Source organism: Budorcas taxicolor, chromosome 6 (assembly GCF_023091745.1).
Source record: "Budorcas taxicolor isolate Tak-1 chromosome 6, Takin1.1, whole genome shotgun sequence".
Classification (NCBI taxonomy): domain Eukaryota; kingdom Metazoa; phylum Chordata; class Mammalia; order Artiodactyla; family Bovidae; genus Budorcas; species Budorcas taxicolor.
This window is the reverse complement of record NC_068915.1, coordinates 52293042-52365130: the sequence shown is the minus strand read 5'-3', so window position 1 is coordinate 52365130 and position 72089 is coordinate 52293042.

The window sequence follows — 72089 nt, the reverse complement described above, 5'->3', positions numbered from 1 at the left end:
ATTGACCTATTCTCAAGATTAAATCAGTGAAGCATTAGAGTGATATACCAGTATTCATAAACAAATATGAATCTGTATTTTAGGCTTTAAGTATACTACCTCTTGTTTTTAAGGCTTTTGTTTCTATATTTCCATGTTAGCAGAGTACACCATACTAGAATATTTTGCCACTGGAACCATCAGAGTCATCCTTAGCTGTCAGACAACACAAACCCACTGACTAAGACACTCTACATTAAGCTGCTAGGGTATATGAGTTTTAAGTTTTGAGATCCTTGTACTGTAGTAATACAAATTCAGCAGCTTTATCAGAATCAGACCAGAAGCAAGTCTGATCTCATTCAGCAATATTTCTGACATTGAAATATGATGAACTGACAGCACAGGAAACAGTAGTTATATTTTGGCATTGGATAAGAAAGCACTTGAGGAAAAGACTGGTTGCCTTTAACATTATTTAATTTCTTTTAGCTCTTTGAACATTTTGAGTTGTACATAATCTTATAAGAGAAAAGTAATCAAAATCCTAAAAAAAATTTGGATTTCTTCAAATTGTAGAGACTAAATAGTGCAAAGGAATGAAGAGAAAAGAATGTGACTAATTATTCCAGAATTACATTTCCAGTGCTGTATCCAGTGCTCTTTAAAATAGGAGGCAGACATCTGATTGAGAGGAAAATAAATTTTTCCTTATAAACTTCAACATTTGATGTCTAGTGAAAAGACAAAGTAGGTTAACATCTCAGTCTTCTTCGAATGACTAATGACAATGTCAGATCCATTTTAGAAGGAGATATCACTGTCACTAAAGTATCTTGAGCCATTTTATTGGAAATATACAAAGAAAAGCAGTGATCAAGGTCACCATTTACTGTGAACACCAAACAACGTAATGACATGGACTACTGGAAGCTTCAGCATATTATCATGAAATAAAAACTGAATTATTGAGAACAAGAATACTGAGAAGCATCAGAAACCAAGAAGAGTAAGTTTAAAATGCTAGACTAGCATATTTTGAGCATCAAAATCTTTTTCCTTTTGACAAGCAGATATGTAGGGGTAGTAAATTAATCACAAACACACTGTGCATTAGTTGGTTTTAAAACTGGTTAGTGTCTGATAATCTTAAGTAACATTTCTGGTTAGATGCTTAAAATGAGCACAAAGTAACCTGTGGTATATGTCACTTGTTCATTGGACAGTGAAGTCTCAGGCTATTAAGGATAATCTCATACATTGAAGAGGGGAAAGTACAAATACAACTTTAAGGGAAAGAACAAAATTATATTAATGAGCAAAAGCACCAGATATGGTAAAATGAGAGAATCTTTGCAAATAACATATTAATAGAAAAAGAAAGGACATAGACTCATATTTTTTTGCCATAAAATTTTCACATTAAAGTATATTTGCTATTATTCCAGCTCTAGTCAGACTTTATTTTTGGGGGCTCCAGAATCACTGCAGATGGTGACTGCAGCCATGAAACTGAAAGACGCTTACTCCTTGGAAGAAAAGTTATGACCAACCTAGATAGCATATTCAAAAGCAGAGACATTACTTTGCCGACTAAGGTCCGTCTAGTCAAAGCTATGGTTTTTCCTGTGGTCATGTATGGATGTGAGAGTTGGACTGTGAAGAAGGCTGAGCGCCAAAGAATTGATGCTTTTGAACTGTGGTGTTAGAGAAGACTCTTGAGAGTCCCTTCGACTGCAAGGAGATCCAACCAGTCCATTCTGAAGGAGATCAGCCCTGGGATTTCTTTGGAAGGAATGATGCTAAAGCTGAAACTCCACTACTTTGGCCACCTCATGAGAAGAGTTGACTCACTGGAAAAGACTCTGATGCTGGGAGGGATTGGGGGCAGGAGGAGAAGGGGTTGACCGAGGATGAGATGGCTGGATGGCATCACGGACTCGATGGATGTGAGTCTGAGTGAACTCCGGGAGTTGGTGATGGTCAGGGAGGCCTGGAGTGCTGCGATACATGGGGTTGCAAAGAGTCGGACATGACTGAGCGACTGAACTGAACTGAACTGAGACCTAGACTTATGAACAGTCTTAACTGTTTTAGAGATTAACGATTTTGAGAAGTTTGTTTAAAAATGCTTTAATGAAATTATAATTAGATATTTATTTTATATTGTTGATGTTCAGTCACTAAGTTGTGTCTGATTCTTTGCAACCTCATGGACTGCAGCATGCCAAGCTTTCCTGTCCTTCACTATCTCACAGAGTTTGCTCAAATTCATGTCTATTGAGTCAGTGATGCTATCTAGCCATCTCATTCTCTGGCACCCTCTTCTCCTTTTGCTTTCCATCTTCCCAATATCAGGGTCTTTTCCAATGAGTCGTTGTTTAAGAAACTGATAAAATAAGTCCAAAAATATTAAAGAAAAATTTAATTTCCATGTTTTAATTTTAATAGCTCCATTTCATTTAATTATTTGACATTTATGCAGAGATATTTAAATTTGTCTAGTAAATAGATTACTATAGCTTAAGGTTTTTTTTCATTTTTACTATATTTCAATTTAATGTCTTTATGGAGGAATACTATATATTTTTATTTATTTTCATTTTTCTTCACTATTCTTTAAAAATTTTTTAAAAATAATATTGATATATAGGGTGTACTTTTTGAAATTAATTTGATATGTAGTTTACATTTATTTATTTTGTTTTACTTAATCTATTAATTTCCATTCTTTATACTTACATTTTTAGATAAATCCACAATGAATATATCCTAATAATTCATTAGATTTCAACAATCCAGTTTTTTAACTGAGTTAAAATTACCCCTTTATGTCCTTATTATTAAAAAAAAAAAATCCTTCAGAAAGATGCATCTAGTTTTAAACTGTAAAAATTGAGGTCTAAAATATTTTTAGTTGCATTGATTTGACCTGGTAATGCACATAAAAATCTATTAATATATGCAAAACAGATGAAAAATTTTTCATGTTGTCTCTCTTTCTTTGCAACATACCAAAACTTTAACAGCTATTCAATGATTATATTTTAATAATTTTGATATATATATTCTTGAGATTTTACTCTTATCAAAATTGTACATGTATAAAAAACTGTTCATCCCATAATGCAATTTATCTTAGTTGACAAACTCATGGTAAATAATCATATATCATTTAAAGGATGTTATTAATTTATTTGCAGTGGGAACCCTTAAGTTTCTCTTGGTTAGAATGAGCTATGCTAACTATGCTAACAAACATAAATAATGTTTAGCAAAACACATGGTTATTTATCTCTGTTGTAAATTCTTCCCTGGATCCAAGCAATTCTCTAGGGCAAATCTTTCAGTCAAAGACTCAGCAACCCAAATAGAGCAACTCCATGATTTCCTCCTTGTGTATCCTTACAATACTTTCAACAGGAGAAGCAAAAACCTGAATGATTGAGCCTTTTACTGCCTTATCTCACAATGATCTACATTTCTCACCTTCACTGATCTACATTTGGTGACCTTTTATTGGTCAGTATTTCCCATAACTTTGTACAGCTTATAGTAGGGCTGAAAATATAGCTACTTTGTTTGTTCATCTGTTTTGGGAAACTAGTTTTCAATTAGAATGTGGAGTCTAATAAAACTAATATAATCATAAATTGCTAGATTTATATCTACGAGTTCAGTTGTTTCCTGTCTTTTTTTTTTTTAATATTTTTTTGAAGTTACACCTCACTTATTGACTTTACAACTGTATCTCTTTAAATTATTTTTCAGAGGTTTTTATATTCTTAAATAGTCCCAGTCTTCTTAGAATTCAGTAAGTAAATTTCAAACCACATAGGCCCATTTGACATCCCTAACCCTATCCCCGGAGAAGGCAATGACACCCCACTCCAGTACTCTTGCCTGGAAAATCCCATGGATGGAGGAGCCCGGAAGGCTGCAGTCCATGGGGTCGCTGAGGATCGGACACAACTGAGCGACTTCACTTTCTCTTTCACTTTCATGCATTCGAGAAGGAAATGGCAACCCACTCCCGTGTTCTTGCCTGGAGAATCCCAAGGACGGGGGAGCCTGGTGGGCTGCCGTCTATGGGGTTGCACAGAGTCGGACACGACTTAAGTGACTTAGCAGCAGCAGCAACCCCACTCCATTTCATCCTTTATGCTTTAGACATGATGAAAATAAACTTAATAAAGAACTTCTCTTGTTTTGTAGCATTATAGGTGTAATAATGAAATCCAGAGGAAAATTTATTTTAAAATTTACCAGATACTGGTCAGAGCTGATACTCCATCATGAATATCAAAATCTATCATTGGGATCATTTCCTTTCAATTTGAAAAACTGTCTTTAGTGTTTCTTGCATTGTAGGTCTCCTGGCTACACATCCTCTTTATTTTGTTTACCTGAAAATATATTTATTTATTTGTCCATTCCTGAAGATTTTTTTTTTTTTTTTTGGCCAGATATAAAATTTTGAATTTGCAGTTTTGTTTTGTTTTTTTTTAATACTTTAAAGATACTATTTGTTTTCTGGCCTTTCTTATTATTGATGAGAAATAATGGTCATTAGGGTTGTGGTTTCCAAGTATATAAAATTATTTCTCTCAACTAATTTCAAGACATTATCTTTGGTTTCCAGTATTTTGATTGTGATGGGCCTACACACGGTTTTCTTTATATTTACCTTTCTTGGTACCTGCTGAACTCGTTCAATATATGCATTTATTTCTTTCACAAACTTGTGACAATTTAGGGTCATCAATTCTGACATGCTCTTTTTCTCTCTTATTGTTGTTCAGTTGCTAAGTTGTGACTCTTTGTGACCCCATGGACTGCAGCACACCAAGCTCCTCTGTCCTACACTGTCTCCTGGAGTTTGCTCAAATTCATGTTTGTTGAGTGGGTGATTCCATCCAACCATCTCATCCTCTGCTGTCCCCTTCTCCCTCTGCCTTCAATCTTTACTAATCTTTCCCTTTCTCTCTACTGCTACTGCTAAGTCACCTCAGTTGTGTCCGACTCTGTGCGACCCCATAGATGGCAGTCCACCAGGCTCCTCCATCCCTCGGATTCTCCAGGCAAGAACACTGGAGTGGGTTGCCATTTCCTTCTCCAATGCATGAAAGTGAAAAGTGAAAGTGAAGTCGCTCAGTCATGTCCGACTGTTCACGACCCCATGGACTGCAGCCTATCAGACTCCTCCATCCATGGGATTTTCCAGGCAAGAGTACTGGAGTGGGGTGCCATTGCCTTCTCCCTTTCTCTCTACAGAACTCTAATTATACATAAGTTGGATTTATTAAAATTGTCACAATAGATTACTGTGACTTTTCATTTTTTTTCAGTATCTTTCTGTCTCTATTTTCACATGGAATAGTTATATTGAATTATCTTCAAGTTTGCTGATTCTTTTTACTGACAACTCCATTCTGTTACTGAAAGTGAAAGTGAAGTCTCTCAGTCGCGTCTGACTCTTTGCATTCCTAGAACTGTAGCTGGTCAGGCTCCTCCGTCCATGGGATTCTCCAGGCAAGAATACTGGAGTGGGTTGCCATTTCCTTCTCCAGGGATCTTCCTGACCTAGGGATCAAACCTGGGTCTGCTGCATTGCAGGCAGACACTTTACCTTCTGAACCACCAGGGAAGCCCCCATTCTGCTATTAAACCTATCTAATAACGTTTAACTTTCAGCGTTATGTTCTAGATCCTTTCTTGTTCATTTTTAAGTGTGACTTTTGTGCCAATGTTTCCTATCTTCTTATTCACTATAAGCAGATTTTCTTTCATCTCAATGAGCATAGTTATAATAGCTGCTTTTACAAATCATTCTCTGATAATTTAAAATATCAGGATTGATTTATATTGATTTTATTTTCTCTTAAGGGGGTAAATTTACCTAGTTCTTCATATATCTCTGGATTGCATACAAAATGCTGTGTTGTATAAGCTTTGATTCTACTCAATATCTCCCATGGGTGTTCCTATTATGATTTTATCTGGCTATTAACTTGGTTGTGCAAAACTAAAAATCCTGTGTTGTGCAAGAGTTCACATCTCATTTAAGTCTGCTTTTTCCCTTTTGCTGAGTTTTTTATAATCTGCCTATGTATAATGGCACTGGGCTCAGAAAGAGATTTGCACACTACATGTATATAAAAGTTTGGCTCCTCTTTGGCTCTCCATAGCAGTGGTTGCACTAATCTTTGTCCTCTTGCCTTTAAATCCCCAAAGACTGTGTGCTGTCAAAGTTATAACCAACCAATAAAAGATGACTGCAGCAAGCCTACAGATGTAGGGAAAAAAAAAGATGGATGGAGAAAGGGGCTGATGGTGGAGTATGCCACATTCCACATTGCTGGTCATCCAAGACTTTCCTTCCTTCCATAATCTGCCTACTTTTGTTTAGATTTCAAATGTTTAAGTGGTTTAGTGGTACATTGCACATAGTTTATAGTTGTTATCTGCAAGACTTTTGGCCTCTTAGGAACTTGGTCACATTTAAAGTGGAAACCAGTATAGACTTCTTTGTGCACAGAAAGGAAGGTAAACTGAATATTGATGTAAACTGAATAGTGGTGATATTCTTTCAAAACTTGATTCTATTTACCACAAAATCTTTTAGTAGAAGAACAGCAGTAGACATTCCTATTTAAGATAAATTGCAAGATAAAGTATTTTTTTCCACTTAACTAACATTTGGTGACTTGCACAGAAATAGATATTAAAGAAATGTTTGATACATCCATACTCCATAGGGACTGAATAAAGCCTAGTAATTTTTTATCTAAAAACTGAGAGATATTTCTTGAATTTTCTGATTCAATTCACTAAGTATAAGTATCTAAAATGTTAGATCAATACCACATTTTAATGTGGCAATTAATGTACTAAAATATGAGATAACTTTACTTTGTAATTGCTTGAGAGCTCATTTTGATGTCTTTTACTGCAGATTTAGAACTGAAAGAATATGAATAGACCTTTCTGGTAGTAAGCCAGAGCTCAAAGCAAACATGACACCTCCTGGAATGAAATAGTGAGAACATTTTCCTGAAGACATAATAATTTCTCAGAGACAAGGAATTTTATTCAGTCAAATATAACTGATTAAATAGATAATCACAATTTTTTGCTAGTTTTTAAATATATAAAGAATTTGTTTTGTGGAAATTAAGTTAATCATGAAGTAATATTCCATGAGTTGATATTAAAAGGAAAGTTAACATCTTATCAAAAATGAGATACATGTGACTTAATATAGCAATACCTTCAAAGTTGCCTCAGTTTGTGTGTTCTGAGAAAACAAATTTGTTTTGTTTGTTAATACTAAAAGCTCTATAGAATACCCTTTATAGGGAATACAATTCACTGAAAAGAGCTAAAGTAAATCAAATTGGGAGACAAAGTAAAATGATATATTTGCTATAGAGAATTTCAATATTTATTGAATCTAAAAGTTAGGTTTTTAAGGATATTAAACATATTTATGGGCTTCCCTGGTAGCTCAGATGGTAAAAACAAATCTGCCTGCAATGTAGGAGACCTGGCTTTGACACCTGGGTTGGAAAGATCCCCTGGAGGAGGGCATGGCAACCCACTCTAGTATTCTTGCCTGGAGAATCCCCATGGACAGTGGAGCCTGGGGAGCTACAATCCATGGGATTGCATAGAGGTGGACATGACTGAGTGACTAAACACACAGTATAGCACATATATTTATAGGGAAAGAAATACTTTTTAATTACAGAGATCAAATTTGCGTTTGAAAAAATAAACAAGATTTCTTATATTTTAAATCATTTTATTTTTTCCCAGGTTTTCCAGGGTCAACATATACTGATTATTGTTTTGAAATATAATTTTATTGTAGCTGTAAACTAGTCACAAAAGAGTGTTTTATAGTATATATAGTCACAACCTAACAATTAAATGTAGCCATGAACGGATACGTTTACATTTTGGAATTTCAGTTCAGTTCAGTTCAGTTCAGTCACTCAGTCGTGTCCGACTCTTTGCAACCCCATGAATCACAGCATGCCAGGCCTCTGGAGTTTAACATCTACTAATACTTTATTTCTGAAAGTGGCTTAATTAAAGTGATAGTCCTTATCTATGCTACTTGGCTTCAATTTACCTCTTTAAGTTCATGGGATATAAAGTCAGTCAGCCGTCTTAAGAAATTTATCCTAAGAAATTTGTGAGGCCCACCTAAGACAACTATAACACTGTATAACTAACACGCATATTGTTGATGCACACACACACACACACACACACACACACACACACACACAATCGCAGAAAAATTCTGAGATGTTTCTCAATGACCCCTACATTTTTATGTTCCAAAACAAGAGCAATGGCATCCCAGGCCATAATAAGTAATTGCTTATGATGCTCATATCCTAACAGTCCTCAGAATCATTGAGTTTTGACCTAAACTTAAGGCTTCTACTCATCTTTTCTTTATTGTTGTGGTTGATAGAGTAATGTCCATATCCTAATCCCCAGGAACTTTGATATGTTTATTGTATGGAAACTGAGACTTTGCAGATGTGGTTAAAGGCTTAATCTGTATAGGCCCAATGCCAACACAAACATTCTCATATGAGGGAAGTTGGTTAGGGGGTCAAAGTGAGTAGTAGGCTATGATGTGATGGATAAAAGAAGTTGTTGTAATATGATGAAGGGATCATGAGTCAAGAAATGCAGGCAGCCTCTAGAAGCTAGAAAAGATCAGGACATAATTATTCCTTGAAGCCTTTAGAGGTCATATAGCCTTACAACACCTTGATTTCTAGAGTTTTGATTTCCAGAGCTCTAAAATAACAATTTTTTTGTTATCTTATACCACAGGGTTTAAAGTAACTTGTTACCACAACAACAGGAAACTAATAACAAGCAGCAACAACTCTTGCTGAACATATATATAAACTATAGACTAGAAAGTCTACTCGCATTTATATATCCACCAGACATTTTACTGAAAAACGTGTTATAAATTTTATATCAGTAATATGTAAATATCAAAACTATAGATACATTGTAGGCCCATCAAGAAATCATGCATTAACTCAGGAATATGCATAAAATGCAATGCTACAAATCAAAAATAAAAACTATACTACTGATACATTCAACAACATAATGATTCTTACAAATGCTACATTAAAAGGTATCAGGTCAAGATGAATAATGTATGATTTCATTTATTTAAAAACCAACTTTAGAAACAAAAATAATCAGTGGTATTAGAGGCAAGGATAATGGCTTCTTCAGTGAGTTATTAGTGATTAGGAAAAATCATAAAGGAATTTCTTAGGTGTTGAGAATATTCCATTATATAATTTGGGTGATGGTAACATAAGTTAGTTTACTCTGAAAATTTAACAAGCTGCAAACCTGATTCATGTCATTTTCTGTATATGTTACACTTTAGTAGGGAGCTTATTTAAAACAAAAAAATATGAGTACTTATACAAAATGGCACTCTCTAATCCTTGATTAAAAGAGTTGAGGGAGAATGCAAAACCAGATTGTCTCAGTTTGGGCCTAGCATTATGTAGCAGGCTGTTCCATAGCTATGTGAAAGTTGCTCAGTCGTGTCCGACTCTTTGCGACCTCATGGAGTATAAAGTCTGTGGAATTCTCCAGCCCAGAATACTGGAGTGGGCAGCCTTTCCCTTCTCCAGGGGATCTTCTGAACACAGGGATCGGACCCAGGTATCCTGCACTGAAGGAGGATTCTTTACCAACTGAGCAACAAGGGAAACCCAAGAATAGGCTAGCCTATGAATCATGGTGCTTGGTTCAGTTGCCCTGTTCTGGTTCAGTCAGCTATAAACTGAGTGGAGGACACAGTGTACTTACAGGAAGAACTATAAGGAGGAAAATTTACCTTAAAAAGGAACTGCAAGATGTCTGGCTGGAACTTTTATGATAATGTTTCACTACAAGAATCTTATATAGTCACAATATATCGAAGCAATCAAACTTGATGATCTGAGCTTTTGAAAGGAACCTTTTAAAGTCTTTGCAACCCTAATTAAGGTGATTTGGAAGCAATAACTTTAATGTTGATCATTAAGCGTGACAGTAGATGGTAAACAAGAGATGCTGAGAAGCCCAGAGGTCCCTGCTGTTATTTCAAAAGTAATATGTTTGAAATAAAGTCACTGGGACTAAGGTTCTTGTGACAGGACAAGGTGATCTGGGAGGCAGGTAATAAAGCCTGTCAGAATAATTGGTCCTGTTTCCCCAGGTGTATCTTAATAATTAATTAGGGCTCAACATTTATTGTTTCTTCTGCATTTTCCTAGGCCTCAGTTATCATGACATAAAGTTTACTAGAGTAAAATAGAATTAATTGGAAAAACAAAGCAATAAATTTCAAATAATGTGATTAAATCAATTGATCATAAAGTCACCAAATTATGTCTTGTTTACCAAGAAACAGCTGTTTTAAATTAGTTGAACTGAAGTTTTTTGTGGCCTTAGATAAACTAAAATTTGGTATTTTTTAAAAATGAAATACAAAATTAAATTGTTTTCAGAAGTTTGGTGCTTTTAAAATGACTGGAATGTCTAAATGCAATTATTGTTCACTTTCCATACATTTCTTATGAGAAAAACTATAAGAAGCTACATAGGCTTTGTTTTATTTTGCTTTTTAATAATATTTTAAAACAAATATCATCTTCCATTAGGGTTTTAAGATTGAATTAATGTTTAGAACTTATGTTTTGTGATTGAAACTTGTACCATAGCTACCAGATTTCAATAACTTACTTTGGAGATAAGTTTGATTATCTGAACTCTTTGGAAAGGAAGATTCTGTAGGAAAAATAGTCAAGTTGTGGGCTAAAAGTTCATTAAACTAATTGTTTCAGGACCTATGTACCCTATTTCAGCAATAGATTATGCCAATATATGATTGATATGTTCATTCAATCAATAGATATGTACTGAAGTTGTATTATATCCGTTTGTAAATCCTAAATTTTCATTAATTTATTCACATGACAAAGAATACTTTAAACATCCTTTAGGCCATGGCAAAATAATTAGTATTGGATCAGCCCTTCACCATAAACAGTTATAATAAAAACATAAAAGGCAACTATTTTCAAATATTTTTAGGGATTAAGCAAATGACAGTGAAAAACTACAGTCCTTGACAGAAAGGAAACATTTAATGCCAGTTCTGCATTTTCTTTGGCTTCCTGCCTGCAGTCATACACTTGACTGTGGCACTTGAAAGTGGGGAGCAAGTGGACCAAGAAGTAGTAGTCTGAGTAAGCAAAGTAGAAATCAGAATTCTGTGTTTCTAATGGTACTTAAATTTATGGAGTATAAAGGAAAGAGCTGATCAGAAGGGAGGACCGTGCTTATGCAAGATGAATTTTCATAAAACCTGGCAGAAAGTAGTTGCTGTGGCATTGAGAGCAGAAAGGAGATATTACACAGTAAGCAGGACTGGGAGATGTTGGAATCTGGCCTGATCAGGGTGGGTATATTTCTTTGAGGAGTTCAGTTATTTAGTTGAGAACTCAGAAAAAACTAAGAATTATTACTCTAGAGTAAATAATACACTCTGGGACTAAAGTAAAATCGAAACTCTATCAACTCTAACAAATAATAAATCAAGTCTTAAAGGGTCAAGATGGTATGCCATAAATTTAGCTTCTTACCAAAACAAAACTCAAACCTGTTAAATGAAATTACAGATCTTTTCAGTGTATCATGCAAATGTACAGCATAAAAAAAAAATTGTAAGTCATGTGAAGATGGCGAAACATGTGAAATATAAATGATTTTTTTTTTCAAGTTCAATTGATGCAGACAGTACAATGATCTAGATGTTCGTATTAGTGATCAGGAACTTTGAGTTCAGTTCAATTCAGCCACTTAGTCATGTCTGACTCTTTGTGACCCCATGGACTGCAGCACGCCAGGCTTCCCTGTCCATCAGGAATTTTAAATATATTCAAAGTTCTTAATGAAAAGATGGACAAAGAGAGTTAACATAGGATACAAACAAACAAAATCATATATTGTTGATACCTTACAAAACAGTTATAAAGAGAGAAGTTTTAAAGCATAAGGGAAAAAAGTCACCAAGGGAGAAACATACAAGTGATATGAGGTATACTCGGAAACAACAGAGTCCAGAATAGATGGGGCATTTTTAAACTGGCGAAAGGAAAATAAAAAGTAACAAAATCACAGTTAATCTAGAAGTCATTATCCAGCATGAGTATTCTTTTAAGAGCAGGAAAAACAAACACCACTCTTTTTTTTTCCCGATGAGTCAAAAATGAATTCATCTCCAGTAAATCTAGACTTAATGTAAAGAAAAACACAAATGAAGTCTTCGGTCGGAAGGAAAAATGTTGTATGTTCTTACCATTTACCAATTTAAATGAAGTGAAGAAAATTTAATATTAAACAATATTAGTAAGTTATTGATATTGTATTCCAGGATTAATCTTGTAAACTTGCAGAAGTGACATATATCACTTCCAGGAATGGATTATAAAACTATGCAGATTATATCTTTTGAGGTCTCTATCTCCTGCAAACTCTATCTTCTGGGAGAGACCAATCAGCACACTTAGGCAACTTTTGGAGGGACTTAGGCTTCTGACTGACAGGAATCTTTGGCCAGTGAGAAACTGAGGTCTGCTAACAGTCTTACAATTGAATTTGAAAGCAGATTATTCAACCCCATTTAAACCTTCTGGTTATTGCATTCCTGCCTGACACCTTGATGACACTACTCAGCAGTGGTCACAGGACTAGAAAAGGTAAGTTCTCCTTCCAATCCCTAAGAAAGGCAATGCAAAAGAATGTTCAAACTACTGTACAATTCCACTCATTTCACACACTAGCAAAGTAATGCTCAAAACTCACCAAGCAAGGTTTCAAAAGTACATGAACTATGAACTTCCAGATGCTCAAGCTGGATTTAGAAAAGGCAGAGGAACAAGGAATCAAATTGCCAACATCTGTTGGATCATCAAAATAGCAAGAGAGCTCCAGAAAAATATCTAATTCTGCTGTTTTTACTATACTATAGCTTTTGACTGTGTAGATCAAAACAAACTGAAAAATTCTTCAAGAGATGGGAATAACAAACCACCTTACCTGCCACTTGAGATATCTGTATGCAAGTCAAGAAGCAACAGTTAGAACTGGACATGGAACAGACTGGTTCCAAATTGGGAAAGCAGTATGTCAACGCTATGCATTGCGACTCTGCTTATTTAACTTGTATGCTGAGTACATCATGTAAAATGCCAGGCTGGATGAATCACAAGTTGGAATCAAGATTGCCAGGAAAATATCAATAACCTCAGATATGCAGATGACATCACCCATATGGCAGAAAGTGAAGAAGAACTAAAGAGCCTCTTGATGAAAGTGAAAGAGGAGAATGAAAAAGCTGGCTTAAAGCTCAACATTCAAAAAACAAAGGTCATGGCAACAGCCCCATCACTTCATGTCAAATTGGTGGGGCAACAATGGAAACATTAAGCTCAGTTCAGTCGCTCAGTTGTGTCTGACTCTTCGAGACCCCAAAACTACAGCAGGCCAAGCCTCTCTGTCCATCGCCAACTCCCAGAGTTTACCCAAATTCATGTCCATTGAGTCAGTGATGCCATCCAACCATCTCATCCTCTGTTGTCCCCTTCTCCTGTAACCCTCAATCTTTTCCAGCATCAGGGTTTTTCAAATGAGTCAATTCTTGGCATCATGTGTCCAAAGTGTTGGAGTTTCAGCTTCAACATCAGCCATTCCAATGAACATTCAGGACTGATTTCCTTTAGGATGGATTGGTTAGATCTCCTTGCAGTCCAAGGGACTCTCAAGAGTCTTCTCCAATACCACAGTTCAAAAGCATCAATTCTTCAGTGCTCAGCTTTCTTTATAGTCCAACTCTCATATCCATACATGACTACTGGAAAGACCACAGCCTTGACTAGACAGATATTTTTTGGCAAAGTAATGTCTCTTCTTTTTAATATGTTGTCTATGTTGGTCATAATTTTTCTTTCAAAGAGTAAATGCCTTTGTATTTCAAGGCTGCAGTCAACATCTGCAGTGATTTTGGAGCCCCCAAAAATAGTCTGCCACTGTTTCCACTGTTTCTCCATCTATTTGCCATGAAGTGATGGAACCGGATGCCATGATCTTTGTTTTCTGAATGTTGAGCTTTAAAGCCAACTTTTTCACTCTCTTCTTTCAATTTCACCAAGAGGCTCTTTAGTTCTTCTTCACTTTCTGCCATAAGGGTGGTGTCATCTGCATATCTGAGGTTATTGATATTTCTCCCAGCAATCTTGATTCAGCTTGTGCTTCATCCAGCCCAGATTTCTCAGGATGTACTCTGCATATATGTTAAATAAGCAGGGTGACAATATACAGCCACGAAATATTCCTTTTCTTGTTTGGAAGCAGTCTGTCATGGCATCTGGTCCCATCACTTCCTGGGAAATAGATGGGGAAACAGTGGAAACAGTGTCAGACTTTATCTTTTGGGGGCTCCAAAATCACTGCAGATGGTGATTGCAGCTATGAAATTAAAAGACGCTTACTCCGTGGAAGGAAAGTTATGACCAACCTAGATAGCATATTGAAAAGCAGAGATATTACTTTGCCAACAAAGGTCCATCTAGTCAAGGCAATGGTTTTTCCAGTGGTCATGAATGGATGTGAGAGTGAGACTGTGAAGAAAGCTGAACGCCAAAGAATTGATGCTTTTGAACTGTGGTATTGGAGAAGACTCTTGAGAGTCCCTTAGACTGCAAGGAGATCCAACCAGTTCATCCTAAAGGAGATCAGTCCTGGGTGTCCATTGGAAGGACTGATGCTGAAGCTGAAACTCCAATACTGTGGCCACCTCATGGGAAGAGTTGACTCACTGGAAAAGACCCTGATGCTGGGAGGGATTGGGGGCAGGAGGAGAAGGAGATGACAGAGGATGAGATGGCTGGATGGCATCACCGACTCGATGGACATGAGTTTGACTGAACTCCGGGAGTTGGTGATGGACAGGGAGGGCTGGCATGCTGTGATTCATGGGATCTCAAATAGTTGGACATGACTGAGCGACTGAACTGAACTGTTGTTCCATGTCCAGTTCTAACTGTTGCTTCCTGACCTGCATATAGATTTCTCAAGAGGCAGGTCAGGTGGTCTGTTATTCCCATCTCTTGAAGAATTTTCCACAGTGTATTGTGATCCACACAGTCAAAGGCTTTGGCATAGTCAATAAAGTAGAAATATATGTTTTTCTGGAACTCTCTTGCTTTTTCCATGATCCAGAGGATGTTGGCAATTTGATCTCTGGTTCCTCTGCCTTTTCTAAAACCAGCTTGCACATCTGGAAGTTCATGGTTCAGGTATTGTTGAAGCCTGGCTTGGAGAATTTTGAGCATTACTTTACTATTGTGTTGCTGCTGCTACTGCTAAGTCGCTTCAGTCATGTCTGACTCTGTGCGACCCCATGGACGGCAGCCCACCAGGCTCCCCTGTCCCTGGGATTCTCCTGGCAAGAACACTGGAGTGGGTTGCCATTTCCTTCTCCAATGCATAAAAGTGAAAATTGAAAGTGAAGTCGCTCAGTCGTGTCTGACTCTTTGCAACCCCATGGACTGCCGCCCACCAGGCTCCTCCATCCATGGGACTTTCCAGGCAAGTGTACTGGAGTGGGGTGCCATTGCCTTCTCCGTTACTAGCATGTTAGATGAGTGCAATTGTTCAGTAGTTTGAGCATTCTTTGGCATTGCCTTTCTTTGAGATTGGAATGAAAGTTGACCTTTTCTGGTCCTGTGGCCACTGCTGAGTTTTCCATATTTGCTGACATATTGAGTGCAGCACTTTCACAGCAACATGTTTTAGGATTTGAAATAACTCAAATAGAGTTCCATCTCCTCCACTATCGTTGTTTGTAGTGATGCTTCCTAAGGCCCATTTGACTTCACATTTCAGGATGTCTGGCTCTAGGTGAGTGATCACACCATTGTAATTGTCATGGTTAATGAAGATATTTTCGGTACATTTCTTCTGTGTATTCTTGCCACCTCTTCTTAATTTCTTCTGCTTCTGTTAGGTCCATACCATTTCTGTCCTTTATTGAGCCCACCTGTGCATTAAATGTTCCCTTGGTATCTCTAATTTTCTTAAAGAGATCTCTAGTCTTTCCCATCTATTGTTTTCCTCTGTTTCTTTGAACTTATCACTGAGGAAGGCTTTCTTATCTCTCCTTCCTATTCTTTGGAACTCTGCATTCAAATGGGTATATCTTTCCTTTTCTCCTTTGCTTTTGGTTTCTCTTCTTTTCACAGCTATTTGTAAGACCTCCTCAGACAGCCTTTTTGCCTTTTTGCATTTCTTTTTCTTTAGGATGGTCTTGACCCCTCTCTCCTGTACAATGTCCTGAACCTCCATCTATAGTTCATCAGCCACCCTGTCTATCCAATCTAATCCCTTAAATCTATTTTTCACTTCCACTGTATAATTGTTAGGGATTTGATTTAGGTCAAATCTGAATGGTCTAGTGGTTTTCCCTACTTTCTTCAATTTAAGTCTGAATTTGGCAATAAGTAGTTCATATCTAGCCATAGTCGTCAGCTCCCCATCTTGTTTTTGCTGACTGTAATAGCTTCTCCATCTTTGGCTGCAAAGAATATAATCAGTCTCATTTCGGTGTTGACCATCTGGTGATGTCCATGTGTAGAATCTTCTCTTATGTTGTTGGAAGGGTTTGTTTGCTATGACCAGTGTGTTCTCTTGGGAGAACTCTATTAGCCTTTGCCCTGCTTCTTTCTGTCCTCTAAGGCCAAACTGGCCTGTTAACTCCAGGTGTTTCTTGACTTCCTACTTTTGCATTCCAGTCCCCTATAATGAAAAGGACATTTTTTGGGGGTGTTAATTCTAGAAGATCTTGTAGGTCTTCATAGAGCCATTCAACTTCAGCTTCTTCAGCATTACTGGCCAGGGCATAGACTTGGATACCATGATATTGAATGGCGTGACTTGGGAATTAACAGCGATCGCTCTGTGGTTTTTGAGACTGCATCCAAGTACTGCATTTTGGACTCTTGTTGACTGTGATAGCTACTCCATTTCTTCTAAAGGATTCTTGCCCACAGTAGTAGATATAATGGTCATCTGAGTTAAATTCACCCATTCCAGTCCATTTTAGTTCGCTTATTCCTATGTTGATGTTCACTCTTGCCATCTCCTGTTTCATCACTTCCAATTTGCCTTTATTCATGGACCTAACATTCCGGGTTCCTATGTAGCATTGCTCTTTATAGCATCGAACCTTACTTCCATCACCAGTTACATTCACAACTGTGTGTTATTTTTGCTTTGGCTCTGTCTTTTCATTCTCCCTGGAGTTATTTCTCCACTGATGTCCAGTAGCATATTGGGCACCTACCGACCTGGGGAGTTCATCTTTCAGTATCCTATGTTTGCCTTTTCATACTATTCATTGGGTCTCAAGGCAGGAATACTGAAGTGGCTTGCCATTCCCTTCTCCAGTGTACCACATTTTGTCACAATGCTCCACCATGACCAGTCCATCCTGGGTGGCCCTACATGCATGGCTCATAGTTTCACTGAATTAGACAAGGATGTGGTCCATGTGATGAGATTGGCTCTTTTCCTGTGATTGTGGTTTTCAGTCTGTCTGCCCTCTAATGGAAAAGGATAAGAGGCTTATGAAAGCTTGCTTATGGGATAGACTGACTGAGGGGGGAAATGGGTCCTGTTCTGATGGGCCATGCTCTGTAAATTGTTAATCCAATTTTCTGTAGATGGGTGGAGCTTCTTCCCCACCCCTGCTATTTACCTGGGGCCAAACTATGGTGGAGGTAATGAAGATAATGGTGAACTTCCTCAAAAGATCCCATGCATGTACTGCTACAGTCCGTGCCCCCAACCTTGCAGCAGGCCACCTCTGACCCACGCCTTTGCAGGAGATTCCCAGACACCCACAGGCAAGTCCGGGACAGTATCCTGTGGGATCACTGTTCCTTTCTCCTGGGTCCTTGTGCACAACATTCTGTTGTGCCCTCCAAGAGCCTATTTCCCAGTCCTGTGTAATGGAAACATTAACAGACTTTATTTTGAGGGGCTCAAAAATCACTGCAGACAGTAACTGAAGCCATGAAGTTAAAAGACGCTTGCTCCTTGGAAGAAATCTATGACTAACCTAGACAGCATATTAAAAAACGGACCTTACTTTGCTGAGAAAGGTCTGTCTAGTACATCTATGGTTTTTACAGTAGTCGTGTATGGATGTGAGAGTTGAATTAAAAAGAAAGCTGAGTGCTGAAGAATTGACACTTTTGAACAGTGGTGTTGGATAATACTCTTGAGAGTCCCTTGGACTGCAAGATCAAACCAGTCAATCCTAAAGGAAATCACTCCTGAGTATTCATTGGAAGGACTGATGCTGAATCTGAAAGTCCAATACTTTGGCTGCCTAATGGGAAGAACTGACTCATTGGAAAAGACCTTGATGCTGGGAAAGATTGAAGGCAGTAGAAGGGGGTGAGAGAGGATGAGATGATGGCATCACTGACTCAATGGACATGAGTTTGAGCAAGCTCTGGGAGTTGGTTATGGACAGGGAATTCTGGTGTGCTGCAGTCCATGGGATCACAAAGAGTCATACATGGCTGAGCCACGAACTGAACTGACACCTTGATTCCAAGTACATGAGCTCCTGAGACACAACTCAGTTAAGCTGCTACTGGATTCCTGATACTTAGAAATTCTTACAGATAATGAACATTTGTTGTTTTTCAGTTGCTAAGTATAGAGGGAATTTGCTATTCACTGATAGTAGCTAATATATGACAATGCATTTTAAACATAGACAAAAGAGACAATTTACTTGAAAGCTGCAAACTACCAAAGGTCATTCATTAAGAAATAAACTACATAACTCTATTAAAGAAATTAAATCATCTGATGAAATTAAAAAGTACTGTGTCTTAAACTAAGTGAAAATATTTTCAGCACTAAAACCCAGCAGTACCCTGGGTTTCTGAATGAAACTTTTCTCTGTGTCCAGTTCTTTGTTGTGAACAGATTCTTGCTTTCCTGACCTTCCTTCAGTTCCAAAGGGCAGATTCAAACAGTTGCTAATCAGGGAAGGGAGGGGATGCATACACAAAGTAGAAGCAGCCAAGATATATTGAGGTAAGATTAAAGGGACCAGAAAAACTCATTAAGATTAGGAGACCACCTAAGACAAGATTAAAGGCTGCAAGCCCTGCACATACCTTAGTCTTAGCAGCAATCTTACCTTTGAACATTTGCTATAAATACTCACCAATTCCTCCATGGTTGGGACACCGTTTTTGAGAGCACAGGAGCATGCTTGGTTGAGAGCAGCAAAGCATCCCTTGCCTGGCAAAGCATCTCTTGCCTGGCAAAGCAATAAATCTAGTCCTTTCTACTTCACCTAGAACTCTGTCTCTGAGATTTGATTTGGCATCTGTACAAAATTAATTAATTTTAAGCATCAATGTGAGACATCCAAATTTATGGGTTACTACTAAAGTAGTGTTAATAGGGAACTTCATGGCTTACCCTTATGTTTGAAAAGAAGGTCTTAAATCAGTAACTGAAGCTTCCGTCTTAAGACAAAAAAAAAAAAAAAAAAGCAAATTAAACCTAAAATAAGGAAAAGGAAACAATAAAGAGTAGAGATTACTGAATACAAAACAAACAAAAATCAGTTAAATTAGAAATTTTTACCTAAAGAACAATAAAATTGATAAAGATCTTTCCTAACAGAGAACAACAAAGACAATTTTAAATATCAGGAATGATAGAGATAATGTCATTAAAGATTCTATAGACATTATAATGAATAATTTATTGGTGTCAAATTATTCTCTATATATTCATAAGTCAAATTATTATATAATTCAACAGAATATACTTGCTAAATTACTCTTCTTTCCTTAATAACTGTGAATAGTCACTTGGATGATTTAAATAACATTTCTTATGAAAAACAATGATTCTTCATTTTTTTATCATATGTTACAAAAAATGTAAAAAACTTGCTTTAATTCAATTAATAAAATATAAAAAAAATTACTGTCACTACTATTTACAGAAGTTGTTAATCATGACAATTACTACAATAACAAAATGTGCATTTTTTATATTGCTGGACCAAAAGGAGAAGAAGCTGGTTCATTCAGTTCAGTCTCTATAAAGTGTGTCATATTGCTGTTAGGTATATAAGAGATCAATAAACTTGTGCTGCATGAATAAAGATTTCTAGTGAGTAGGTTTAAATATGCTACATGGTCTTAATTATCATAGGGGAAATGTCTAACTTGTTCAAAGGAAAATATTTCTCATGATGATGCTTTCAAATTTTAGAGAACTATGTTAAATTTCACCTAAAAATATAGAACAAAAAATATGTATACACTAAAATTATATGAGACCACTGTCGTATTATTTTTGCAAAACTAGCAATGCAATTAGCTTTATGGAATCACATTTATTTGGGACATGCATTCTCTTTTCCAAACTTTCCTGAGTACTCCCAAGCAGCTTTATGACCAAATATAGAAATAGTGTTTTATGTTTATTTCCTTGGCATAGCAACTTGCTTTCAAATATTATTTCAGTGGTGGCATTAGTGGTAAAGAACCCACCTGCCAATGTAGGAGACATAAGAGATGCAGATTCAGTCCCTGGATGGGGAAGATCCTCTGGAGGAGGGCACAGCAACCCACTCCAGTATTCTTGCCTGGAGAATCCCATGAACAGAGGATCCTGATGGGCTACTGTTCTTAACGTCAGGAAGAGTCAGACATAACTGAAGAGACAGCATGCAAGCAAGCACTGTAAAAGTACACTCTGCAAATGGAATGTGGGGGACATACCTGGGCACTTCTGTTTGATAAGGTAGTTAGCTTGACTACTTTAGGCTGAAATCAATGGCTTTTGGCAGTTATACCAAATAGATGGTCATTTGTTAATGCCAATCTTTTATTTTTTAAGTATACTATGACATCAAGGTATAATTGTCACTTTTCATCCTTCTATGAGTTACATTCTTTCCCTTCCAGTCATTAGACACCTTTTCTTAAAGCACTCCTGCTAACCTCACTAACACTTTGTATTGCTATATTAGTAGTCTGTATTTTGTGGTTGAGGAATGCTATTCAATTTGGAACTGTGACAGTAACACATTGATGTCAAAAACGGTGACTCCTTATCGCTATTTATGGTTAGAGTGGTATTTCAATTGTTTTAATGACAATTTTTTAAATTTCTTTAGTAACATAAAAATGTTAATTTTTATGTTGGTTAAACTTGTTGGAAATGCAACACTGAGTGGTTTATACTAAAATAAATATTTTGTGGCTTGAGTGTTAGGTAAATTTGGAAGTACCAATAGAAAAAATTGAGGAATATAAACAGAACACATGTAGTCATTCTTGATTAGTTATTAAAGGCCTATCAAATCAGAAATTCTTAGATAATGTTTTAAATTATCACACTAACATATGTGTTTCAGAGTTATGAGGCAGAGTCAAGGAAATATTTTGGTCCCTATCATAAGAGAATTGGGAGGCCATAGAAAGGATTTAGGCAAGAAAGTGGTATTATTGAATTTATATTTTTAAAAAGATCTCTCTAGCTCTTCAAAGGAGAATATAGCAATGCAATAGTGAAAAAAGAAAATCAGTTCCTTAGTTTTCCTAGTAATCTACCAATAAGATATCGGTAGATTTGGGCTAGAACAGTGGTTTTTTAATGTGTTGTTCAGAAGTTTTGAAGAAGTTGGTCTGCTAGATTAAAAAACATTTTTTTTCAAAATAATAGCAAGATATGATTTACTTTCATTCCCTTTAGTATCTCACAATTGTGCAGTAGAGTTTTTAATCTCACAAGTGTTCAATAGAGTTAATCAGAGCTACAAACAGGTGATAGTCTAAGAGACTGGATGCAGAAGCAGAAACAAGACTGTAGTTAGTTATCTTCTGTTAAGTCAGACCAAAAAGATTTGTTAAAGTTTAAAACATTGTCTTTTTCCTTACTTACTTTTTGTTTTGATGAGAGCAGTTATTTTTAAATTACATGAACAAGATAAGTATTTACTATTGCTGTTTCTAAGTTGATAGTTTTGATTCTTATTTTTGTTGTCCAGTATAGTAAATGCCAATTACTCTAATCCACTAAGCAAATGCTATTTGGGATCCTTAATAATTTTTAAGACTACATAGAGATCTTGTGACCAGAATGTTTGAGGTTTCCTGGACTAGTCTCTGCCAGTTAGAGCATCGCCCTCATAATTTTAACCTGTTAGTTTATATAAACTTATTTCTTGAGTTTGCTCAGCCTCCACATACAATCCCTCTATAATGCCTGTTGACTCTATCCCTAAACTTCTTGTCATAATTATACAATGTCCATTGCTCCCACTCCCATAGAATGAGAGGTCAGATATTTTGTTTTAACACTGTCAAATTCCATTTTCATCCTCCTCTAAAGGAAAATGGAAGGTTAAATTCCAAACTTCTCACTGTGATGGAGATTAATTTGTCCAATCAAATCCATTTTCCCTCTTATCACAGGAATATATGTCAATTGTAAATAACAATAATCACCTTTGGCGACTGTGTGTTGTAAGTGGCATGACAGTCCACTATGCTGATCAGAGACTAGTGACTTATTTGGAACTGTAACTATTCAAGGAAAACAAACTACTTTCTTTAGTTTTTGTATTTTGGGGTTTTATTGTTTCAGTAGTTCTATTTTTATCATTGTAATAAATGTACTTGAGGAGTAATGGTTCTTCAAATAAATACTTAAACAAATAGAAGTTGTACCAAAAAGTGTGCAGACATGCTGAAACTAAAAGGGGTTTATAAAATTATTTTAATGCAAAAAAGCAAAGAGAATGGAGTCAAGTCTAGTATTAAAAGGATATATCAAAGATTGTATTAGCAGATTCTGACTGGAATTCTTATTCAAGATTGTCTGAATTTAAAAACAACAACAACAACAACAAGCTGGAGATGCTTGTGAAGCACATTGGTCCTTTGGTCAAAAAAAAAAAAAAATTCTCTAACAACCTGCCTCTTAAGGTATCTTTCTCTGCTTATTTTTCTTTGTATTATTCACCACCATATATATAGTATATGTTTTCTTATTTGTTTATTGTCTTTCCAGCACTGGAATATGAACTCCATAGGGCAGAGAATTTGTCTTTTGTTAACTGCTAATTTCTAGTGATTAACATTGTAAGTTCCCACCTTGAATAGTCCAGAGAGCCCTTTCATCCACTCAACAAATCTGTATTGAACTTCTCTTATGTATATCGGAGATTGTAGATGTAGATATTTCAACAAAATAAGCAAGAGTCATGCCCCCTGGGAGCATTCCCATATATAAAGTGTGATACGCCTTATTAAGACAATCACACTAACACACATGTGCTAGTATGTGTTAGAGATGACTGGATTGCATCACTGATGCAATGAAAATGAACTTGGGCGAACTCCGGGAGATGGTGAGGGACAGCAAAGCCTGGTCTACTGCAGTCCATGGGATCATAAAGAGTCAGACATGACTGGGTGACTGAACAACAACTTAGTAAGTGTCACATGCTCAAAAAGTATTTTATTACATGAATAAATATTCTAATTTCTTGTAGCACAGTGTGCCTTTCTGTGTCACTACCACACTTCTATTTGCCATTTTTGCCCATTTGTGTTAATGTGATTATCTTAAGTCATATCACACTCAATTTATGGGAAAGCTCCAAGGGGTCATGACTCACACTTATTTTGTTGAAAATCTATATCTACAATCTACAGCATATTGTATATAAACTGGTATATAAGGAAGCTCAATACAGATTTGTTGAGTGGACGAAGGGCTCTCTGGACTATTTGAGGTGGGAATAAGTAGATGATTTCCTTCTGACAGATTTCAGAAGAGTGTGACTTGATGGACATTAAGTTTAAAGGCAGCTGTTTAATGCAAGTTCCCTTTGTACTTAATGAATGCCTTTAAATTTAAATATGTCCCCACCCCAACATATTTACTATGACAACTTTTAATAAATAAACTTTATTTTTAGAGCAGTTTTAGGTTATAGAAAAATATGAGAGCAAGGTGCAAAGTTTTCCCATATATTCTCTCCCGCCACACATGCATAGGCTCTTCTATTAACAACATCCCTTACCAGAGCAATATATATGTTACACCTGATGAACTGACATTGTCCATCATTATTACTCAAGAAAGTGAAAGTCACTCAGTCATGTCTGACTCTTTGCAATTCTATGGACTATACAGTCCATGGAATTCTCCCGGCCAGAATACTGGAGTAGGTAGCCATTCCCTTCTCCAGGGGATCTTCCCACCCCAGGAATCAAACCCAGATCTCCCACATTGCAGGTGGATTCTTTACCAGCTGAGCCATCAGGGAAGACCAAAGTGAAAGTCGCTCAGTCATGTCCGACTCTTTGCGACCCCATGGACTATACAGTCCATTGAATTCTCTTGGCCAGAATTCTGGAGTGCGTAGCCTTTCCTTTCTCTAGGGGATCTTCCCAACCCAGGGATTGAACCCAGGTCTCCTACATTCAGGGGAATTCTTTACCAGCTGAGCCACCAGTCCATAGTTTATTAGTATTCACTCTCTTAGTATTGTATAAAATCTGTGGGTATGTACAAATGTATGATGACATATATTCATCATTACTGTATCATTCAGAGTTACTTGACTGCCTGAGAAAAACTGCACTATTCTTGTTCTTTCTTCACCTTACTCTTGAAATCCACTGACTGTTTTGTCTCCATAGGTTTTTTTCTTTTCCTGAATATCATAAAAGGTGGAATCATATAGTATGTAACCTTTTCAGATTGACTTTTTTAACGTTAATAATATGCATTTAAATCTTCCATGTCTTTCATGGTTTGATAGCTCATATTTTTTTAGCATGCAATAATATTCTATTATCTGGTTATACCACAGTTTATTTATCCATTCATCTACTAAGACATTTTAGTTGTGTTTCCAAGTTTTGGCAGTTATGCATAAAGCTGCTATAAACATCCATGTGTTGGTTTTTGTATGAATAGAAGTTTTGAACAGTAGTATTTTTTTCAGATGAGTTTTTTTGCAAATATTTTCTCCCAGTCTGCATTTTGTCTTTTCACTTTCTTTCTTTCTGTTTCTTTCTTTGTTTCCTTTTAAATAATGTCAAGGTTATCATTTTTTTTTCTTTCAAGAATCATATTTTTGATATTGTACCTAAAAAGTCATAGCCAAATGCAATATCACTTAGGTTTTCTCCTATATTATATACATCATATAGTTACAGTTGATTTTCTCTACTGAGTTTCTGTTTTTAATTTTTTATTGCTTTCTGCTCTTATAATTTGTTTCTTTTTAGTTTGGATTTAATTTGGTCATCTTTTTTTTAATTCCCTAAGGTAGACACACAAGTGATTGATTTTTTATATTTCTTTTCTACTATATGCAGAAAATGCTATAACTTTCTTTATGCTCTTACTGATTTTTCCTTGTTGAATCTATTCTTCATAGAGGGACATTGAAGCTTCCAATGATAGTAATTAATTCATTACTTTATCATTATATTTCTATCAGTTTGCCTCATATATTTTGGTGTTTTGTGTTAGAAATACACACACTGAAAATTACTATGTCTTCTTGAAATGCTCTACCATAATGAAATGTTCCTCTTTATTCATGATAATTTTACTTTGAATTTTTTTCTGTCTGAAATTAAAACAACTACCTCATTTTCTTTTGGTTAAGGCAAATGGTAGATCTTTTCCCATTCACTTTTTAAAAATTCATTTGTTCAGCTGAAAATTTTGATCTCCCAATATGTCTCAAAATGGTATAAAAAACTTTAATATATACATGTGTGGGAATCACTTTTGCAAGTTATAATACAATGCAGTAAGTCCTATAAAAGAGGCAGGCAACAAATCATGTTGGAGAAAAGGGAAGAGAGATAAACTTAATGTGTAATAGTTTCATATGATAACAGGATATCCATGTCGTGTAAAGGGATAGAGACTTGGGTTTTGAATCTGAGGATTTGAGAGCTCTTCTTGGTTCTGCATTAATAGTCTTGTCCTCAGCAGGAATTCACTTAACTTCCATGGCGTTAACTTTTAAACTATGAATGGTAGACCCATTTGAGAACTCGATGAAACTGTCTTCAGGAAAAATACATGACTGTGTACAAATACTCAGCTGGAAAAATGTTGCTATGTAGAAAGCTGTTTCCTTATCTACAAAGAACATATATTGTATGATACAATATTAAGATTTCTACCTCTAAAAGTCATGGATATTTTCTCACTATTACTTTCATTTGCATTTACACTTTTTAAATGGACCCTGAAAAATTGATTCAGTCAATAAATTTTTGAATATACACTATATATCATGTATTGAAATATAAGTTAGATTAAAATAATTAGCAACTTGCATATAGAAAATACTTCCCTTGTGGATAGTGAATAACGGTAAATGATGATAAATATTTATATTTTGCCATGTATTTTGGAACTTACCCATTAAATTCTCAACATGTCAAAATCTGTAAAAATATTTAGTAAAAGATAATATAGGTACTATGTATATTATTTTATGAACAATATAAACTAACATCAGTTAGAAATTGGCCTAGTGTGTCTGTCAGGAAAACAAAACACACAACAGTTCAATTAGCAAAAATTATTTTTTATGAAGTATTATTATTATTATTTTAGTAAACTTCAAAGAACTGAAAATCCAAAAAGGCAAAACTGAGGTTATATAGCCAAAGAAATAGCAGGAAACAGATCCCATCTTTTTTAATGGGTTATTTTTTGCCAATTAGGTTTACTGCCAATCAGTGAAGTCCATGTGTTTCTTTGAAATAAAGCAACTTTACTAGGATATATCTTTTAGTATTGCTGATTTTGTTTCTACACTTGAAAGTAAAGGATAGGTAAATTCAATAGGGATAATCAAAACATTTAAGTTTAGAATTTGTGTTTGAAATATACCTTAATTTAAGACTACTAGCATGTGCATTTTTCTTCATTTGAAACTTCAAAAATGAATATGTTGGCTCTTTGACTATCTTCCATGTTATCATTAAATATTTTTATTTCCTTATTTCTATTTTCCTCATGCTTTAGTCCTGTCCTCTATGTTTCTCTATTCCTTATAAAAAAACCTCTTTGAACAAAGTATTTTTTGTCATTATTTGTTACTCTCATACACTTTGTTGAAGTTCATAGATATCTGTACCAAAAAAATACAGATTTAAACCTAATATAGAAATGACTATGAGATCCAAGTCTCTGAGTAAGATGTCTCAATTGAACAGGCTTTTCATTTGTCTCATTTCAGGTCACAATTGAGTATACCGTCTTTCAAACAGAAACAATGGTGAAAGATTATATGTAAATAGAAGAGATTATACTACATATCTCAGTCATTTGCAAGTTAATTTGCATTCATTTCTGTGGAAATATTTTATTTCATTTCCTCACTGACCTTAAGGTTACTCTTGCACATTTCAACCAATGGTATGTGTGAAAGAATCATTTTACTTCTAAGCAAAAGTTTTAAGAGCCAGCATGTGAACTGCTTATGTTTTCTTTACTCTGACACAGGATTGGCAATGATTACTACCATGAGATTGGCTATATACAGTGACAACAAAATTGCTCTTTTTGTTGTTGAAAACTGATGAGATTTTTGGATTATTTGTTACTACAACTCACCTATCTTTTCTAACTGACATACAGTTGATCCTTGAACAATGTAAGAATTAGGGATGCTGAGCACCTGTACAGTTGAAAATTCACTTATAACATTATAGTCAGCTCCCCTCCTCCAAATTGTTGTATAGTTGCTAAATCTTGTCTGATTCTTTGTGACCCCATGGACTGCAGCACACCAGGCTTCCCTGTCTTTCACTATTCTTCTCCAAATACATGGTGCCAAATCCACAGATTCAATCAGCTGAATATTGTGTGGTGTAGTAATATTGTACATATTTAGTGAAAAAAAAAATCACATATAGCTAAACCCACCCAGTTCAAATCCATGTTGTTCAAGAGTCCACAACAGTCTTCATAATGTATGCTTTATACTCACTGTTATTTTTGTGCCAAACTATATCTGGACAAACCATTGTCATCATCCCATGAACCCTATTTCTATGGTTTCAAGCATTTCATTTGGTTATATTATTATTGTTATTTTAGAGAATTCTGGATAGTTTTCCTCATTTCAGATCTGGTGCAGATAATACTTTGCTTTATGATTTCCCTGGACTTTCAAAAGGGAAATTTCCAAGAATAATAAAGAACGATGAATCAAATCCATGAATTTTGTCACTATTATTTAATTCTGGGTCATAGGTTAGAGTTTGGTTTGTGTCTTGACTATCCAAGATTTTTACACATTAAAAACTAAAATAATGCTGTATCATTATAATTTAGAGCCCCAGATTTTTTTTTAATGAAGAATAACTTAGAAACCCATTGAACAACCTAACAAAAATTTTTCTATTTTTCACCAATCTTTTGTACCTTTCTCATGAATTATTGACTCAGTTTTTCAAAGTGAGTTTTTTTAAATCTAAGAATTCCAAAATATTTACCTTTGTACCGTAGTAAAATAAAAATAGTTTTTTACAAATAGTAGGCTATTCTTGTTTCAGCATGTGATAATAAAATAGGATATAGCAATTGAAAATTTTTGTCTTTGTGATCAAAGATTTTAATCTTACATCTGAATTTTTAGTGTATAATAAATAAAGGTTTTGGAAAAGGCAGAGGAACCAGAGATCAAATTGCCAACATCTGCTGGATCATGGAAAAAGCAAGAGAGTTCCAGAAAAACATCTATTTCTGCTTTATTGATTATGCCAAAGCCTTTGACTATGTGGATCACAGTAAACTATGGAAAATTCTTCAAGAGATGGGAATACCAGACCACCTGACCTGCCTCTTGAGAAATCTGTATGCAGGGCAGGAAGCAACAGTTAGAACTGGACATGGAACAACAGACTGGATCCAAATAGGAAAAGGAGTACATCAAGGCTGTATATTGTCACCCTGCTTATTTAACTTATATGCAGAGTACACCATAAGAAACACTGGACTGGAAGAAACACAAGCTGGAATCAAGATTGCCAGGACAAATATCAATCACCTCAGATATGCAGATGACACCACCCTTATGGAAGAAAGTGAAGAGGAACTAAAAAGCCTCTTGATGAACGTGAAAGAGGAGAGTGAAAAAGTTGGCTTAAAGCTCAACATTCAGAAAACGAAGATCATGGCATCTGGTCCCATCACTTCATGGGAAATAGATGGGGAAACAGTGGAAACAGTGTCAGACTTTCTTTTTTGGGGGGCTCCAAAATCACTGCAGATGATGCCTGCAGCCATGACATTAAAAGACGCTTACTCCTTGGAAGAAAAGTTATGATCAACCTAGATAGCATATTCAAAAGCAGAGACATTGCTTTGCCGACTAAGGTCCATTTAGTCAAGGCTCTGGTTTTTCCAGCAGTCATGTATGGATGTGAAAGTTGGACTATGAAGAAGGCTGAGCAAAGAAGAATTGATGCTTTTGAACTGTGGTGTTGGAGAAGACTCTTGAGAGTCCCTTGGACTGCAAGGAGATCCAACCAGTCCATTCTGAAGGAGATCAACCCTGGGATTTCTTTGGAAGGAATGATGCTAAAGCAGAAACTCCAGTACTTTGGCCACCTCATGAGAAGAGTTGACTCATTGGAAAAGATTTGATGCTGGGAGGGATTGGGGGCAGGAGGAGAAGGGGACAACAGAGGATGAGATGGCTGGATGGCATCACTGACTTGATGGACGTGAGTCTGAGTGAACTCCGGGAGTTGACGATGGTCAGGGAGGTCTGGAGTGCTGCAATTCATGGGTCGCAAAAAGTCGGACACGACTGAGCGACTGAAATGAACTGAACTGAAATCAAGGATCTTAATTAATTAAGGATCTTAAACCATTTCTAAATACTTACCTGACTTATTTTATAATAAAAATACTCCTTTCTCTTTATTATATTTTTTAAATTGTGAAAGTATGATAATAACACATTTACATAAGATTTGGAAAATACAGAACAAAGTTACATATAGTTAGTTTCACTATATATTGCAATTATCTTTTAAAAATAGATAAATTATGATTCTTGGTTGGAGTTTTAATATCAAGCTCTCAAAAATTAATAGAAAGAATATACAGAAAAGTAGAAGGATATAGTAGACTTGAAAAGCACCATGAACCAATTCATCATGGTTAAGATTTTTAGAATTTTTGCACAATAGTGAGATAAAATTCTATTCATATTTCCATAGAATGTTAACTAGGAGACACTGAAACATATCCAGGGCATAAAACAAAATTTAAATTTTCATGGTCTAAAGGTATTGAAATCATACAGCCAGTTCTCTTATAACTGTGGAATTATGTTAGAAATCAACATCAAAAGATACTTGAAAATAATCCACATATTCTCAAGTGCAATGTGACATTTACCAAGAGAGATATTTGACTTAGCCATTGAGAGTCTCGATAAAGTTAGAACACTGAAAAAACACAGAGGGTGATTGCAGAAAGGAAGCATTTAAATGAAAAATTAATATCAAAATAAGAAATAACATCAAATAATATCAAAGATACTTTAAACCCTATGTATTTGGGAATTAAATGTCCATTTTTAACTGTGGGTATCTAAGACGTCATAACAAGGAAAATTAGAAAATATTTGTAACAGAATAAATATGGAAAGGGGATTTATCAGAATTTTTTGCATTCAGCTGAGGTTGTTCAATGCAACTAAATATGTGTGATTTTAATTTAAAAAATTAAGGCTTAAAACTTCTAATCCATTTCTGAAAATATAAAGAAATATTATATTGTAAATAAAAAAAGTAAACAGGATATTAGCATGCAATACAGCATTAACTAAAATACAGAATTTTTTCAAAATCATTTTTTTTTCAAATTTCACAAAAATGTATGCAAGAGTACATTATTTGTTGTCATACCTTATTCAAGATTCCACATTGTGTAAATGACTCCTTTTATTAAGCATTTCAATTTATTTCATTTTTTAAGTGAGGTATTTCAGAAGGTTATCAGTTGGTCAGTCAGGCAGTTCAGTCACACAGTCCTGTCCGATTCTTTGTGGCCCAATAGACTGCAGCATGACAGGCCTCGCTGTCCATCACCAACTCCCAGAGCCTCCTCAAAGTCATGTTAATAGAGCTGGTGATGCCATCCAACATTCTCATCCTTTGATGTCCCCTTCTCCTCCCACCTTGAATCTTTCCCAGCATCAAGGTCTTTTCAAATGTGTCAGCTCTTCACAGCAGGTGGCCAAAGTATTGGAGTTTCAGCTTAGCATCAGTCCTTTCAATGAATAATCAGGACTGATTTCCTTTAAGATGGACTTTGGATCTCCCTGCAGTCCAAGGGACTCTCAAAAGTCTTCTCCAACACCACAATTCAAAAGCATCAATTCTTTGGCACTCAGCTTTCTTTATAGTCCAACTCTCACATCCATACATGACTATTGGAAAAACCATAGCCTTGAAGAGACAGACCTTTGTTGGCAAAGTAATTAATGTCTCTACTTTTTAATATGCTGTCTAGGTTGGTCATAACTTTCCTTCCAAGGAGTAAGCCTCTTTTAATTTTGTGGCTGCAGTAACCATCTGCAGTGATTTTGGAGCCCCAAAAGATAAAGTCAGCCATGTTTCCACTGTTTCCTTATCTATTTGACATGAAGTGATGGGACCAGATGGCATGATCTTAATTTTCTGAATGTTGAGCTTTAAGCCAACTTTTTCACTCTTCTCTTCAATTCTTCAAGAGGCTCTTTAGCCCTTCTTCACTTTGTGCAATAAGGGTGGTGTCATCTGCATATCTGAGGTTATTGATATTTCTCCCGGCAATCTTGATTCCACCTTGTGCTTCATCCAGCCCAGGGTTTCTCATGATGTACTCTGCATTTAAGTTAAATAAGCAGGGTGAAAATATACAGCCTTGATGTATTCCTTGTCCTATTTGGAACCAGTCTGTTGTTCCATGACCGGCATAGGTATTTCTCAAGAGGCAGGTCAGAAGTTTCAGTTCAGTTCAGTCGCTCAGTCGTGTCCAACTCTTTGCGACCCCATGAATTGCAGCACGCCAGGCTTCCCTGTCCATCACCAACTCCCGGAGTTCACTCAGATTCACGTTCATCGAGTCAGTGATGCCATCCAGCCATCTAATCCTCTGTTGTCCCCTTCTCCTCCTGCCCCCAATCCCTCCCAGCATCAAAGTCTTTTCCAATGAGTCAACTCTTCGCATGAGGTGGCCAAAGTACTGGAGTTTCTGCTTTAGCATCATTCCTTCCAAGGAAATCCCAGGGCTGATCTCCTTCAGAATGGACTGGTTGGATCTCCTTGCAGTGCAAGGGACTCTAAGAGTCTTCTCCAACACCAAAGTTCAAAAGCATCAATTCTTCGGTGCTCAGCCTTCTTCACAGTCCAACTCTCACATCTATACATGACCACTGGAAAAACCATAGCCTTGACTAGGTGGACCTTAGTCGGCAAGGTAATGTCTCTGCTTTTGAATATGCTGTCTAAGTTGGTCATAACTTTTCTTCCAAGGAGTAAGCATCTTTAATTTCATGCCTGCAGTCACCATCTGCAGTGATTTTGGAGCCCCAAAAAAGAAAGTCTGACACTGTTTCCACTGTTTCCCCATCTATTTCCCATGAAGTGATGGGACCAGATGCCATGATCTTCGTTTTCTGAATGTTGAGCTTTAAACCAACATTTTCACTCTCCTCTTTCACTTTCATCAAGAGGCTTTTTAGCTCCTCTCACTTTCTGCCATAAGTGTGGAGTCATCTGCATATCTGAGGTGATTGATATTTGTCCTGGCAATCTTGATTCCAGCTTGTGTTTCTTCCAGTCCAGCGTTTCTCATGGTGTACTCTGCATATAAGTTAAATAAGCAGGGTGACAATATACAGCCTTGATATACTCCTTTTCCTATTTGGAACCAGTCCATTGTTCCATGTCCAGTTCTAACGGTAGCTTCCTGACCTGCATACAGATTTCTCAAAGGGCAGGTCAGGTAGTCTGGTATTCCCATCACTCCCAGAATCTTCCACAGTTTCTTGTGATCCACTCAGTCAAAGGCTTTGGCATATTAAATAAAGCAGAAATAGATGTTTTTCTGGAACTCTCTTGCTTTTTCCATGATCCAGCAGATGTTGGCAATTTGATCTCTGGTTCCTCTACCTTTTCTAAAACCAGCTTGAACATCTGGAAGTTCACAGTTCACATATTGCTGAAGCCTGGCTTGGAGAAATATGAACATTACTTTGCTCGTGTGAGATGAATACAAATATAGAGTAGTTTGAGCATTCTTTGGTATTGCCTTTTTTGGGATTGGAATGAAAGCTGACTGTTTCCAGTCCTGTGGCCACTGCTGAGTTTTGCAAATGTGCTGGCATATTGAGTGCAGCACTTTCACAGCATCATCTTTCAGGATTTGAAATAGCTCCACTGGAATTCCATCACCTCCACTAGCTTTGTTCGTAGTGATGCTTTCTAAGGCTCACTTCAGTTCATATTCCAGGATGTCTGGCTCTAGATGAGTGATCACACCACCGTGATTATCCAGGTTGTGAAGATCTTTTTTGTACAGTTCTTCTTTGTATTCTTGCCACCTCTTCTTAATATCTTCTGCTTCTGCTAGGTCCATACCATTTCTGTCTTTATCGACCCCATTTTTGCATGAAATATTCCCTTGGTATCTCTAATTTTCTTGAGGAGATCTCTAGTCTTTCCCATTTTGTTCTTTTCCTCTGTTTCTTTGCATTGATTGCTGAAGAAGGCTTTCTTATCTCTTCTTGCTTTTCTTTGGAACTCTGCATTCAGGTGCTTATATCTTTCCTTTTCTCCTTTGCTTTTCACTTCTCTTCTTTTCTCAGCTGTTAGTAAGGCCTCCCCAGACAGCCATTTTGCTTTTTTGCATTTCTTTTCCACGGGGTGGTCTTGATCCCTGTCACCTGTACAGTGTCACGAACCTCATTCCATAGTTCATCAGGCACTCTATTTATCAGATCTAGTTCCTTAAATCTATTTCTCACTTCCACTGTATAATCATAAGGGATTTAATTTAGGTCATATTGAATGGTCTAGCAGTTTTCCCTACTTTCTTCAATTTAAGTCTGAATTTGGTGATAAGGAGTTCATGATCTGAGCCACAGTCAGCTCCTGGTTCTGTTTTAGTTGACTGTATAGAGCTTCTCCATCTTTGGCTGCAAAGAATATAATCAATCTGAGTTTGGTGTTGACCATCTGGTGATGTCCATGTGTAGGGTCTTCTCTTGTGTTGTTGGAAGAGGGTGTTTGCTATGACCAGTGCATTTTCTTGGCAAAACTTTTATTCTTTGCCCTGCTTCATTTCGCATTCCATGGCCAAATTTTCCTGTTACTCCAGGTGTTTCTTGACTTCCTATTTTTGCATTCCAGTCCCCTATAATGAAAAGGACATCTTTTTTTTGGGTGTTAGTTCTATAGGGTCTGTAGGTCTTCATAGAACCGTTCAACTTCAGCTTCTTCAGCCTTACTGGTTGGGACATAGACTTGGATTACCATGGTATTGAATGGTTTGCCTTGGAGATGAACAGAGATCATTCTGTCGTTTTTGAGATTGCATCCAAGTACTGCATTTCGGACTCTCTTGTTGACCATAATGGCTACTCCATTTCTTCTGAGGGATTCCTGCCCACAGTAGTAGATATATTGGTCATCTGAGTTAAATTCACCCATTCTAGTGCCTTTTAGTTCTCTGGTTCCTAGAATGTCGACATCCACTCTTGCCATCTCTTGTTTGATGACTTCCAATTTGCCTTGATTCATGGACCTGACATTCCAGGTTCCTATGCAATATTGCTCTTTACAGCATCGGACCTTGCTTCCATCACCAGTCACATCGACAGCTGGGTATTGTTTTTGCTTTGGCTCCATCCCTTCATTCTTTCTGGATTTATTTCTCCACTGATCTCCAGTAGCATATTGGGCACCTACTGACCGGGGGAGTTCCTCTTTCAGTATCCTATCATTTTGCCTTTTCATACTGTTCATGGGGTTCTCAGGCAAGAATACTGAAGTGGTTTGCCATTCTCTTCTCCTGTGGACCACATTTTGTCAGCTGTCTCCACCATGACCTGCCCATCTTGGGTTGCCCCGTGGGCATGGCTTAATTTCATTGAGTTAGAGAAGGCTGTGGTCCTAGTGTAATTAGATTGACTAGTTTTCTGTGAGTATGGTTTCAGTGTGTCTGCCCTCTGATGCCCTCTTGTAACACCTACCATCTTACTTGGGTTTCTCTTATCTTGGGCGTGGGGTATCTCTTCATTGCTGCTCCAGCAAGGTGCAGCTGCTGTTCTTTACCTTGGATGAGGGGTATCTCCTCACCACCACCCTTCTTCACCTTCAATGTGTGATGGCTTCTCAGAAGTTTACAACATAATAAATACACAAAAAATAATTTAAAACAATTGTAATAAGGATAAGGACAATAAAATCTTGCTGAATAAATAAAATAAGTTTATGACATTATTGAAGAAAAAAGACAAAAGAAAATTAGGGAAATTAGTAGATTTTTTATATCAGCTAAAATATTCCTGTTAACATACAGTAGCTGTGGATTACTTTCACAGTCCACACATCTGTGAGTATGACAGTAAACATATTCAGGAGCTCTAAGTATCTCAAATAGAAATAGTCTTAATTTGAAATAAGTAATTTCTACCACTGATCAAAAATTGTTTTCATTATCTATTCACTGGCTATCTGTGACTAATATAATTGACTGAATATTTATAATGATTCTTAGGACTTATATTGACACAGATGGAGGTAGAATTAGAAAGGATCTGCTAAACTAATAAAGGAAATGAAAAAATTACACACATCAAAAATACCTAAAGTACACACTGGAAAGGGAAACAAAGATTTCCACAAACACTCAAAAAGGATACATGCATCCAATGTTCATACAATCATTATTAATGAAAGCAACCTAAGGACTCATAACAGATGAATGGGTAAAGAAGATTTGGTATATGTATACAATGGAAAGAAGTTTCCATGATAGCTCATTTGGTAAAGAATCTGCATGCATTACAGGAAACCCTGGTTCAATTCCTGGGTCAGGAAGATCCACTGGAGAAGGGATAGGCTACCCACTTCAGTATTCTTATACTTCCCTTGTGGCTCATCTGGTAAAAAATCAACCTGCAGTGAGGGAGACCTGTATTTGACCCCTGGGGAGGGAAGATTCCCCTAGAGAGGGGGAAGGTTACCCACTCCAGTATTCTGGCCTGGAGAATTCCATGGACTGTATAGTCCATGGGGTCGCAAAGAGTCAGACACGACTGAGACAGACTTTCACTTCATTTTATACAATGGAATTGTATTGCATACATTCCAAGAATGTAATTTTGCCATTTGCAGCAACATGGATAGACTTGGAGAACATTATGCAAAGTAAATTATCAGACAGAGAAAAACAAATACCTATATGTAGAATCTAAAAAAATACAACAAACTAGTTAATAAAACAAAAGTGAAGCAGACTCACTGATATAGGGAAAAATTTAGTGATTACCAGTGGAGACAGGGAAAGGGAGAGTCAATCTAAGGTTAGTAGGAGATAGGATTATTATGGGATTATATGAAATCATGTGTGCGAAACTTGTAAAAATTATAAATCACTAGAGAATTTTAAAACTATTTCATTCAATAAAAAGATGAAAGATTTCCAATTTATAATTTTCTTTCAATATGTGTTTCTTCTTTTGAAATATGAATTTCTTGAAAATATGCCTCTGATTCTGTGTTCTTTTATTATTGTTTAATGAAGTGATTGGTCCACAGTAGGTATTTAGCAAATATTTGTCAAATGGGTGGAAAAACACATGAATAAGTGAGTGGTTGCCTCTACCTAAAGAAAACTTTTTTCTTTCAAGAATAATTTTGAGCAGAAACTGGGGAGTGAATAAGTGAGACATTGCAATACATGGAATACAACTGTCCCATAATGTCAGAAACATTGATATTTAAAATGAGCTGAGGTATGATGCAAAATATTAATGGCAGAAAGAATAAGACATGGACAGGGCTACTATATGAGTAGGCAATATAATGTTAAGAGAAATAAGCATTAAACTCTGTTAGTATAGCTCAGTTGCTAAAGACTCCACCTACAGTGTGGGAGACCTGTGTTTGATCTCTGAGTTGAGAAGATCCCTTGGAGAAAGGAATGGCCACCCACTCTAATATTCTGGCCTGGAAAACTCCATTGACTGTATAGTCCATGGGGTAAAAATGAATCAGACAGGACTGAAAGGCTTTCATTTTCACTTTCAAGAGAAATAAAAGAAGCAGAATTGCAGAATTTCTCCCAACTGTTTGGTAAAATAGAGTAGGTAAAGCAAAAGAAATTTCAAGATAAGGTGTTCATAATAAAAATGCAACAGTAAAATGGGTTGCAACTTAGGTTGCCTAAAAGGACATTTATTTGTGTCTATATAGAATATATCTTGCTTCTTTTTGGAAGACACTGATGTTTACCTAACTTTATCCTTTATCCTCTGCTTTGTTATTAACAATTACCTAAAATTTGTTCAGAGAAGCAAAGGGTTTGGTTGAAACTTACAGATAGCAGGAGAGATCCCCAAAGACAGAAAAACAACAAATGATTTAATATATTTATTTATTTTGATATGTAAGAAATTTTACTTTCAAAATATTCTAGCTTTTCTGGTTGATGTTATCTGGAAATTTCTACACCATTATTTAAAACTATTAACAGCAATATTAGTAGATAACATTAAAAATGTTTAAAATATTTAGCTTGAAAGCACATGGAGTTCATGATAACTGAGATTTCTAAATAGTTCATTGAGAACAAGTTATTTAATGCAACTTCTTAATTTGTATATTCGTAAAACAATGATCAAGATGCTGAAGAATATGTAAAATTTCAATTGCCAAATCATGTTCAACTCTTTGTGACCCCATGGACTACAGGATGCCAGGCCTCCCTGTACCTCATCATCTCTTGGCATTTGCCCAAGTTCTTGTCCATTGAATCAGTGGAGGAGGGAATGGCAAACACTCCAGTATTCTTGCTACTAAACTTCAGTAGGGAGTTTATTTAAAACAAAACAAAACAAAACAAAAAGTAAGAGTACTTATGTAAAATGGCACCCTCTAATCCTTAAATAAAAGAGGTGAAGGATAGTGCAATTAGACCAGACTGTCTCAGTTTAGGTACAGCATTATGTAGCAGGCTGTTCCATAGCTATGTGAAAGTTGCTCGGTCATGTCTGACTCTTTGAGACCCCAAGTACTATACAGTCTGTGGAATTGTTACATATTCTTCACCTCTTTCTACATTTTTAAAATTGCCAAATTTAAGCCCAGTTATTGTTCCTCAACATACTATCAAATATCCTGACATCTATTAATAGTATATGAGCATACTCAGGCTTGGAGCTAAGCAGTTTTCCTAGACCATGATGAGTGCCAGAGGACCATTGCTAAACTGAGTTCTCATATCAGTACTTATATCAGCGAAGAGTCAAAAAAGCAAAATGAGAGAATCCTAATATTACCTTTAGAGAACTGAAGGTATCTACTATAGATTAAAGGGTAAAAAATATCTATTGATTAAAAACACATTAGTTGGGGCCTGAGATGTAAGACAAATCCAAATAGAGAGGATATTTCAATATGACAAAAAAGACTATAGCCAACCCAAGTTAAGAGCTGTCAAAGTGACTTCTGCTGCTGCTGCTAAGTCGCTTCAGTCGTGTCCGACTCTGTGTGACCCCATAGACAGCAGCCCACCAGGCTCCTCTGTCCCTGGGACTCTCCAGGCAAGAACATTAGAGTGGGTTGCCATTTCCTTCTCCAATGCATGAAAGTGAAAAGTGAAAGTGAAGTCGCTCAGTCGTGTCTGACTCTTAGCGACCCCATAGGCTGCAGCCCACCAGGCTCCTCCATCCATGGGATTTTCCAGGCAAGAGTACTGGAGTGGGGTGCCATTGCCTTCTCCCAAAGTGACTTCTACCCATTTTAATTTATCTTTCATTGATTTTTATTGATTTTTTATATCTCAACATACACTCAAGACAAACACATAGGTGGGATATATGCTATATGTGGGGAATTATAAAATCACCTTAGTAATTTCTTTGTCACATATGTGACAATGCCTTTCTACCAAATTTGAATTTTTGATATATTACCCCATGCCCTCTCATACACCTGAAATAAAAATCATATAGGATAGAAAATAACCAAATATAAAAGTCTTCATAAAGGTTACTATAGTAGGGGTAGAATAAACACTAGAAAATTTTGCTAATATTAGCAATGCTAAAATATTTTGAAAGAGGCAGAATTCAAGCATGACATATGAAACAAAATATATTAACTTTTCACCCAAGTAGATCTCTTAAAACATGGGCCAAAAATTGAGAAACCTAAATATGGTTTTGTTGTTTTCCAGTCGCTCAATTGTGTCTGACTCTTTGGGATCCATGAAATGCAGTGCACCAGGATTCCCTGTCCTTCACTATCTCCTGGAGTTTGCTCAAACCCATGTCCACTGAGTCAGTGATGCCATTCAACCATCTCATCCTGTTGCCTCCTTCTCCTCCTGCTCTCAATCTTGCCCAGCATCACAGTGTTTTCCAATGAGTTGGCTCTTCGCATCAGGTGGCCAAAGTATTGGAGTTTCAACGTCAGTCCTTCCAACGAATATTTAGAGTCGATTTTCTTTAAGATTGGCTGCTTTGAACTCCTTGCTGTCCAGGGGACTCTCAGGAGTCTTCTACAACATCACAGTTCAAAAACATAAATTCTTTGGCACTCCAATTTCTTTATAGTCCAACTCTCACATCCATACATGACTACTGGAAAAACCATAGCTTTGACTAGATGGACCTTTGGTGGCAAAGTGATGTGTCTGTTTTTTAATATGCTGCCTAGGTTTGTCATAGCTTTTTTCCAAGGAGCAAGCATCTTTTAATTTCATGACTGCAGTCACCATCTGCAGTGATTCTGGAGCTCATAAAAATAAACTCTAGCTATTCCCATTGTGGAGAATGCAATGGTGCCCCACTCCAGTACTCTTGCCTGGAAAATCACATGGATGGAGGAGCCTGGTGGGCTGCAGTCTACGGGGTCACTAAGAGTCGGACACAACTTCACTTTCACTTTCAATGTTCACTTTCATGCATTGGAGAAGGAAATGGCAACCCACTCCAATGTTCTTGCCTGGAGAATCCCAGGGATGGGGGAGCCTGGTGGGCTGCCATCTATGGGGTTGCACAGAGTCAGACACGACTGAAGTGACTCAGCATTCCCATTGTTTCCCCACCTATTTGTGATTAAACTGACCTTTTCCAGTCCTGTGGCCACTGCTGAGTTTTTCAAATTTGTTGCCATATTGAGTGCAGCACTTTCATAGCATCATCTTTTAGGATTTGAAAAATCTCAACTGGAATTCCATCACCTCCACTAGCTTTGTTTGTAGTAACGTTTCATAAGGCCTACTTCAGACTGCAGGTATGTGGCCACACCATTTTGGTTATCCAGGTCACTAAGACCTTTTATGTATAGTTCTCTGTATTCTTGCCACCTCTTCCTAATGTGGTTAATTATGTTTAAATGCCAGAATAAACGTCACTCACTGAAAGGAAAATTAAACATGCCTCAGTGATCTAATAGTATCTAAAATTTCCAGCTTATTCCTTTTTGTAGCCCTGATAACTGATTTCTATATAAATTAAGGGAAATCAATACAAATGTTTTAAATTTAATATATACCTTTTGTGTATAGTTATTACAAATGATATTTTTTAAATATATTTTAATTGAAATATTTTTAAAATATACATCCCTCCATTTGTTTGTCTTATAAACAATGCAATAAGATTTCCTCACAAAAATTACATATGTATTTTCAGAATAATTTGTATGCACTAATTTTACCAAATATTCATCTTCAAAAGAAAATCACATAGAGACAGGCACTCAGCTTTCTTTATAGTTCATCTCTCACATCCATACATAACTACTGGAAAAACCATAGCTTTGAATAGATGGACCTTTGCTGTTTGACTAAGTAACCTTTGATGTTTGACTAGATGACCTTTGATATTTGACTAGATGATCTTTGATATTTGACTAGATGACCCTAAAATCTCTTCCTTTAAAATTCCCATTTGATGAGCGAACACATTCCCTCTTGATTTGGTTGAGTCATTTGCACTCAAAAAATTCAACAAAATGAGTCCTTTATTAAGCCTGTAATATACTAAGGGCAATAGACAGAAAACAGGAAATATACAATTCTTTTAGCTGTTTACGTATGACTTAGAATCCAGTTGTACACACAATGACAGATCCCAGTAATCATATACAATCTCTCACAGATAATTGAATATTGATTCTATTTTGATTAATCTCTGTCTTCATAGCTCATAAGGCCTGTTCAGCCAACATGATAGTCATACATTTTGCATTTTCTTTGGAGTCTCTTAAATTCCTACAGATTTTTAATTTTATGGTGAAATAATTTACCTCTGAAGTCACTAGCAAAATATGTATATTACTGGATGCTTAGAACTAAATGGTAATACTGAGATTATGTTGGAAACAACACTATATCTAGTAATATAGGCTGTAAAAGCAGGAAGATATTAAAATTCTGAATATTTTAGCATTTAGATTTTTAACATTGTTTGAACATACTATACATTTCATACTGGCATATATTATATGTATTCACTAGATAAATGGTCAAAAGCATCTGTTTTATTCAAAGGGATGTGTAATAAGGTGAATAAAAATGTTTTACTATTATTATTGTTCAAAATAGAAAAGTAATTTTTACCTTTAGATTCTAAAAATATTCTTCAGGGAAAAATATATTTCTATCTCTAGGATAGCTATTCTTTACTGTTTGGGGTGTACCCTGTAAAATTATTTCAGATAGTGATCTTATAAATATGAACATATCTTTAATTTTCATACAGTTATTATATTTTGGCTGCCTATTGAAATGGACCTTTTAAATTATTTTTCCTCATGATTACTGTCTCACTGTCTTCTAATATTACAATCAATGTTATTAACTATAGATAAACAGATGCATATCTCATTTTTATTCTTGCCTCTGTAGATTAACTGTAACTCTCCCCTTGAAGACATAGAGGATTTTCTCTTTTCCTAAATGTAGAAAATTATCAAAAATTTTTATAGGGGTCTAGTTTTTTCTTTAATGTTCCACCAGTCCCATATCATCTTGAGCATTGACTTCAAACTCCTCTCATCTCTTTTTCTGCTAGGCAAACACTGAACTCCTGAGTTATTTTCTAATTTCTAACTTATTTTTCATTAATTACATATCCATGTGACTTTGTGACATGCTCCAGTATATTTCTCAGCTTTATCTACAAGCTCATTAATGTGTTCCTTAACTGTCTTATTACATATTCATCCTAAGAGTTATTTCCCCATAATAATTTTTATTTTTTATGGTATTTTAAGGCATCCAGTATATTTTTGAATCACTCTGTTGATATTAGTTTTACTTGCTTTAACATCCTGTTCAACATATCTACTGAAACTTTTCTATTTTCACTCTTTTACAATGCTGGCTCTCTTCCAATATCTGGTAATTCTTACTTATATGCTTACTTTGTCTTTGAGCTTTTCTGGTTAATTTTTCTATTCAATCTACACAACCAGCCTGAGCTTGTTCAGGATCTATGCAACTGCTGGCTGCCTACTATTTAAATGGAAGAGAGTCACGATATGTTAGTGAATGGGATACTTTCATCTTTGCATGATCATTGAAATAGCACAGCAACTTTTATCTCTTTAACCCAAGGTGTCATATCTTCTGTTGTAATTGAAAGAAAACTCCCTTTCATCCTATTCCTGCTGCCTAGCTCAAAATCTTTAGTGACTACTTCCATTAATTAGTGTGGTGGGAAGGAAGTGAGATTGGAATAGTTCATGAAGATAATAAAAGATAATAATAAAGATTACTGAAGATATTAAGTAAGCAATTGTACATGGTATTTTCAAGAGGTTGACTGAATGAGAAAACAGTGATTTAAGTGTAGAGCTCAAGATTATGGTGGATATTTTGTGTCTTATCCAGTATCCCTTCTCACCTTCTTATAACAAAACCCTTATTTTGTTCAGGGCAGCTGTGGTGTAAAGATTTTAAGGATAACCTTATATAATTCATTTTCCTATAACTGAGGATAGAACCTGTGAATTGATGAAGCACTCTTCCCTTGATTGTGATTATGCTATGTGGAGTAGTCAACCTTGAAATAGAGAGTATCTATATGAGCCCTTTAATAGCAAAGATAATCTCCAACTGGTAGCAGCAAAATAACTGAAAGAGATTCAAAGTATGATAAGGACTTGGTCTAATGCTAATTTTAGATAAAGGGAGCCTTGTGAAAAGGAATGTGTGTTGACCTATGGAGCTAAGAGTCATTACTGGTGGAAAGGATTTGGGGACCAGAATTACAACTCAAGGAAGTGTATTCTACCAACATTTTGAATGAGCTTGAAAGCAATTCTCCATAGAACCGTGAGAGATAACAAGCCCAGCCTGACTGATACACTGAGGTGGCCTTGTGACACCCTAAGTAGCAAACCCAAAATTCTGATATATAGAACTATAATTTAATAAATAGATAATTGTTTCAAGCCATTAACTTTATGAAAATCTTTTATGCAGCATTTGTGAAGATCTGTGTTGCTGCATTGTAAACTCAGATGGTAAAGAATCTGCCTGCGATATCGGAGACCTGGGTTCAGTTCCTGGATCAAGAGGATGAAAGGATCTTCTGGAGAAGAGAATGGCTACCCACTCCAGTATTCTTGCCTGGAGAATTCCATGGACAGAGGAGCCCCAGCGGGGGTGTTGAGGGGGGTACAGTTCTTGCGATCTCAAAGTGTTGGACACAACTGAGTGACTAACACAAACTAATGTATCAGTAATATTCCCAGCTAATAGTTCTTTGCTTCACAGAATCTTTTATGTAGAGGTGGTCATGGAAAGATATTCTGAATATTCTTGATGGGTAAATAAAGGTCTTTATCAGAGCACTGAAGTTGTTTCTGCTTACTTGATATGGGCTTCATCACTTTCCTCTTGTCTTTTCATCCTTTTTTATTTTTTAACCATGCCATGCATGGTATGTGGCATCTTAGTTCCTTAACAAGTGTTCTATTTTGGGGGGCCAGTAGATGGAGGCACATAAGCACCTTTATAGGCTGACACTGGAAAAATTAGTATGATTGTATGTTAAGAGAATAAGGATAAAGAAGTTAATTTAAAAATAAATTTATGACAGAATACAATAAGAATTAAATTTTTAAAAAAGCATCAGAGAAAGGAAGGTCCATAGCCATCCTATTGGTATAAAGTGATATATCTCATTGTGGTTTTGATTTTCATTTTCCTGATGGATAATTATATTGAACAGTTTTTCATCATATATAAGATATGTTTTCTTTGGGGAGATGTCTATTCAGAATTTTTATTTGATTTACCTTTTTTACTGACTTGCAAGAGTTATTTATATATTTTGAATACAATTCCTTATCAAATACACAAATGCATTATTTCACCCTGGTTCTGTGGACTGTGTGTTTACTTTCTTCATGGTAATATTCTCAAGAGAAGTATTTTTAATTTTGATGAATTCCAACTTACGCATTTTTTAAAATTTTATCATTTCTGCTTTTGTTGTCATATCAAAGAAAACATCAAAGATTTGCTATTGTATTTTTTCCTAAGAATTTTTAAAGTTTCAAGATCCATATTTAAATTTATGATCAATTTTTAGTTAAATTTTGTATAGTATAAGGAAAGAGTACAATATCATTGTTTTTCATGTGGATATCAGTTTGTTCTATGTGGTATTTGTGTGTAATTTTATGTTATCACTACAAACCACATGAGAGTAAATCCCTAAGAGAACTGTGAAATTCATATGTATTTAACATATTCCCCAGATGGGTTTTATGAACACTGAAATTGAATAATAATTAAGTGTTCATGAGACATGAAAGCAAGTAAAATGGAAGTGAGGACATTAGGGAGATGGGAAGATGGACATTTTAGGTGAAAACTAGTCGTTCAATTTCCATTGTAATGTGTTACCTTTTTATTCATCTACTGGTAATAGTGATGCTTTAGCAACTTCATGACAAGATCTGTCAGAAGTGACATTAAACAAGATTCAAGATGTTGCCAGAGGAAAGGTTGCCAACAGTTAAAAATTAGTCATTGGAATTGAGATGTAATGGAAAACTTTTCATTTTTACATCAACATGGGCATTGCATCCAGGCAGGCAAGTGATAGAAAAGGAAAGATGATGAAGAAAGACAATCAGGTAACAAAACCATTAGTAAATGTAGTTAGGGGATGACGTGGGCCAGTAACTAGTACTTCTTATACTTTCCTGAGGTTTAAAAGTATTGAAGAATAAAAAAATAAAGAACATTCAAAATAAATTAGATGTTACATTTATTACTAGTAAAGATAGTGTTGTAGAATCTGGCCTACCTCTGCAGAAAACTAGAAATGTGAAATAGATTCACCTGGTCTATCTTTGTCCTCTCTGGCTGCAATAACAAAAAGTGAAGTTTCTCAGTTGTGTCCAACTCTTTGCGACCCATGGACTGTAGCCCACCAAGCTCCTCTGTCCATGGGATTCTCCAGGCAAGAATACTGGAGTGGGTTGCCATTTCCTTCTCCAGGGGATCTTCCCGACCCAGGGATCAAACCCAGGTCTCCCACATTGCAGGCAGACATTTTAACCTCTGCTCCACCAGGGAAGCCCTTAAATATCACAAACTGGGTGGTTTAAACAACAGACATTTATTTCTCATAATTCTGGAGGTTAAGAAGTCCAAGATCAAGGTGCTGGCAGATTCTGTGTCTGTGGAAGACTCACTTCCTGGCTTGCCTACTGGCTTCTCTCTCTGTATGCTCATGACCTTTACTCTCTTCTTCTTCTTAAAAGGGCACTAATTCCATCATGAATGTTCTACTCTCATTACCTAATTTAAAACTTTTCAAAGGCTCTGCCTCCCAATGCCATCACATCAGGGGCAGGGCTTCAATATATGAATTTTGGGGGAACATAACATATAACTCATAACACAGTCGTGGCAGTAATGGGGCACTAGAGGTTTCCTGCATGGTGACTTCCCTGTTAAGCTAATGGCACAGAGAGCTACGGATACTTAATTGTTCTTCCAAATTCATCTTTATGACACGTAATGAAGAATACAAAATGAGGCAAAAAAGAATGCATGATTAGAGATTCTTCCTCATGCAAAAAGTAATCAGGAGTGGAAACAGCCACACCACCTCATATTCCAGGGAGTTTGGGTATCTTAAATAATTGGTGTTAATCATTAATCTTATATGAATCAAGGTTATGGGAAACTTTTGGGTAACCCATTAACAGCCTATTTTGGACAATTTCTCTAGGAATTTAAGATTATTTTCTTAATGCCAACTAAGCTTTTGGATATCCACCAAAGATGACTCGAGGACAGTATATTTTCCTCCAAATATTATTCAGAACACTGCCACATTTAAGTCAACTTCAGAAGTCACTTTCCACCTGTGGCAAGAGGACTGTCAGAGAGCTCTCTAAATATGTTTATTTCCTAGTCCAATAAATTAGTGAATATACATTAGTTGTTGTGTTTTTTTTTTTTTTTATTCTGGTAACAGAATAGTACAAACACATAGGTTAAAACATAAATTTATTCTCTCATAGTTTCGGAGGCTAAACATCCAAAATTATGATATAAGCACAGTCATGCTACCTAGGAAACTGGGTAGACTCCTGCCTTGTCTCTTCCTAGTTCTGGTTGGCATATCTTGATTGCAGCTTCATCACTCAAATATCTGCCTTCTTTAATTATTATATATTCTCTCTATATGTCTGTGTCCAAATTTCCTTCTTCATATAAGAACAGCGGTCATATTAGATTAGAGAAAACTCTGATGACCTCAACTTAATTATATCTACAAAGACACTATTTCCAACTAAGGTCACATTAGAAGATACCAGGTGATAAGGCTTGAACATATCTTTTGAGGTAACAAAATTCAATCCATAACCCATGTCAAAAGGGAAGTAGGTTATAGATGGAATTAAGGTTGCTAATCATCCTTGGGGCTTCGCTGGTGGCTCAGAGGTTAAAGCGTCTGCCTCCAATGCGGGAGACCTGGGTTCAATCCCTGGGTCGGGAAGATCCCCTGGAGAAGGAAATGGCAACCCACTCCAGTATTCTTGCCTGGAGAATCCCCTGTACAGAGGAGCCTGGTAGGCTACAGTCCACGGGGTCGCAAAGAGTCGGACATGACTGAGCGACTTCACCTTCAATCAGGCATCCTTAAAACAGGGAGATACTGCTGGATTATCTAATTGGTTTCAATGTAATCAACTAGGGATTAAAAGAAGAATGAGGCAGAAAAGAGTCAGAGTTGGAGAAGGAGATGTGATAACTGAAGCAGAGGACTTGGGAAATAGCAACATGGGAAGGACTCAGGCATATTTTGCTGGCTTCCAAGATGCAAGAATGAAGCCAGAGCCAACAAATGATGGAAGCTTGTAAAACCTGGAAAAGGCAAGGAAATAGGTTACAACCTAGAGTCTCTGGAAGAAATTCTTCCTTTCTAATGTGTTCATTTTATCCAATTTCGGACATCTGACCCATTGAACTTACAGATATTAAATTCATATTATTATCCTAAGCCAATGAACTTGTGGTAATTTGTTACAGCAGCAATAGGAAAATAACAAATTGCCAGGAGAGCTTCAGAAAATTGTTTAACTGCTTCCTTCCCCAAATTTAAAGTCTTCCCTGGTAACTCAGATGGTAAAGACCACCAGCAGTGCAGGAGACCCTGGTTTGATTCCTGGGTGTGAAAGATTGCTTGGTGAAGGGATAGGCTACCCACTCCAGTATTGGATTTCCCTGGTGGCTCAGCAGGGAAAGAATCCTTCTGAAATGTGGAAGATGTGGGTTTGATCCAAGAGTTGGGAAGATCCCCTGGAGAAGGGAGTGGCTACACACTCCGCTGGAGTGGGTAGCCTGGAGAATTCCATGGACTGTATACTTTGGAATAGGTGAATTTAACTCAGATGATCATTATATCTCCTACTGTGGGCAAGAATCCCTTAGAAGAAATGGAGTAGCCATCATAGTCAACAAAAGAGTCCAAAATTCAGGACTTGAATGCAATCTCAAAACAACAGAATGATCTTTTTTGTTTCCAAGGCAAACCATTCAGTATCACAGTAATCTAAGTCTATACTCTGACCAGTAATTCTGAGGAAGCTGAAGTTGAAAGGTTCGATGAAGACCTATAAGACCTTCTAGAACTAATACCCCCCAAATAATGTCCTCTTAATTATAGGGGAGTGGAATGCAAAAGTAAGAAGTCAAGAGATACCTGGAGTAACAGGCAAATTTGGCCTTAGAGTACAAAATGAAGGTCAAAGGCTAACAGAGTTTTGCCAAGAGAATGCATTGGTCATGGCGACTACCCATTTCCAACAACACAAGAGAAGACTCTACACATGGACAACACCATATGGTCAATACCAAAATCAGATTGATTTTTTTTTTTTTTTTCAGCCAAAAATGGGGAAACTCTATAGTCAGCAAAAACAAGACTGGGAGCCGACTGTGGCACAGATCATGAACTCCTTATTGCCAAATTCAGACTTAAATTGAGAAAAGTAGGGAAAACCACTAGACCACTCAGGTATGACCTAAATCAAATCCCTTATGATTATACAGTGGAAGATCAAATAGATTCAAGGGATTAGATCTGATAGAGTGTATGAAGAACTATGGAGAGAGGTTCATGACATTGTATAGGAGGCAGTGATCAAGACCATACCCAAGAAAAAGAAATGCAAAAAGGCAATATGGTTGTCTGAGAAGGCCTTAAAAATAGCTTAGAAAAGAAGAGAAGTGAAAAGCAAAGGAGAAAAGGAAAGATATAAGCATCTGAATGCAGAGTTCCAAAGAATAGCAAGGAGAGATAAGAAAGCCTTCCTCAGTGATCAGTACAAGGAAATAGAGGAAAACAATAGAATGGGAAAGATTAGAGATCTCTTCAAGAAAATTAGAGATCTCTTCAAGAAAATTAGAGATACCCAGGGAATATTTCATGCAAAGATGATCACAATGAAGGACAGAAATGGCATGTACCTAATAGAAACAGAAGTTATTAAGAAGAGGTGGCAAGGATACCCAGAAGAACTATACAAAAAAGATCTTCATGACCCAGATAACCATGATGATGTGATCATTTACCTAGAGCCAGATATCCTGGAATGCGAGGTCAAGTGGGCATTAGGAAGCATCACTATGAACAAAGCCAGTGGAGGTGATGGAATTTCAGCTGAGCTATTTCAAATGCTAAAAGATGATGCTATGAAAGTGCTGCACTCAATATGCCAACAAATCTGGAAAACTCAGCAGTGGCCACAGAATTGGAAAAGGTTAGTATTCATTCCAATCCCAAAGAAAGGCAATGATGCCAAAGAATGTTGAAACTCCAGCACAACTGCATTCATCTCACATGCTAGTGAAGTAATGCTCATAATTCTTCAAGCTGGGTTTCAACAATACCTGAACTCTAAATTTCCAGATTTTCAAAAATGGATTTAGAAAAGGCAGAGGAACCAGAGATCAAATTGCCAACATCTACAGGATCATTGAAAAACCAAGAGATTTCCAGAAAACCATCTTCAGAAAACTAAGATCATGGCATCTGGTCCCATATTTTCATGGCAAATAGATGGGGAAACAATGGAAACAGTGATGGACTTTATTTGGGGGGTGCTCCAAAATCACTGCAGATGGTGACTGCAGCCATGAAATTTAAAGATGCTTGCTCCTTAGAAGAAAAGCTGTGACCAACCTAGACAGCATTTTAAACAGAAGAGACATTACTTTGCCGACTAAGGTCCGTCTAGTCAAAGCTATGGTTTTTGAAAGCTGAGCACAGAAGAATTGATGGTTTTGAACTGTGGTGCTGGAGACGACTCTTGAGAGTCTCTTGGACTGCAAGGAGATCCAACCAATCAATTGTAGAGGAAATCAGTCCTGAATATTCATTGGAAGGGCTGATGCTGAAGCTCAAGCTCCAATATTCTGGCCACCTGATGCAAAGAAACGACTCATTGGAAAAGACCCTAATGCCTAAAAGATTGAAGGTGGGAGTAGGGGCCATCAGAGGATGAGATGGTTGCATGGCATCTCTGATGCAATGGACATGAATTTGAGTAGGCTCTGTGATTTGGTGATGGGAGGGAAAACTGTAGTGCTGCAGTCTATTTGGTTGCAAAGAGTTGGACAAATTGAGAGCCTGAACTGAGCTCAATAACATCATAAATATGATAAACTGTCTCTTGGAGAGGAATGAGATAAAACCTGGCAATCCTAAAGCAAATCAACCCTGAATATTCTTTAGAAGAATTGATGCTGATGTTGAAGTTTTGACCACCTGATGCAAAGAGCTGATTCATTAGAATAGATCCTGATGCTGGGAAAGAATGAGGGCTGGAGTAGAAAGGGGTGACAGAGGATGAGATGCTTTGATGCCATCATGTACTCAATGGACATGAGTTTGATCAAATTCCTGGAGATAGTGAAGAACAGGGAAGCCTGGAATGCTGCAGTCCTTGGGTTCACAAAGAGTCAGACAAGACTTAGCAACTGAACAACAACAATGTCATAAGCTAAAGGCCAATACATAAAGAGACTAATAAAGTTACTAGAATCCTGCCGTTCAAAGAGTGGTCCACAGATCGTCTTTGTGACTATCACTTGGATGTTATGAGAAATGCAGAATTCCAGGCATCAGCTCAAGATCTGTTGATTAAGAATCTACATATCAACAGAATCCCCAGGTTATTCACAATTTCATTAGAATTTGACAGGCACTGGTCTAGTATTTATGGCCCAAAGCAAAGAGGAACTAAAGAGCCTCTTGATGAAAGTGAAAGAGAAGAGTGGAAAGCTGGCTTAAAACTCAACATTCAAGAAATGAAAAGCATGGTATCCTGTCCCATCACTTCATGGCAAATAGATGGGGAAACAATGGAAACAATGACAGACTTTATTTTCTTGAGCTGCAAAGTCACTGCAGATGATAATGGAGCCATGAAATTAAAAGATGCTAGCTCCTTAGAAGTAAAGCTATGACCAACCTAGACAGCATATTGAAAAGCAGAGACATTGCTTTACTGACAAAGGTCCATCTGGTCAAAGCTATGGTTTTTTAGTAGTCATGTATGGTTGTGACAGTTGGACCATAAAGAAGGCTGAATGCAGAAGAACTGATGCTTTTGAGCTGTGGTGTTGAAGAAGACTCTTGAGAGTTCCCTGGACTGCAAGGAGTTAAACGAGTCAATCCTAGAGGAAAGCAGTTCTGAATATTCATTGCAAGAACTGATGCTGAAGCTGAAGCTCCAATACTTTGGCCACCTGATGCAAATAACTGATTCATTGGAAAAGACCCTGATACTGTGAAAGAATGAAGGCAGGAGGAGAAGGGGATGACAGAGGATGAGATGGTTGAATGCCATCACCGATTCAATGGAAATGAGTTTGATCAAGTTATAGGAGTTGGTGATGGACAGGAAAGACTGGTGTGCTGCAGACTATGGGGTCGAAAAGAGTTGGACACGACTGAGCAACTGAACTGAACTGGTCTAGTGACTGGCACTCAGAATTAGAGGTCCTTTGTTTCTTTTTGACTGTAAGACACTTTTTTAAAAAATTTATTTTTACTTTATTTTACTTTACAATACTGTATTGGTTTTGCCATACATTGACATGAATTCGCCACGGGTGTATACAAGCTCCCAATCCTGAATCCCCCTCCCACCTCCCACCCCATATCATCTCTCTGGATCATCCCCGTGCACCAGCCCCAAGCATGCTGTATCTGTATCAAACATAGACTGGTGCTTCATTTCTTACATGATAGTATGCATGTTTCAGTGCCATTCTCCCAAATCATCCCACCCTCTCCCTCTCCCTCAGAGTCCAAAAGTCCGCTCTATACATCTGTGTCTCTTTTGCTGTCTTGCGTACAGGGTCATCATTACCATCTTTTTAAATTCCATATATATGTGTCAGTATACTGTATTGGTGTTTTTCTTTCTGGCTTACTTCACTCTGTATAATCGGCTCCAGTTTCATCCATCTCATTAGAACTGATTCAAATGTATTCTTTTTAATGGCTGAGTAATACTCCATTGTGTATATGTACCACAGTTTTTTTATCCATTCATCTGCTGATGGACATCTAGGTTGTTTCCAGGTCCTGGCTATTATAAACAGTGCTGCAATGAACATTGGCGTACATGTGTCTCTTTCAATTCTGGTTTCTTTGGTGTGTATGCCCAGCAGTGGGATTGCTGGGTCATAAGGCAGTTCTATTTGCAATTTTTTTAAGGAGTCTCCACACTGTTCTCTATAGTGGCTGTACTAGTTTGCATTCCCACCAACAGTATAACAAGGTTCCCTTTTCTCCACATACTCTCCAGCATTTATTGCTTGTAGACTTTTGGATTGCAGCCATTCTGACTGGTGTGAAATGGTACCTCATTGTGGTCTTGATTTGCATTTCTCTGATAATGAGTGATTATGAACATCTTTTCATGTGTTTGTTAGCCATCCGTATGTCTTCTTTGGAGAAATGCCTATTTAGTTCTTTGGCCCATTTTTTGATTGGGTCGTTTATTTTTCTGGAGTTGAGCTGCATAAGTTGCTTATATATTTTTGAGATTAGTTGTTTGTCAGTTGCTTCATTTGCTATTGTTTTCTCCCATTCAGACGGCAATCTTTTCACCGTACTTATAGTTTCCTTTGTTGTGCAGAAGCTTTTAATTAGATCCCATTTGTTTATTTTTGCTTTTATTTCCAGTATTCTGGGAGGTGGATCATAGAGGATCCTGCTGTGATTTGTGTCGGAGATTTTGCTTATGTTCTCCTCTAGGAGTTTTATAGTTTCTGGTCTTACGTTTAGACCTTTAATCCATTTTGAGTTTATTATTGTGTGTGATGTTAGAAAGTGATCTAGTTTCATTCTTTTACAAGTGGTTGACCAGTTTTCCCAGCACTAATTGTTAAAGACATTGTATTTAATCCATTGTATATTCTTGCCTCCTTTGTCAAAGATAAGGTGTCCATAGGTGTGTGGATTTATCTCTGGGCCTTCTATTTTGTTCCATTGATCTATATTTCTGTCTTTGTGCCAGTACCATACTCTCTTGATGACTGTGGCTTCGTAGTAGAGCCTGAAGTCAGGCAAGTTGATTCCTCCAGTTCCATTCTTCTTTCTCAAGATTGCTTTGGCTATTCGAGGTTTTTCGTATTTCCATACAAATCTTGAAATTATTTGTTCTATTTCTGTGAAAAATACCGCTGGTAGATTGATAGGGATAGAATTGAATCTGTAGATTGCTTTTGGTAATGAGTCTTCATGAAAATTTCATTTTTTAGTACATCTCCTCTTCAAGGTATCCTCAATATTTATATACAAACTATTGGTTCCTATTAATATGATCAACCTCAGTCAATTTCTGTCATATTGAATCTGAAGCTGGCAAATTGCTTTATATTGCTTTTTATTTTATTTAAAAAGCTAGATATTGAAAACTTTTTATATGAAACAACTTGTAAATCCTCTAAGTCATTTGACTTTTTAAAATAACTTTTATTCTCTAAAAAGTCGATTCAAATAATTCATCCTTTGTTTTATGATGTAGCTAAATTTCATCAACTTCTCAAATGTCATAATGTTTATTTTTCTGATTATAAAAGTACTGTATGTTGACCCCAAAGAATTTGGAAGATGGAAAATTTATAAAGCAGGAAATAAAAATTATGCATTTCCCAAGCATATTTCATTTTTTGTTGTTGTTCATTTAGATGTAACATTTTAAACTAATGTTTTAACTTTATATTCAGTTCAGTTCAGTTTAGTCACTCAGTCGTGTCTGACTCTTTGCCACCCCATGAACCGCAGCACGCCAGGCCTCCCTGTCCATCACCAACTCCCATAGTTAAAAACGGCTAATTTTCTATATCACAAGCACCAAGACAAATGAAATGTGGAAGGTATTTATTATATAAAATATTAGTGAAACAGATAATGGCAGAGATTAACATTCTCCATCTGTCTTTTATACTTAGCATGATACCTGTGAGTAATATTTCTCAGTTTGAACTAAGCCTAGTTTAAATTTTGCTTCATAAAATTAAGTAATCTAAATCATAATCATTACTATCTATACTTTTCTACAAAATTTATTCACACAGAAGTCTTTTTCATATAATGATATGGAAAATCATATCCTGGAAGTAAGTACACCATATGTTTACACATACACATTCACACAGACACAGTCATATGCACTTTTGTAGGCAAAATGAAGACCAGTAATTATTGCTAAATGAATAAATTGCAGATTATTTTTGTCTTCTTTATTTTTTTAATCTTTGCTAAGCTGAACATAAATGACTATTATGTATAGAAATGAAAAGTTGAATTATCTTGTTTTAATTTCATCTTTATTTACATAGAAAGGAAAATCTCATACATAGATGTAAATATTATTCAAAAAGTGTTTTTCTTCCTTTCGTACATGCAGAAATCCTTTATTATAGAAAATAACATAAAGAGAATTTCCTATGTTTTTAAACCAGTATGCACATAATAAAGTTTTCACTGAAGTAAAAGTTAACTGTGTATAAAAAATAAAAATCAATTCAAACAGAAACATTAATTATATGTCTTAAAATATTCATTATATAATAGGATATGACCATATTTGTACTAGTTGTATAAAGAACCCCCCTGCAAATGCAGGAGAAATAAGAGATGTAGGTTTGATCCTTGGGTCAGGAAGACACCCTGGATGAGGTCATGGCAATCCACTTCAATGTTCTTGCCTGGAAAATCCCATGGACAGAGGAACCTGGCCACTACAATTCATTGGGTCGCAAAGAGTCAGACATGACTGAAGCAACTTAGCACACATGCACAAATGTATATTTATACTTAAAATAGGAATAAGAGAATACATGGACTTTTGTTTTTTAAGTGGAATTTTATGTAAACCTTATTTTATTGAAATTAAAAAATTAAGTGTTAATATTTCTACTGCAGGACATCTTCAAAGAATGTTTATAAAATTTATTATTGCTAACCTTAGTATTAAGTATTATTAGAATCCTACAGATTTCCTCCTCATATTTTCAAGATACATATTTTCATATCTATCTTAAATATATCTATCAAATATCTACCTACCTAGCCATCTATTTCCATACACATATATATGGCATTTGTGAAGGTAGATCAGTTCAGTCTCTCAGTCTTGTCCAACTGCTTGTTACCCCATGGACTGCAGCACACCAGGCTTCCCTGTCCATCACCAACCCACAGAGCTTACTCAAACTAATGTCCATCCAGTCAGCGATGCCATCAAACCAACTCATTCTCTGTGGTCCCCTTCACCTCCTACCTTCAATCTTTCCCAGCATCAGGTCTTTGCCAATGACTCAATTCTTCATATCAGGTGGCCAAAGTATTGGAGCTTCAGCTTCAGCATCAGTCCTTGCAATGAATATTCAGGACTGATTTCCTTTAGGACTGACTGGCTTGATCTCCTTGCAGTCCAAGGGACTCTCAAGAGTTTTTTCCAACACCACAGTTCAAAAGCAGCAATACTTCTGTGTTCAGTTTTCTTTATAGTACAACTCTCACATCCATACATGACTACTGAAAAAACCATAGTGTTGACTAGGTGGACTCTTGTCAGCAAAGTAATGTCTCTGCTTTTTAATACACTCTCTAAGCTGATCATAGATTTTCCCCTAAGGAGCAAGCATCTTTTAATTTCATGGCTGCAGTCACCATCTGAAGTGATTTCAGAGCGCAAGAAAATAAAGCCTGTCACTGTTTCCATTATTTTTCCTTCAGTTTGCCATGGCGTGATGGAACCTGATGCCATGATCTTAGTTTTGTGAATGTTGAGTTTTAAGCCAACTTTTTCACTCTCCTTTTTCATTTTCATCAAGAGGCTCTTTAGTTCCTCTTCACTTTTTTCCGTAAGGATGGTGTCATCTGCATATCAGAGTTTATTAATATTTTCCCCAGCAATCTTGATTCCAGCTTGTGCTTCATCCAGCCTGGCATTTTGCATGATGTACTCTGCATATAAGTTAAATAAGCTGGGAACAATATACAGCCTTGATGTACTCATTTCCCAATTTGGAGCCAGTCTGTTGTTCCATGTCCAGTTCTAACAGTCCATTGAATTCTCCAGACCAGAATACTGAAGTGGATAGCTTTTCCCTTCTCCCTGGGATCCTTCCAACCCAAGGACTGAACCCAGGTCTACCACACTGCAGGCAAATCCTCTACCAGCTGAACCACAATGGAAGCCCTTATGAAGGTAATTAAATGCTAAACCAGAAGTGGAGATCAGGAGAGTCAGAGGTCCTAATTCACTAAACTGCTAAAGTCTGTTGTTGTTGAGATAGTTGTGAGTGATAATCACTAAGTCCTGTTTAACTCTTTGTGATCCCATGACTGTAGTCTGTCAGGCTCCTCTGTTCATGGAATTCTCCAGGCAATAATGCTGGAGTGGGTAGCCATTCCTTTCTCCAGGGTATTTTTCTAACCCAGAGATCAAAACATGATCTTCTGTATTTCAGGCAGATTCTTTACCACCTGAGCCACCAGAGAAGTCTAGAAATATTTAAGGGATATAAGAGAGATTGTTGTATGTGTTGAGCAAGTCAAGTCTCTTTCCAAATTTTAGCTCTCTTATTTGAAAAAGAAAATGAAATTAGGATACTCTCATTTCTACATCAGCCAATGAAGATATTACTATCGTAGTTATAATGCATTGTGAGTATTACAGTTAAATAATGAAGAAAGCTGAGCACCAAAGAATTGATGCTTTTGAACTGTGGTGTTGGAGAAGACTCTTGAGAGTCCCTTGGACTGAAAGGAGATCCAACCAGTCCATTCTAAAGGAGATCAGCCCTGGGTGTTCTTTGGAAGGAATGATGCTACAGCTGAAACTCCAGTACTTGGCCACCTCATGTGAAGAGTTGACTCATTGGAAAAGACTCTGATGCTGGGAGGGATTGGGGACAGGAGAAGGGGACGACAGAGGATGAGATGGCTGGATGGCATCACTGACTCGATGGACGTGAGTCTGAGTGAACTCTTGGAGTTGGTGATGGACAGGGAGGCCTGATGTGCTGCGATTCATGGGGTTGCAAAGAGTCAGACACGACTGAGACTGAACTGAACTGAATGATGTACTTAGCAAAATGCTTAACAGATAGAAATTGTCCCAATTTTACCTAAGATCATTCCCAATTCCAAAATTTCAGTAGTCAACTTTGTCTTTTTGTTTATTTGTTTGTGTTTTTAGTGGAAATAAAGTGTATTTCTGCAAATTATTCATTTGTGGTCTCTCCCTCTTTCAGGTCACTTAACATACAACACTTAATCCAGATGTTAACCATTTTAACCTGAGGAGTTGTTGAAAACAAATCCTCTTTAGGAGGCTTTCTAAAGTCCACCAGTGATTTCAAAATAGCTTGAAAATCAATCAGATTAACTGAAACATTTTCTGTTCAGGCATCTATTAGAAAACTGATGTCTGTATAATGCTTCTTTGACATTGTGAACCTTTATCATCTCAGCCATAAAAAATGAATACTGAAAATTAATATTCGATGGCAGGCTTTTCCCAAACTGTGTTTTTCCCTAGAAATTCACATTTCTAATTGGTGTTAGATTAGTATTAGCAGTGACTTCTTCTTTGAAAAATTTTAGGTCATTATTTTTAGGGTCTCTCTCTCTCTGCAAATACATAAGCACAATATTTTTAGGAAAAAAGAATTCAAAGTAACAAAAATGTATGTCAGTCATTTATCTTCAATAATTCTAGGAGTGAATAATAATTGTAAATTTAACATATGGGTAAAATTATGCCACGTTGGGCACATTTAGAAGACTTGATTCTTAGATCAGTCTGATAGTAATTACTTATGAACTTTAACAAACCATCCAAAGTCTGTGGGCTGCAGTTTCTTCATCAAATAATCAATGATTTGGCTTTTATTACCTTCATAGTACTAAAATAAATTTCTGAGATTTGTGGCTATTTCTATAATGAATTAGGTGGACTTTTTATCAAGCAATGGCAACCCACTCCAGTACTCTCGCCTGGCAAATTCCATGGATGGAGGAGCCTGGTAGGTTGCAGTCCATGGGGTCGCTGGGATTCAGACATGACTGAGCAATTTCACATTCACTTCACTTTATCAAGCAGGTAGTATATTTTTCTCATTCATGCCTATATTAACCAATACCTGAGAATCCATAATTAAAAGTAGGCTCCCAATAGATGTTAATATATAAATGATGCAATTTTTCTTGCACAAGTTTGATTAAGTTTTGAGTATAAATTTTCTGAAATTAAGAAACACAAAAATCTATAGGCATATATCATTTTTTTCATATTAGGAAGTCATCATGAATCAAGGCATATCTCATTTTATTTCACTTTTTTCTATTGTACTTTGCAAACATTGCAACTTTTGCAAATTAAATAAAGCAAGCCTGCATAAAGAAGCCTTTTTCCAACAAAATTTACTCATTTGTATCTCTGTGCCATGTTCTGATAATTGACATAATACTTCTAACTTTTCCATCACTATTATATTTGTCAGTGATCTTTGATATCTTGTGACTTTTGGTACACATTAATACGACGGCATACTTTATCGATAAATACTGTGTATTTTTTGACTTACTCCATCAGGCTGCCTTTCCACATTTTTCTTCATCTCTTTGAACCTACTTTATTCAATGAGACACAAGAATATGAAAAAAATTAGGCAAATTAATAACCCTGTCATGGCCTCTAAGTTTACAAGTCAAAAGAAGAGTTACACATCTCTCACTTTAATTAAAATCTAGAAATTATTAAGCTTAATGAGGAAGACATGTTGAAAGCAGAGATAGGCCAAAAGTAAGCCTCTTGTTCCAGCCAGTTTGCCAAGTTGTAAAGGCAAAGAAAAAGTTCTTGATGGAAATTAAAACTGCTACTCCATTGCACACATGAATTTTTTTTTTTTTAAGTGAGACAGTCTTATTCTTATCGAGAAAGTTCTACTCGTCTAGATAAAACATCAAATCAGCTACAACATTCCCTTAAGCCAAAGCCTAGTCCAGAGGAAGGCCCTCATGCTTGTTCTCAGTTACTTCAGTCTTGTCTGACTCTTTGAGACCTTATGGACTATAACACATGAGACTCTTCTGTCCATTGGATTCTCCAAGCAAGAAAATGAATGGATTGCCATGCCCTCTTCTAGGGGATCTTCCTGACTGAGGAATCAAACCCACGTCTCCTGTGTCTTCTGCACTGGCAGGCAGATTCTTTACCACTGAGCCACCTGAGAAGCCCAGAGGAAGGTGCTCAGTTCAGTTCAGTCACTCAGTCATGTCCTACTATTTGCGACCCCATGAATCGCACACCAGGCCTCCCTGTCCATCACCAACTCCCAGAATTCACTCAAACTCATGACCATCGAGTCGGTGATGGCATCCAGCCATCTCATACTCTGCCGTCCCCTTCTCCTCCTGCCTCCAATCCCTCCCAGCATCAGAGTCTTTTCCAATGAGTCAACTCTTCACATGAGGTGGCCAAGTACTGGAGTTTCAGCTTTAGCATCATTCCTTCCAAAGAACACCTAGGGCGGATCTCCTTTAGAATGGACTGGTTGGATCTCTTTTCAGTCCAAGGGACTCTCAAGAGTCTTCTCTAACACCACAGTTCAAAAGCATCAATTCTTCAGTGCTCAGCTTTCTTCACAGTCCAATTCTCACATCCATACATGACCACTGGAAAAACCATAGCCTTGACTAGATGGACCTTTGTTGGCAAAATAATGTCTCTGCTTTTCAATATACCATCTAGATTGGTCATAACTTTCCTTCCAAGGAATAAGCATCTTTTACTTTCATGGCTTCAATCACCATCTGCAGTGATTTTGGAGCCCCCCCCAAAATAAAGTCTGACACTATTTCCACTGTTTCCCCATCTATTTCCCCTGAGGTGATGGGGCCAGATGACATGATCCTAATTTTCTGAATGTTGAGCTTTAAGACAACTTTTTCACTCTCCTCTTTTACTTTCATCAAGAGGTTCTTCAGTTCCTCTTTGCTTTCTGCCATAAGGATGGTGTCATCTGCATATCAGAGGTTATTAATATTTCTCCCATCAATCTTGTTTCCAGCTTGTGTTTCATTCAGCCTGGCATTTCCCATGATGTATTCTGCATATAAGTTAAATAAGCAGGGTGACAATATACAGCCTTGATGCATTCCTTTCCCAATCTTGGACCAGATTGTTGTTCCAAGTCTGGTTCTAACTGTTGCTACTTGACCTGCATACAGATTTCTTAGGAGGCAGGTAAGGTGAACTGGTATTCCCATCTCTTGAAGAATTTTCCAGTTTGTTGTGATCCACATAGTCAAAGACTTTGATGTACTTGATAAAAAAGACATAGATATTTTTCTGGAATTCTCTTGCTTTTGTTGGCAATTTGATGTTGCTATTAAAAAGAGATGCTGGAAATTTGATCTCTGGTTCCTCTACCTTTTCTAATCCAGCTGTAACATCTGAAAGTTCTCAATTCATGTATTGCTGAAGCCTAGGTTGGAGAATTTTGAGCATTACTTTGCTAGCATGTGAAATGAGTGTCATTGTGCAGTAGTTTGAACATTCTTTGGCATTGCCTTTCTTTGGGATTGGGATGAAAACTCATCTTGTCCAATCCTGTGGCCACTCCTGAGTTTTCCAGATTTGTGGGCATATTGAGTGCAGCACTCTCACAGCATCATCTTTTAGGATTTGAAACAACTCAGCTAGAATTCCGTCACCTCCACTAGCTTTGTTTGTAGTGATGCTTCCTAAGGCCCACTTCACTTTGCACTCCAGGATATCTGGCTCTAGGTTAGTGATCACACCATCATGGTTATCTGGGTCATGAAGATCCTTTTTGTATAGTTCTTCTGGGTATTTTTGCCACCTCTTAATATCTTCTGCTTCTGTTCGGCCCATACTGTTTTTGTCCTTTATTGTGCCCATCTTTACATGAAATGCTTCCTTGGTGTCCCCAATTTTCTTGAAGTAATCTCTAATCTTTCTCATCCTATTGTTTTCCTCTATTTCTTTGCATAGATTAGTTAGGAAGGATTTCATATCTCTCCTTGTTATTCTTTAGAACTCTGCATTCAGATGGGTATATCTTTCCTTTCCTCTTTTGCCTTTGGTTCTCAGAAGTTTAGAATTCAGTTTTGATCCTCATGGATGGCACTTTGGAGGACTCAAGGCTTCAGTGGAGGGAGACACTGCAGATGTGGTGGAAACAGCAAAGTACCTAAAGTTAGAAATGGAGCCTGAAGACTTGACTGAATTTCTACAGGCTCTTGACAACATTTTGGGGCTTCCCTGGTGTTGGGACTCGGGTAGTAAAGAATCTTCCCATAATGTGGGAGACACTCCAGTATTCTTGCCTGGAGAATTCCCTGTATTGAGGAGGCTGGTGGGCTACAGCCCATGTCGTCGCAAAGAGTTAGACAAGACTGAGCAACTAACACTCACTCATTCAATGATAACACTTTAGCAAATGATAATTTCTTTCTTATGAATGAGCAAAGTGAGTTGTTTTTGCAATAGAATTTACTCCTGGTGAAGATAGTGTGAGGATTGTTGAATTGACAACAAAATGCTTATTACACAAGCTTAGTCAATAAAGAAGTAGCAAGGTTTGATAAGATTGACTCCAATTTTGAAAGAATTTCTACTGTGGGTAAAATGGTAGCAAAGAACATTACAAGTTACAAAAAAAAAAAAAAAAAAAAAACAGCTCATGAAAGAAAGAATCAGTCGATGCAGGACAATTCACTGTTGTATTGCCATAGCCCCCTAAACCTTCAGCAACCACCACCTTGATCAATCAGTGGCCATTAACTTCTAGGTAAAACTCTCCACCAGAAAAAAATATTAGGATTTACTGAAGGGTTAGATAATCATTAGCATTTTTTTAACAATGAGGTATTTTTAAATTGAGGTGCGTACATTATTTTTATGTACATAAAATAAATGTACAAAATAAATTTCCTTCCTCCTTGGACAGCAAGGAGATAAAACCAGTCAGTCCTAAAGGAAATCAACCCTTAATATTCATCAGAAACACTGGTGCTGAAGCTGAAGCTGCAATATTTTGGCCACCTGATGCAGAGAGCTGACTCATTGTAAAGACCCTGATTCTGGGAAAGATTGAGAGCAAGAGGAGAAGAGGGTGACAGAAGATGACATGGTTGGATGGCATCATGGACTCAATGGACATGAATTTGAGCAAACTCCGGGAAATGGTGAAGGACAGGGAAGCCTGCCATGCTGCAGTTCATGTAGTCACAAAGAGTTGGACACAAGTGAGTGGCTGAACAACAACAAATTTTAAAATTAAGGTATGTATGTTTTTTTAACAGATATAATGCTATTGTGCACTTAATAGACTTCAATATACTGTAAACATAACTTTTATATGCATTAGAAAACCAAACATTTGCATGAATGGCTTTATTGTTATATTTTGTTTACTGTGGAAGTCTGGAAAAAACTTGCAGTTTCTCTGAGGCATGCCTGTATTCACATGTAACCAAAGTCTATTATAAAGTATTTTTCAAAATTAGATTTCAGAAATTTAACACAGTTAACTTTCCATGATCTTATTTTCATCATAGAGTGATAGGTGCTCTTAGGTCAGCCAAGGCAGAACTGAGTTACCAAAACAAAGTGAGCCCTTGATATCTCTATAGTATCTATAAATATCCACTCCAAATAACTTGTTTTATACTTATAAAATACTCTCAATATACATCAATTCAGTTAAAGCAAAAAAATAAAAGTTTAATCTCCAGCGTCAACTACAACAGATATTCCATATGTCATTTTTGAAGGCATCAGGTATTGTATAGTTTGCAAAACACCTAAGGGGGCCAATTTTGCTAAACAATTTGAAGCTAATGGGATTTCTTGTCACCAATGGCTGTGGGGATAGTACAGATTACTTCATTTCAAAAGGCACTACACTGCTCTGAATCAGTCCTTATAATAGAAAATTGAGAACATATTTGATATGGTTTCAAAACAGGAATTTTAGGGAGAACTATCACCTGATCCACTCCAACATAAAAGAATGTTCATAATATAAATGCCAGCTCTCAAAAAAAAAAAAAAGTCCCAAATCTTAATTTGTTGTTGTTCCATTGCTAAGCTGTGTCCAACTTTTTGCAAACCCATGGACTGCAACACAGTACTAAGTGATATCATTTCTAACATATAAATTATATCTTATATTTATGTGTAACACATGGTATATATTATATTTACTTAAAGTTAAAATTGCCTTATGATACTAGCATTAAAAGTCTTTTTTATTTTCTTCAGGAGAAAAAAAAAAAAAAAATGAATTGAGCCTGAAAGTTGAATTGTCTGATCAAGATTTAAGTACTGCTGTTAAATTACATTGTCAGCCTTGTAATTAATTCTGATTAAGAATTTACACCTTTGTGAACAGATTAACAGACCTAATTGATTTTGATCTGTTAACTTCAATTTGCAGTTTTAAAAAGGAGTAACCTCACCCAGATTTATGGGTTGATGCTCTTGTGTTTGAAATAGTGAATTTTGTATTTGATCTCATATTAAGAAGAATTTTGGTTAAGTACATATATTTCTGAATGGAAATTTGCATTAACTCCTGGGCATTGAATATATTTTCATTATTGTCCCAATTTATTAAACTCCAAACATTTGAAACAATAATTTTACATCTCATTTATTATCTGTCAACCATCAGTTTCTATTTTCATGTAATTGTGAGGAGAATTTATCCTGTGTTTTTGTCTTCACATCATCCCTCTGGACTTTGCCTGCAGTGATAGACATATGGCCAAAATGTTTTAATTCAGTTGTTAACACACCATATTGCACATAACAATCATTTATCATAGAAGCTGTTAAATACTGTGGGAGAAGCCTGGACAATAATTATAAATTATCTCATAATTATATTTTAAGGTTTGAAAAATCAATGTTTATAGATATTCATTACATGGCAATGAGTTCTTTTCAGAACGAATATAGATGCAGAGTGTAAGGACTGTTTCCTGGTTCTTATTTCATCCACTTTATTAAATTTTGGCATCAAATACAACAAAAATATTTTGGCAGTTGACAAATGATACAATGATTCTATATCATACAGTACTTAAGTAGGCTTAGAATGTTTTATTTCAACAAATAAACTTATTTTTTATTTAAATAAACAATGGTAAAACTTATTGGGGCAGGTAATTAGCCTAAAGTACAATTGTAGCAATATTTATAAAAGATTTTCTGTTTTTTAAAAATTTTTAATTGAAGGATAGTTGCTTTATAGAATTTTGTTGTTTTCTGTCAAACATCAACATGAATGAGTCATAGGTATACATATGTCCCCTCCTTCTTTAACCTCCTTCCTATCTCCCTCCCCATCCCATCCCTCTAGTTTGATACAGAGCCCCTGTTTGAGTTCCCTGAGTCATACAGCAAATTCCCTTTGGGTATCAGTTTTACAAATGGTAATGTAAGTTAATTGGCATCATGGAGATTTTTATTCAGTCATTTTCTTTATTATTGCCAGTAGCTTCACTTTCCCCTAAAATTTGATCTCAGGAAATCTAAGTTCAGTTCAGTTGCTCAGTGTGTCTGACTTTTTGTGACCCCATGGACTGCAGCACGCCAGGCTACCCTCTCCATCACCAACTCCTGGAGTCTACTCAAACTCATTTCCATTGTGTTGGTGATGCCATCTAACCATCTCATCCTCTGATGTCCCCTTCTCTTCCCACCTTCAATCTTTCCCAGCATTAGGGACGTTTCCAATGAGTTGGTTGTTTGCACCTGATACCAAAGTATTGGAATTTCAACTTCAGCATCAGGACTTTCAATGAATATTCAGGACTGATTTCCTTTAGGATAGACTGGTTGGATCTCCTTGCTGTCCAGGGGACTCTCAAGAGTCTTTTCCAATGCCACAGTTCAAAAGCATCGATTTTTCAGTGCTCAACTTTCTTTATAGTCCAACTCTCACATCCATACATGACTACTGGAAGAACGATAGCTTTGACTAGATGGACTTTTGTTGATAAAGTAATGTCTCTGCTTTTTAATATGCTGTCTAGGTTGGTCATAGCTTTTCTTCCAAGGAAAAAGGAGTAAGCCTCTTTTAATTTCATGGCTGCAGCCACCATCTGCAGTGATTTTGACACCCCTAAAATAAAGTCTCTCACCATTTCCATTGTTTCCCTGTCTATTTGCCATGAAGTGACAGGACCGGATGCCATGATCTTAGTTTTCTGAATGTTGAGTTTCAAGCCAACTTTTTCACTCTCCTTTTTCACTTTCATCAAGAGGCTCATTAGTTCCTCTTTATTTTCTGCTATAAGGGTGGTGTCATCTGCATATTTGAGGTTATTAATATTTCTCCCAGCAATCTTGATTCCAGCTTGTGCTTCATCCAGCCCAGCATTTTGCATGATATACTCTGCATATAAGTGAAATAAGCAGCATGACATTATACAGCCTTGACATACTCCTTTCCTGATTTGGAACCAGTTTGTTATTCCTTGTCCAGTTCTAACTGTTGTTACTTGACCTACATACAGATTTCTCAGGAGGCAGGTGAGGTGGTCTGGTATTCCCATCTCTTTAAGAATTGCCCACTGTTTGTTGTGATTCACACAGTCAAAGACTTTGGCATAGTCAAGAAAGCAAAAGATGTGTTTCTGGAACTGTCTTGCTTTTTTGATGATCCAGTGGATGTTGGCAATTGGATCTTCTGTCTTTTCTAAATCCAGCTTGAACATCTGGAAGTTCACAGTTCATGTACTGTTGAAACTTGCCTTGGAGAATTTTGAGCGTTACTTTGCTAGCGTGTGAGATGAGTGCAACTGAGTGGTAATTTGAACATTCTTTGGTGGCCACAGGACTGGAAAAGGTCAAGTTTCATTCCAATCCCAAAGAAAGGTAATCTAAACTCTAAACGATACTTCCTAATCTTCCAGTTTTCCTTCCTCCACCTCTTCTCCAAAATATATGTCACTTCTCCAGGTATTTTAGCTTTGACTGCCTGTCATTCCTGCTTTAGTATTCCTTTTATCTACTTATTTTCCTCTACAGCCATTTTACTATCTGATTCATTCTATTACCACTCCTTTACACATAGGCTCAAACCACTGTTCCTTTTTTCCTTCCTATATGTATGGAAGAGAGGAGTTGGTTGTGGTATTTACCTTCTGCCCAACATGTGAAGTGGCAGTGAAAGTTTATAAATAAGATAATGGCATTTTAATGTAATTTTGAAAAATTTAGTGCATATAAGTTTGTAAGAAAAACATCAAACTATACATAAAGGTAAGAATGATATTTTTCCTTTTGTCTCAGGCTTCAACACGGCTCATGGAAGCACTATTATATATCCTACCTTCCAAAATCATATAATTTCTTATTTTGAATAAGCTGATTCACAATATTCTTATTTTCTATAGTGTTTATCTTTTTCATATGAGAAACTGGGTATAATATTTGAAAGAGTAGAAACTTTGGAGTCAAACTAACTGGTTTTCACGTCCCTGTTCTGCTCTATGCTATATATTTACTTTGGTGAATTTACATTTATACCAGGATCTTAGTTAACTCATCTGTAAAATGGCAATATAAATAAGGGTTAATCAATTTTAATTAAACAAGTTATTGTAAACTGTGGTGACCTGTTTTAAAAAATACATCCTTTCTATTTCAAGTTTAAGTTGACTATGCTTTTAAAAGATGCTTAAAGGTGGCACAGATGTTAAAGCATCTGCCTGCAATGTAGGAGACCTGGGTTTGATCCCTGGGTTGGGAAGATCCCCTGGAGAAGGAAATGGCAATACACTCCAGTATCCTTGCCTGGAGAATCCCATGGACAGAGGAGCTTGGTGGGCTACAGTCCACGGGTTGCAAAGAGTCGGACACGACTGAGCGACTTCACTTTTCACTTTTAAACATGTTATGCTTCTTTAAAAAAAATTTTTTTAATTATCATTATAGCTATTTGTTTTTACTTTTTAATTTTAATTATAGCAATTTAATTTTATTTTAGTTGGGGGCTGATTACTTTACAATATTGTAGTGGTTTTTGCCATACATTGATATGAGTCAGCCATGGGTTTACATGTGTTCCCCATCCTGCACTCCCCTCCCTCCTCATCCTATCCCTCTGGGTCATCCCAGGGCACTAGCCTTGAGCACCCTGTCTCATGCATCAAACCTGGACTGGCGATCTGTTTCATATTTATTTTAAATTTATTTTTAAATTATCATTGCTTTACAGAATTGTGCTGGTTTCTGCCAAACATCAACATGAAACAGCCACAGGCTTACATATGCTGCATCAGAGTGCTCCGCCTTCTCTTTTTCCCCATGTCCCATTTCTTATACAATTACTACTCATGCTTCAGAACTCAGTTGCTGCTGCTGCTGCTGCTAAGATGCTTCAGTTGTGTCCGACCCTATGTGACCCCATAGATGGCAGCCCACCAGGTTCCCCCTTCTGTGGGATTATCCAGGGAAGAATGCTGGAGTGGGTTGCCATTTCCTTTTCCAATGCATGAAAGTGATAAGTGAAAGTGAAGTCGCTCAGTCGTGTCCGACTCTTCGTGACCTCACAGACTGCAGCCTCCAGGCTCCTCCTTCCGTGGGATTTTCCAGGCAAGAGTACTGGAGTGGGTTGCCATTGCCTTCTCTGAAGAACTCAGCTAGAGAGATTGTTATCTAAACCCTAAACTAGATTACCCATTATTAGTACTCAAATCAACATGTGGTTTGTCCCATTTGTCAAAGTTGAAATGATTGATTTATGCAATTATTGGTTTAATATCTGCCCCTTTTAGTGAATTGCAAGTAAGAGTTCAGTTTCTTTTTTCCTCACTATTTTATAACCAACATATAACATAGTATCCCGTAAATAGTAACAAACAGAGCAAACAAATAAAACATTTTTTATCAGTAATGTTTGAGTGATGATATCAACCTTGTATTAGTTGAGTTTCTTCCCCTCAACATTCTAATAAAGAGATCTTGGAAAATACACAAAAAACATTCCAAGCAAATAATTTATTATGTTTTTATAGTATACAAAGCAGGTTGAGATTAACACCAGGAATCAGAATATTTTATAATCATAAAGCTTATCCTATTAGGTTAATCTGTCACTGATAAATTCTCATAGGAATCTCTTGGCATACTTAAAACATGTGTTATACAATTCAACATGTATGCTTCCCTCTAATGTACCTTGAAACACTAAAAGGCAACATTCTTAAAAAGTGACAAATTTTTATTTAAATGCTAATGATGCAATAACAAGCCATTAAATCTGCTTGTATATTCTCTGAAATGTTACAGCTACACAGTCATAAAAATATGACTATTAGGATATAAATTATTATTATTATTTAGCTAAAGACCACCTTTTAGCTGTGTGACATTAGGGGACTTCAGAATCATTATCTGTGTAATTTTACAGTACACGGTTATTTATAAAAACCTGATTAGTGACATTTTAAAACTGCAAGACAATACAAATATTTTTGCTTATGTAATTATGACACAAAAGGTGATTATTTTAATTCTAAAGGCTTATTTGGAGTTTACAAAAAATTTACTATAGCAAAGAATGTGCTAAAACTGAATTCACTAATTAATAAGTTAGACATTTTTAACATTTGTCTTTCAGGAAATTATTCTCCTTTCTTTTTAGAACATCTGTTGGTCCTTTGGTAAGTCAGTGGGCATGGTTTTCTGTCCCCATAGATTACAGCATACTACAGAAAGTCCATCAAAATTCAGCTCAGGTGTCTGCAATCCAGTATAGGATTCTCATCTGTAGTCATGATGTCATGCTTCGTAGGACAGCATGATAAGAATATACTTACTCCATGACAGCTAACAGCACTGCTTAGAAAATCTTAGTTCTAGAAAAACATAAAAATTTTAACTCAAAGATGTGATCACGTTAAGCCTCTTCTACCCAGCTGAAACACAAAAAAGCAGAGTCTGAGGTTACTCAGCTGTGAAATAACAATGCTGTTGCAAGGCCATCACCAAACGATCTTCTTGTTTTCCCATGAAATGCATTTTGCCAAATCTATTGGATCTGATAACAAAGCAAAGAGGTGTTATATTGGACAGAGTGTTCACATATGAAACTGCTAACAGTTGGGATTGTTCATGATGGAGACAACAATAATTATCTAATTTTGTGAGCCTAATTTTAATGCAGTCATCAGAAAAAGTGTTAAAACAAGGTACACAGCTTCTAAAATTAACTTTAAAAGTATTAGTGAATATGCAAATAGTTTTGATTCATAAATATATTTTATAGAGATCAGACAATATTCTAGTTACTGCATAAATTCTTTCAAAAGTTTTCAATGGATGCACTTAGTTTAATGGATATAAATTTTACTCTTCATGTAAATGATTTCCTGAAGTAATCTTTCCATAAATCCAAAATGTAACTTACTTTTAAAAAAATACTGCAAACAATGTATATGTTTATATTTTCAGTAATTTTGTTTACTATATTTATTCTTTTAAAAAAACTAATTTATTTTAATTGGAAGCTAATTACTTTACAATATTGTGGTGGTTTTTGCCATACATTGACATGAATAGTCAATGGGTGTACATGTATTCCACATCCTGAACCCGCCTCCCACCTCCCTCTGCATCCCATCCTTCTGGGTTTTCCCAGTGCACTGGCTTTGAGTGCTCTGTTTCATGCATCGAACTTGGACTGGTTATTTATTTCACATATGGTAATATACATGTTTCAATGTTATTCTCTCAAATCATCCCACCCTCACCTTCTCCAACCAAGTCCAAAAGTCTGTTCTTTATATCTGTGTCTCTTTTGTTGTCTCACATATAGGGTCATCGTTGCCATCTTTCCAAATTTCATATATATGTGTTAATATACTCTATTGGTGTTTTTCTTTCTGACTTACTTCACTTTGTATAAAAGGCTCCAGTTTCATCCACCTTATTAGAACTGATTCAAATGTGTTCTTTTTAACAGCTGAGTAATATTCCACTGTGTGTATGTACCACAGCTTTCTTATCCATTTGTCTGCAAATGGGCATCTAGGTTGCTTGCACGTCCTAGCTATTGTAAACAGTGCTGTAATGAACATTGGGGTACATGTGTCTCTCTCACTCTGGTTTCCTCAGTGTGTATGTGCAGCAGTGGGATTGCTGGGTCATATGGCAGTTCTGTTTCCAGTTTTTTAGGAATCTCCACACTGTTCTCCATAGTGGCTATACTATTTTGAATTCCCACCAACAGTGTAAGAGGGTTACCTTTTCCCCACACCCTCTCTAGCATTTGTTGTTTGTAGACTTTTTGATAGCAGCCATTCAGACCGGCATGAGATGGTACCTCATTGTGGTTTTGATCTGCATTTCTCTGATAATGAGTGATGTTGAGCGTGTTTTCGTGTTTGTCAGCCATCTATATGTCTTCTCTTGGGACATGGCTGTTTAGTTCTTTGGCCCATTTTTTAATTGGGTTTTTTATTTTTCTCATATTGAGCTGCATGAGCTGTTTGTATATTTTTGAGACTGATTCTTTATCAGTTGCTTCATTTGCTATTGTTTTCTTCCCACTCTGAAATCTGTCTTTTCACTTTTTTTTTTTTTTTTTTACAGTTTCCTTCGTTGTGGAAAAGCTTTCCAGTTTAATTAGGTTCCATTTGTTTATTTTTGGTTTTATTTCCATTACTCTGGGAGATGAGTCATAGAGGATCTTGCTGTGATTTATGTCAGAGAGTGTTTTGCCTATGTTTTCCCCTAGAATTTTTACAGTTTCTGGTGTTACATTTAGATCTTTAATCCATTTTGAGTTTATTGTTGTGTATGGTGTTAGAAAGTGCTTGTTTCGTTCTTTTACAAGTGGTTGACCAGTTTTCCCAGTACCACTTGTTAAAGAGATTTTCTTTTCTCCATTGTTTATTTTTGCCTCCTTTGTCAAAGATAATGTGTCCATAGGCACGTGGATTTATCTCTGGGCTTTCTATTTTGTTCCATTTGTCTATATTTCTTACTTTGTGCCAGGACCATACTATTTTGATGACTGTAGCTTTATAGTATATCCTGAAGTCAGGTAGGTTGATTCCTCCAGTTTCATTCTTCTTTCTCAAGATTGCTTTGACTATTGGAAGCTTTTTGTATTTCCATAGAAATTGTGAAATTATTTGTTCTAGTTCTGTGAAAAATACCTTTGGTAGCTTGATAGGGATTGCATTGAATCTATAAATTACTTTGGATAGTATACTCCTTTTCACTATATTGATTCTTCCAATCCATGAGCATGGTATATTTCTCCATCTATTTGTGTCATTTTTTATATCCTTCAGCGGGGTTTTATAGTTTTCTATATAGGTCATTTGTTTATTTAGGTAGATTTATTCCTAAATATTTTATTCTTTCATCACAATGGTGAAAGGGATTGTTTCCTTCATTTTTCTTTCTCTTTTCTCATTGTTAGTGTATAGACATTCAAGGGATTTCTGTGTATTAATTTTATATCCTGCAACTCTACTATATTCATTGATTGGCTCTAGTAATTTTCTGGTGGTGTCTTTAGGGTTTTCTATGAAGAGG